The following is a 72,089-nucleotide window of genomic DNA, read 5'->3' as shown; positions in this document are numbered from 1 at the left end:
ATGGTGCTGCAGGTGGATGTGACGCTGGTGGATGTGCTGCAGGTGGATGGTGCTGCTGGTGGATGTGCTGCAGGTGGATGGTGCTGCAGGTGGATGTGCTGCTGGTGGATGGTGCTGCAGGTGGATGGTGCTGCAGGTGGATGTGACGCTGGTGGATGTGCTGCAGGTGGATGTGCTGCAGGTGGATGGTGCTGCAGGTGGATGGTGCTGCAGGTGGATGTGACGCTGGTGGATGGAGCTGCAGGTGGATGCTGCTGCAGGTGGATGGTGCTGCAGGTGGATGGTGCTGCAGGTGGATTTGCTGCTGGTGGATGGTGCTGCAGGTGGATGGTGCTGCTGGTGGATGGTGCTGCAGGTGGATGGTGCTGCAGGTGGATGTGCTGCAGGTGGATGTGCTGCAGGTGGATGTGACGCTGGTGGATGTGCTGCAGGTGGATGGTGCTGCTGGTGGATGTGCTGCAGGTGGATGTGCTGCAGGTGGATGGTGCTGCAGGTGGATGTGACGCTGGTGGATGTGCTGCAGGTGGATGGTGCTGCTGGTGGATGTGGTGCAGGTGGATGTGCTGCAGGTGGATGGTGCTGCAGGTGGATGTGCTGCAGGTGGATGGTGATGCAGGTGGATGGTGCTGCAGGTGGATGTGACACTGGTGGATGGTGCTGCAGGTGGATGGTGCTGCAGGTGGATGTGACGCTGGTGGATGGAGCTGCAGGTGGATGGTGATGCAGGTGGATGTGCTGCAGGTGGATGTGATGCTGGTGGATGGTGCTGCAGGTGGATGTGCTGCAGGTGGATGTGACGCTGGTGGATGTGACGCTGGTGGATGGAGCTGCAGGTGGATGGTGCTGCAGGTGGATGGTGCTGCAGGTGGATGTGCTGCAGGTGGATGGTGCTGCAGGTGGATGTGCTGCAGGTGGATGGAGCTGCAGGTGGATGGTGCTGCAGGTGGATGGTGCTGCAGGTGGATGGTGCTGCAGGTGGATGTGACGCTGGTGGATGGTGCTGCAGGTGGATGGTGCTGCAGGTGGATGTGACGCTGGTGGATGGTGCTGCAGGTGGATGGTGCTGCAGGTGGATGTGCTGCAGGTGGATGTGCTGCAGGTGGATGTGCTGCAGGTGGATGTGACGCTGGTGGATGGTGCTGCAGGTGGATGGTGCTGCAGGTGGATGTGCTGCAGGTGGATGTGCTGCAGGTGGATGTGCTGCAGGTGGATGGTTGTATATAAAGGTGGAGTGTTTAGTTGCAGTGGGATCAGGAGTGAAGGTGTGTACAGTCTGCATGTTAATTCTGGTCTCTTGTTATAGCGGTGCAGCATCACAAGATGGCACTCAACATGTTCTTTTGACACCTGCTGCTCTGTAATTAAACACACTCTTGTTTTAACAGCTATCATTTATCCTCCAGTGAGAGAGCTGAGCACTGGCAGAAGGAAGAATGGCTGAAATCAGCAGATATCACACAGTGTTGTTTATTGTGTTTGCAGGATCTGTTCCTTCTGTTGGTTTAATGAGGAAAACAACAGAATATTCCATCAGTACCTGAGACTTAACCTCGACTCCTGAACACAGGACGGGGTCTTCAGTAAAGGCTGTAGTTTCAGGACAGCTGCAGGAACAGTTTGGATGTTTTACTGGTTCATGGTCAGGATGAAGGATTATTTGGATTATGTTTAGTTGTGACTCAAGTCCAGTCTTGAGCTCATAAATGAGCGGTGTTTCTCAGGGTGAAAGTCCGGACCGTGGTCTGAACTGAGGTTCACGTGTTCAATACATTGTGTATATTTGGTTTGTTTATTTTGTTTTCACACTGCAGTTTAGGGAGCGCACCAAGTGTGATACTAAATCCTTTCATCATCACTTACATATCGATGCGTTTTCCTTAACCTGGCACTGATTGGTTTTAGAAGGACGTGCGTCTGACGTTGGCGTGTTGATGATAATTCAGCGGGTGGTTCATTCGGGGGGAGGCCTTTCCAGAGCTCGTCCTGAAGCAGCTGTATCCACGCCTCATTTTTCTTGCTTTTCCTGTTATTTTGAGAGGGTACTGAATGCAGCCTGCAGGAAGGCGGAGTTGGACGTCCAGCTCCGCCCACTTTGTTAGCATCATGCCGTCCAGTCCCGCCCACTTTGTCAGCATCATGTTGTAGCTCCGCCTCTGAACAGAAGTAAACAATGTACAGGGCAGTTAGTGGACTTTAAATATAATGCGCCGCGTCGTTCGGCTTAAATACTGTGTTACACTACAAGCTTCGAGACTGACGAGGCGTGGCGTGGACAAAGTGGGCGGGACTGGATGCGCCGGACGTCTAACTCTGCCTTCCCGCAGGCTGCAGTCAGTAGTTGGTTATTTTTCTTCTTCTGCTGCCGTTGTTGAGGAACGCCTGCTCAGCTTCCTATAATTGGTCCGAAAGTTCGAACCATCCAGAAAAGCGCTTTCACACTGCAGGAGAACCGGACCATGGTTCAGAAGATCCGGTCCTTTGGTCCGGACCGTGGTTCGCGGCCCCTTTCACACCTGCTACTTTGGTTCGGACCAAACTGAAAAGTCCGAAAGTCCGGACCAAACGAGGCAGGTGTGAAAGCACCCTCAATCTCGTTTGGACATGGGTTCTGTATATTATTTACCTTGTATGATGCAAGAATAAAAGACAGAATGTACATTCTGTGCTTAATTTATGGTCCTGGTATTGGTCTTGACTTATCTCTAGTGATCTAGACTACAACAGTAATTAATAACTTAGTGTAGAGAACAGTTGCACGCTGACTGGTGAAGAAACTTGGTTAAGAAATGGTTTAGCTATTGTAGATGAGAGAAGTGGCCAGCTTAAAGAAGATGCTGTAATTCAGACAGACAGAATATGAGGGTTCTTCTCACGGCTCGTGTTGTTCAAGATCAAGACCATTTGTTTTTTCTTGTCCCTCTCTGTGGCGCAGCTCTGCTAAATGATGAAGTCTGTCGTATCGTAATGGGAATCGGGGAGATGTCATCTGATGTGCAGATGGATGACGCTCTGCTGCCCGATCTCTCGTGTCCAATCCAGGGTTATAAATGACCCCAGTTCTGCTCAGGCTGGCCACGGGCCTCTTCTAGACAGCGTGTGCTCCGGCCGGCTGCCGATAAGAAATGCGTCAGCTGTGCGAGTGTTGATTTGACGTTACCGATGACCACACCTGATAAAAAAAGGCCAAGTGGTATGCTTTAACACTGCTGCATATTCTGTTGTGCGATAACTGTTAAAAAATGCTGAGGATAAAATAGAAGACGGAGTGGAACATTTTAGATTTCAGCTCACTGTTACCACGCATCCGTTTAAAAAAACAGGCTGACCAGCTTTAGTTCACACTCCCTTTACCTAAATCTAAATGACATGTAGAGTGTGATATTAATTTTCTTATTTATATCATAAATTGTCTATATTGTAGATTAATATTAATCACATGAACTATTAACACGATGTGAATTAATATGAAATTAATTACGTAGTAAACAGTAAAAAGTGTTATTCCTCCACATTAATCCCCTGATTTAAACCTGATGAACTGAGATGGTGATTTGAGGTGATTTAATTGGGATGAGCTGGAGCTTCACAGCATGAAGAACAAGCAGCAGCTATTGTTCAGCACCTCCAGAAACTCCTTCCTTCAGGACGCTGAGAGAACGATTCCAGGTGACTCTTCCTCATAAAGATACTGAGATTAAAATACCAACAATGTGCAGATCTGCTCTCAAAGATAAATGTGATACTTTGAAGAATCTAAAGTATAAAAAAAATCTGGTTTGTTTTACACTTTTTGTTTACTAAATAATTACTGTGTTCCTGTATAGCTTTAATATATCCTTCAATATTCCATTTACAATGTAACAAATCAGAAAAAGAAGGAAAACACGTTGAATTGAGTACTGTAATATATTGTATATTTTTGTGAATATTTTATTATATATTTTCATTGGACAACACTAAAGATATGACACTTTCATACATTTTACATTTACTGTGCCCTCAAAATAACTCAACACACAGCTAATAATGTCTAAACCCCTGACAACATAAGTAAGTACACCTTTAAGTGAAAATGCCCAAATTATGCCCAAATTATTCCCAATTTACCATTTTGCCTCACCAGTGTCATATGACTGATTAGTGTTACTTAAGTGTGAATGTGGAGCAGGGCTGTAGAATTTGGAGTTTTGAGTTCAATACACTAATACAAGAAAACAGAATGAGAAACAGAATTGTTTCTCTCCACAAAGATGGCCTAGCAACTGAGATCAGCATGATGGTCAGGGTCGTACAGCAGTTTTCCAGGATGGTTTCCACTCAGAACATGCCACCAGGGTTGAGCTATGAAGTCCACATGTAATATCCAGATGTTGGCTTTAAAAGATAGATGCATGAGTACTGCCAGAATTGCTATAGAGCTTGAAGAAGTGGAAGGTCAGCCTGCAGTGCTCAGGCCATACGCCACACACTGCATCAGCTCTGTCTGCAGGGAACGACCCCAAAAAGAAGCCTCTTCTGACGCTGATGTACAAGAAAGACCACAAACAGTTTCCTGGAAACAAGCAGTTTAAGAGCTTGGATTACTGAAACCATGTACTGTGGTCTAACAAGATCAAAATATGTTGTTTGGCTTAGATGGTGTCCAGCACGTATGGTCTGGGGCTGTATAAGTGCTTCCAGCACTCGGGAGCTAAAATCCAACATCTACTGTGAGATACTAAAGCAGAGCATGATCCCCTTCCTTCGGGAACTGAGCTACATGGCAGTTTTCCAACATGTTAACGACCCCAAACACACCCGGAGATGACAACTGTTTCGCTGATGAACCTGAAAATAAAGTTAATGGACTGATCAAGCATGTCTTCAGACCTAAACCCTAGTGAGCATCTGTAGGGCATCCTCAAACAGAACGTGGAGGAGCGCAAGGTCTCGAATATTTACCAGCTTGTGATTCTAGTGTAAAGCTCTAGTGACCTCCATGCCCAAGAGTGTTCAGGTGGTAAATAGTGGTGGCCACACAAAATATTGACACTGGGCACAATTTGACCATTTTAATGTGTAATGTTTAGACATTAATGGCTGTTTTAAATTATTTTAAGGGCACAGCAAATTTAGAACAAAAGTAATACAGGCTGTACACTTACTATTTTACAATGTATCAAAGTGTCATATATTCAGCGTCCCATGAAAAGATATAATAAAATATTTACACAAATGTGCGTTGTATGCTCCCTTTTGTGAGATGCTGTAATGTGGTAATTTTTTAAGATAAAAACTTTAAATTCAAAATAGGTTGAAATGCCTATTAGTTTTATTATTCGGGCTAATAAAAACAGCATGTTTAACCAGTGTAGCATTTATATATTTTATCTGTTTAAAACACAATTAGTTGCAGATTATAGCTTCTTGCACTAATGATGGGAAAGTAGGAGGGAACGGGAAAATGAGAGCATAAGGCAGACACTGAACAGAGAAAAATTAAGAGTGGATCTCCTTAACTCCTTTTTTACGAGAGCTGTGTAGTTAGTCTAACTTAGTTTATAGAACACATAAGGCAAAAAACTGTTGGACTCTGTGTGAGACTTAAAATCATATGTTTCTTTCTCTAAAATGTACTCTGTGTCAAAGAACCTTGCATTTATCTGATGAAATATCAAGAAAAACAGAATCAGAATCAGTCAACAGAGAGAGGCGTGTGCTGTAGGTGGAGCACAGCAGGTGTTGGGTAATATCTGTCACTTCATAATGAGAATGAGAAGGGAGGTATCGAGCACTAAACAGAAGCCTTTGAAGAAGAACTCTTGGAAACGTCTCGTTTTCTCTCTCAGAGCCATCCATTAAAACCGTCTTCATTTGTCATGCTTTGCTTAATTTGCATGGGCCATTACAAGTAGAAGATGAAAAACGTTCTTGAGAAGCTTCTTCTCTTCTGCAGTCACGTACTGATCCGGTTAGCCAAAAAAACGATTCATGAAAAAAGTGTTGTTTTAATTTCTTGTTATAGACAAAATCTGCTCATAATAGTATTTTTAAGTTTATTCATATTTTGTTTGCACATTAAATAAGGTGTCTTTATTGTCTGTGCAGTTGCACTTTCACATTACATGCATTCATTTTTAGTAGATACTGAATAATTTATATTGAATAAACCATAAAAAAACGATAATGTTGCATTTATTAGCATGTTTTATCGAGTAAAGGTTTGCAGAGGTAAAGCTGTAAACTGTTCTGTTTGAATAGTTGGTGTAGTTTGTATAGTAAACTGTGGGAGTTTGGAAGGAATCACTGTAAATCCAGCTTTTGCATGCCTGCATCATGATTGGTTGAACCATGAACAGCGTCACATTTAGCTTGGCTCCGCCCCAAAGATCGTAATTCTTTTAAAGCACTGGTCGTGACTGCGGTGTTGGAAGGACCTTGAGGTGTCCGAGAGTTCGCCTTGGACGGGAGGGGCGGGGCTGTTTGGGAGTGAAGGAGAGAGCGATGCTGAATCTGCTGTGGGTTTATTGTTGAGCTGAGCAGTGCAGTGGGATCTGAGGTGTGTGTGTGAGATGTAGAGGTGCAGCAGTGTTTAGCGTTAGTTCCCTGAGTAACTTTTTGATGAGACCATTGTATCTTTTATGTAAGTAAAAAAAAATAAAAAATACATATTAACTGTTCTAACTATTCTAACTAACAGGCTCACGAGAAACAGAAAACACTTTTTTCAATATTTAAGCCATAATATATTGAGTAAAAAGTTGCTTGGAGGACCCTCTGTAGTCACCGGGTTGAAAGTTTCTTAACATTTTTAGCAATTTTTTAATAAATATATGTATATATGTTGTCTGAAAAATCTAGAAACTAAGAATGTATTCAAATGTTTTAATATATCCTATAAACAATGTATAATGTTTTACTAGAGTTTGTAGCTCTTAATGTTGTAGTAATTTCCAGACAAAGTAGATGTGTCTAGAAATTTAATAAGTTAAGTTAAATATTGTGGTATATTTCTGGGAGTAGAAATTATTGGGAAAATAACAAAATATTTTTTTTTCTGACAGTAGTTTAAATGAATAACAGGGTTGAAATAATTTGGCAAATGCACAAAATATCCCCTTCCTCTTAATGATTATTTAACCTATTTCAATTTATTTAAATAAAAAAAAATTTCATTGTAGATTCTCTGAAAGCTCTTTTTGACGAGGCATTGCTCACTTACACGTATCTTCTTGTGTGGAGTAAACTTAAAAGGTTCGAGAGTTTTTTTTCAGTCACATTAAATCTAGTGCAAAAGCCTCCAAACTAGCAAGTCCACCTGACTCTTATAAGCTGTTTATGATCATTAACACAAGGGTTAAAATATGTGGCTCTGTGAAGTTGTTCTCAATGATGATATAAATTATGATAATTTTATTAGGCACATATTTGTCAATACTCTTGACTTCTTGCAGAAAACCATGAAATTCCAAAAGGTCCACATACTTTTTCTTGCCACCGTAGAAATGCCTCTATCTCATCTTTCCTAAATTGTGGGCAATATTAGCCTCGTAGCAGCTGATCGACTATGTTAAGGGCACTTTTTTTTTTGTCACTTTAAGACTCCGATTAGGCAGTGCTGGATCACGTTCCTCTGAATTTGAAGAGCGCATAGAGATGTTTCAGAGCGCCTCATTTCTCATTACGGCCTTGGTCGCTCTTGGTTGGGTTGCCATGTTTAATGCAAATTCCGCTGTGATGTACGACCCTTCTCCAGCATCAGCACTCTCTCCCTCCTCCATTTCCATGCATGGGTGACGTCCTGCTCCTGCACCGCATGCTTACTGAGGTCTTTCAAAAGCAGAGCAGTGCTAGACATTCTTTAGCAGAGCCCATAGACTGTGTGTAGCTGGACAGAGCATCGTCTCTCCAAAGTGAAGCCAACACAGGTCGGGCGCCCCCTGCTGTTCAGTTGCAGAATGCTGTGCAACCCCACCCACCCCCATAGGTTTCTTTCAAATTTCAATCACATTATTTTCTAATATACTGTAATTCTACCTCCATTATTTAAATGCAGCAGCTAGTGTAACCTCTGCTTATATTGTTAATTTTTATATCCCCACAGAACTCGTTTTTAAAAGGTTATTCAGCTCTATTTAAAAAGATGTGGTTATTGTAAAAGGGCTGGGTTACACCTAGCCGGGGTGGGACCAATGACTGTATGGGAGGACTGTAGACTGTGTGAGCTCTGTGGAGGCAGCCCTCAGGGGCGGGGTTATTTAAATGAGTAGGCGGTCTCTCCACAGTCTTTCTCCCTCCTCTGGTCTCTACTGCGCAGACTCGGGTTTTAGGATCGCCAACATGGAGGAAGATTTTGGCTTCATTTTCATTGAATGAATGTGAACGGCGACACGGAGTCCATCTTTTTTACAGTCTCTGCCGTCTCTGTTAACAGCAAGTATTTCTCTACCTTAAGGGCCCTAGCGTACAACCTGTGCAAGGCGCGTAGCGTGGCACGTTGCCATCGTACAACGTGCAGAAAGTTTTGAGAAGATATGAAAATAGACTGTTTTCACGTCTTCTCAAAACGTTCCGCACGTTGTACCTCCACAGTTCAAGCATTGTTAAAATAGCGTTGGACTTTAGGAATATATTAACTTCGATGGGCGTAGTGGTCTGGAAATGGCATGTGTTCAGGTACATTTTTGGCGTGTTTCTGCAAGAAAAACTTTTCTTTGAAATGCAAGTTCAACAAAACAAAACACTTTAGGTTATTTACGTTATGTCTGGTGAATAAATGTAAACCTGTTCAGTTAAAACATTAATTTTGTTCATTTTCATTTTAGTGCAAGTTTCTTGTTTACTTTTTGTGTCCAGGGGATGAGCTGCTGGGCCAAATCATGGTTCGGAAGAACAGAAAGGACCCCCGGTCGCTGCTGGTAACTCTGAGCCTCGCTGGCCGGAAGCAGACGTACAGCCTTCAGTGAAAACCTTCGGTTTCAGAGGCTGACATCCATCACCAGTACCTTCAAAGTGTCTCTCTGTGTCGGTTCATGTACAATACTGATGTGAGAGGTTGCTTTCGGAGCTCTGATTACCAATAAAGCTTACGGTGCTACTCTGTGATTGGTAAAAGACTTCATTTCCATATAGAAACTATACCATATCAGTATGTGATGGCTAATATCACAATTCCTGTTAACTGACAATATATTGGTTTTACTTCTGTTAGTTATATATTTGGAGTAGTAACGGTTCACGTTATGTGGGCACTTAGATTGGACATAATTTTCTGAACATACCCTTAATGATCACAATCTGTACTATGAAGTTTTTTCTAAATTTTCAGTTTGAGATGAATATATTCATTGTGGAAAAGGAATATTGACAACTTTGCCACTATATTTGCTGTCATGTGAATCTAAGTAGGTTTTATTAGAAATGCTCATAATGATCTTTTTACATATAAAAGTAATTTAGCTTTAGTTTAGCTGTAAAAACCAAACTTTTTGCAGGTTTCAGCCATCACCTCTGTGAACAGAAATAGAACATTAATTTGTTTCTCACCAAATCCACTGTGAATTAATTCGTTTACATCTTAAGTGTTTATTCCATACTCCAGTGTAAAACGGATCTTGTCAATTTGGCACAGAACGAATTAAATTGGATTCTTATTTTAAATCACCTTCCTGCAGTCCTGCTAATCTGTGCCCTGAATCTGAACATTAGAACCGCTATAGTCCATTTATCTCCATCTGTTTCCAGACCTAGCAGCCAGTCAGCTGCTTTAGAGAATGCTGACAGCAGATTTGTATGTGCATACCTCACTGGACTGCACTGCTGATACTACAACAGGGCTCAGAAACCACATTATGAATTCTAATCATGTGACAGAAATCTATGTTTGACTGTTTTTGCTTAATAAAGTTTTGTCTGCTCTCTTCTAAATATTTCTGTGATATTTTTTGTCTCCTAAGCACAAATTGTGTTTTCAGTCAAGTGCTTCAACAGTAAAGTAAATGGCTATTGCTGCATGTTATGTTAAATAACTTAAGTCATTGACATTCAGATTTTGTGAAAACTCATTAAACCTAAAAAAAAGTGATGTTTTTCTAAAGAAAGTTCCCATTTTCCTTTCTATTTCCTTTTTTAATAATTTATATTATTTACCTAATAATGACTTCATTAGACTTACTCTTATCACAAAAGGGAAAAATAAGGTGGGGGGCAATGAAGTAATTATATTAGTCTCGTGTCTAATTAACGACTGATCACTGAGACTGTGTTATCTCGGGGTCAAGGAGGTTCACCGTGCCCGATGAGCCCAAACTTAATGACACAAGACTGCAGTGATTTATTCCTGATTAGATAAGCTGTGTTACTTTGACTGATTCAAAAATGTACCACTGGCTTTCCATAATGAAATGCTGAGAAGAAAGCCAGCCACATTTGTCTTCTGCAGCTCCATGCCTTAATTACGATCTGATAATCACACAGATACTGGACAGGGAGCTTCAGGCGTAGGCCACTGGAGCTGCTTTAGTGGGACGTCCTGTGATGTTCCTCCACTGGCAGTAAGGAAGAAGGTGTGGAAGAGACAAAGGGACAGTAGAGCAGAAATCAATTACAATTATTCTCTGTTGACAAAGTAATTAAAGGCAGACTGGGCAGCGGGGGGGAGGCTTTATCACTCAGTAGATTTATGATAGGGGCTGCAGTGCGCATGTGTGATCAACATGCTAAGCACACTCAAACCACTGAAACAAAAATTGGTCAGTTCCAGACCCCTTCAACCCCCCCGGTCCTTTTTATCTCTTACACAAAGCCACAATGACAATGTCTGATGGTGGTGCTGTAGTTTGTTTGTGGTGAAAATGTGATCAGATTTTAATCTTTGAACTAAACTGCCTTCTGCAGTCTACAGTGGTGTGAAAAGTGTTTCCCCCTTCCTGATTTCTTAATTTTTTGCATGTTTGTCACACTTAAATGTTTCGGAACATCAAACCAATTTACATATTAGTCAAAGACAACAAAGGTAAACACAAAATGCTATTTTTAAATGAGGATGTTTATTATTAAGGGAGAAAAAAAAATCCAAACCTACATGACCCTGTGTGAAAAAGTGATTGCCCCCTTGTTAAAACATACCGTCACTGTGGTTTCTGACCCCTGAGTACACTGTCTCCAGCCACACCCAGGCCTGATTATTGCCACACCTGTTCTCAATCAAGAATCACTTAAATAGAACCTGCCTGACAAAGTGAAAGATCTCCACCAAAAGATCCTTAAAAGCTCCACATCATGCAGAGATCCAAAGAAATTCAGGAACAATTGAGAAAGAAGGTAATTGAGATCTATCAGTCTGGAAAGTGTTATAAAGCTATTTCCAAAGCTTTGGAAATCCAGAGAACCACAGTGAGAGCCATTGTCCACTAATGGTGAAGACATGGAACAGTGGTGAACCTTCCCAGGAGTGTCCGGTGGCCCAAAATTACAGCAAGAGTGCAGCAATGACTCATCCAAGAGGTCACAAAAGACCCACAACCAGATTCAAAGAACTGCAGGGCCATGTAGGTTTTTCTCTCTTAATAATAAACACCTTCATTTAAAAATAGTATTTTGTGTTTACCTGTGTTGTCTTTGTCTAATATTTAAATTGGTTTGATGTTCCGAAACATTTAGGTGTGACAAACATGCAATAAATCAGGTAATCAGAAAGGGGGCAAACACTTTTTCACACCACTGTAGTTATTATGTGGGCTGTTACTCAAATATTTACAACAGCTACCCAGTAAAATTGTAATCTCTTAAAGGAGTTTTCTCTCCCAAATTTTTATATGGTCCTACCCACTACAGTAAAAAATACGAGTTAATATTTTAGAGTAAATAAAAAAAGTAATTTATTAGTACATTATTACTTTTAATAATGTATAAACTGTTACTTTTCTAAAACCTAAGTAGTGTATCTTTGGGAAATTCATTAAAATAAATACAAAAGGTCAGGTACAAAACAAGGAGCAAGGAGACTGTCTATTTATCTGGAACAAGCTTTATTTAGAACAGAATAAAACCTGTAACTAACAAGATTATGACTCCACCAGTGGAACTACCTGGTGTATCCTTCCCAGTCCTTGGTTACCCACTGCTCAAATACAATTGGGTGGAAATGAAAAAGTTCAGTTTAATATATATCCTTAGAAATTAAATTAAAAAGTTCGCGTCACAAAAAAAACTGTTAAACTGTGACTGGAGCATCCCAAGTATGTAGGCCCCACCCTCTCTCTGCGTGGTTCACTGTACTCCCACTACTGTCAGTGTGGAGCGCGTATGTTAAAGGAGAGGCTGCATGGTGAAAGAGAAGCGGCAGAAAGGGGGCGCGGAGAAACTGTAGCTGCTACAAAATGTGTAAAAATCACAGACCTGTTCGCTGCTGTAGCTCCGCGTCCTCTGCAGCAGCAGCAGCAGCAGACAGAGATGCAGGCTTGTGACACAGAAACCGAGGGACAGACTGAGCAGAAAAGTGTAGTATGTAAACAGGTAACGTTAGTAAAGTTAGGGTAACACAGGGACTTTGAGGTGATGGGATAATATTAGCTCTATTATGGGAATGATAAACAGTGTAAAGTAAGTGTAAAAAAAGTATGAAAGAAACCTTAGCAAAAGGTATGCCCACAATGAATAAGAGTAAAACAGTGTCAAATGCTTTTAATATTTGACACAGTGCCATTTAGCTAGATAGTGTTGGTTTTCTGAAAGAACTTTTCAATTTCACCTTAGCAAGCTAGCTAGCTAGTTAACTTTAAGTTGTTTCTTGCAATAAGTTGCCCGTTTCATATAAGCTAGGGCTAGCTAGTTAGCTAGATTAGCTAACCTAGCTTTTTCTGGCAAGAGGTTCCCCATTTAACCCAAGTTAAAGCTAGCTTACACTACGCTTTTTGTTGAAATTGTGAGAAGTTAGCTAGGTTAGTTGTTTCCTTTAGAAAGTCCCTATTTCACATCAGCTAGCTGAGCAAGTTTAGTTGTTTAAGAGAACATAGGTTAATTCCTATCTTCAGTTAGCTTGGCTCATAGACTGTGTATAGCTGGACAGAGCATCATCTCTTAAAAGTGAAGCCACCACAGGTCGGGCGCCCCCTGCTGTTCGGTTGCAGAAAGCTGTGTAACCCCACCCATTACCATAGGTTTCAATGGCAAAACAGAACAACTTTCAATCACGTTTTTTTCCAATATCTTTGGCTGGGCTAGCCAGTTTATTGTGAGAAAGTTCCAGTTCACCTCAGCTAGCATTAGTTAGGTTAGCTAACTAACTGAAGAAGCCCAAAAAGGATTCCACGATATTAATAAAATGCATTTAAACAATATTTAGAAATAAAAAACACATTTAATACACAATAAAACAATACTAAATATACTTAATGTCACTACTTATCAAATTCAAGAGTTTGAGAGAAAAAGACGCACCTGCTGCTATCGCTGCATCAGGAAGAAAATGGCAACTGACAAACTTTAAGTGTAACAAAATTTGAAGGCGGAGCTTTTAAGATAGAAAACACTGGGAGGAGTTAAAATGTGTTAACTCTGGCAAATAATTCCAACTTTATGTGAACTGTAACACTGAGAGTTGTTAGGATAACACCCAGGGAGTCAAAAATGTTTACACTGCGATTTTAACACTAGATTTTACTGTGCAGGAAATTAGAACATTGTGATACAGTTCAATATTTTAGACTCATGGTGTCTCACTCTAATCAGCAAATCAAAACAAAATACCTCCAAAGGTTTTTCAAGCCTTCTAATGGTCCATCAGTGTGGTTGTGTAGACTGCACAATTATGGGAAATTGACACACTCAACAAGGAGAGTGAGCCATAGAAGATCAACTGCTGAAGAAGCTGACTGTTCACAGAGTGCTGTATCCAAGCATATTAATGAAAAGTTGAGTGGAAGGAAATGTGGTAGGAAAAGGTACACAAGCAACAGGAATAACCTCAGCATTGAAATGATAGCCAAGAAAAGGCCACTGAATAATTTGGCGGAGATTCACAGTGTAAAGACTGGAGTCAGAGCTTCAAGAGTCACCACTAACAGACACATCCAGGACATGAGCTGCAGCTGAGCACTGATGACCCAGAGGCAGAAGCGTCTTACCAGGACCAACGAGAAAAAGAACTACTCAGTAGTTACCCAGTGCTATACCCAAAGACGTGTTTGTGTTTTCAGATGTGAGTAAATTTTCATTTCATTTGTAAAGCAAGCTCCCACAGTCTGGAGGTAAAGTGAAGAGGCTGTTTGAGGTGCAGTGTGAAGTTTTAATCGGTGATGGTTTGGGGAGTCATGTGATCCGCTGGCATATATCAAATCACGTATCAGCGCAGCGTCTACCAGGACATTTTACAGCACTTCATGCTTCCTTTTGGAATCCGGTTTTTGTTTCCCAGCAGGACTTGGCACACTGCCAAACGTACCAATCCCTGCTTTATTAGCCACAGTATCACTGCGCCTGATTGGCCAGGAAACTCTTAACCCCACAGAGAATCTGTTGGTTATTGTTAGGAGCAAGATGAGAGACACCAGGACCAACAATGCAGAAGAGCTGAAACCCGCATTCAAACAACTTTCCAAACTTCCAAAACACCTCAGCAGTGCTATATCTATAGACTGACCTATATCTATAGACTGACCCCCTCCATGCCACTCCCCACTGATGATGTAATTCATGCAAAATCAACCCTGACCAAGGACTGAGTGCACATACTGTACATATTAACATAGAGTTGGGTAGACCAATATTTCTGCACTAAAAATCCGTTTTTAAAATTGGTTTTATGTAATATAATTTTCTGAAATACTAACTTTTGGGTTTTCATTTGTCTGTAAGCCATAATCAACAGTAAAATGAATAAACTCTTGATATAGAACACTCTCTATATGATGAACATATATAAACGAACTTCAGTCTTTGAACTGATTTACTGAAATAAATGAACTTTTCGATGATTCTATTTTTTAGACGCACCTGTACTGTATACTCATCTTGGTAATGTGAGTTTGGCAGGTTAGTTCATAAAAAACAGTACTAACTGAAAGCGATGCAGCATGAAACATTTGTTTGTTTATTTTTATATTACTTTATTTTCCTTTTTTTCCTTCATATTTGATAAGAATAATATATTATATTTTCTAATACTGCAAAAAACATTGGCTCTCCATCTGCCTTATCAGCAATCTATTCTAATATTGTTCCAGACGTAAAAAGCTCTAGTTCCGTTTTATATGCTTTTTGGGAGAACAGTATATCCACACATATAAACCAACAAGTTCAGAGTATTGTGGATACTTGAGTATATTCAACTTTTACACATTAACTATACTACATCTACATACTTAAAAACTGCATATCAGTAATTAGTACGCAATTGGGACGCACTCATGGACTTATTATATGAGTAATGAGTGAGAGAACCGAGACAGGACTTACAAAGCGCTACGTTTTACAGTTTTTGAGCAGTTAAATATTTCCTGTACATTTCCTCCTCGAGCTAAATCCGTTCGGATATTCACGCGCGCACACAGTTCACAGTTCTGTTTTTGACTACAACCTTAACTTAGGAACCCCTTTAAAATACTTATTTTTATAGAGGATGTCTGCATGAAAAATAAAGTTTCAATGTAAGGAGCTGTTAATACTGCAGGTATAATTTTACATCATGCAGAAATATCCCATCTTACACAAAAATTCCAGTCTATCCAGGATCTGAAAGACTATTACATAAACTAACAAAATTAAGCATGATTTGTGCTCAGGATCAGCAGCGTTATGTGTTTAAAAAAAAAATAATAATAATAATACTTTTTATATTATTATTATTATTATTATTATTATTATTATTATTATTATTATTATTTCTTGTTTAAACCTGTCTCTGTGTATATATTATATTTAATGTGTATATTTATATTTGTTATAAGGCAGTAGGGTCATTGTGTATTCGGCATATACAGTGTATGATACGATATGTATTTCCTTATTTGTTTATACGGAATGCTATAAGGGTCCTTCTTAAGATTTTAACCATTTATCAGTTCACACACAAATAGATGCTTAGTAACTCATTTGCATATTAGTATTGCGTTGCGGTCTTCGTTCAGATTTACAGCGCTGACCTGCACGAGCGCCGTGCCCGAAATAGAAACGGGCTTTTGCGTAAAAGTTTCACAAAGGAGCAGTTCCAGGCACAAAGCACCCCGCCCCCAACCCCCCCCCCCCCCCCAAACCCCGTCCTGGAGAACGCAGGCTCAACTAAAAGAAATATGCTGAATTCTCTAAGGTGTAATCTACAACCCCGCATTAATCAGCGCACCTGTTTACGTACTGTACTCTTTCTGCACGTGATCACGCGAGGGTGAAAAGATGTAGCAGATAAATAAAATCATAATGAACGCGGACACGCTGTAAATATAAATAAATAAATAAATAAATAAAACAGTTCATGGTCAGAATATAGTTTACATAAACTATTATATATATGTAATACCATCGCTGTCTCACAAAACCTTGTATCTACATTTACATTAAATTTTTTGATATTTCATTTTTTTAGACAGACACACACACACATTTACTGTGCTTAACACACTGCTGTTTCGTATATTAAACTAAGTAAACACTAACTGGAGTAAAATAGCCTGTGCTGTAAGCCTCCTGAGGGACACATAATTCACTCAATATCGGAAAGCGAGCGCACGAGCGCAGCTGCACGACTCTTTAAAAAAAGGAAAGAGGGAATGAGTGAGAGCGTGTAAGAGAGAGAGAGAGAGAGAGGGGGATCGTGGTGGGGCTGCTGTACATTTCCTCCTCGAGCTAAATCCGTTCGGATATTCACGCGCGCACACAAGAAATGGTGAGTACGCTGCCTTACCGAGCTCCACGCGCTCTATATGCGCGCACACGCGGGCTGCCTCGAGTTCACGGGGCTGAGTCTCGGCGCTATCCGCGGTACTGAAACTTCACCGCACGAGCCTCCCTCTCGCGCGCGGTTCTGTTTATAAAAGACCTTCAGTTAGTGTGTAGTTCACTCAGATACACTCTCCTCGCGTTTGTAACTTAGCTGTTTACAGATCTGTGAATCAGAACCTGTATTATAATTTTTATTTTTATTATTATTATTAATATTTGATATCGTTTCAGAGAGAGAAAGAGAGAGAGAAAGAGAGACGGTGTGTGTGTGTGTGTGTGTGTGTGTGTGTGTGTGTGTCAGACTGAGAGACAAATGAGGCGGAAAATTAAAGAAGCTCCAACAGGGAGACAGAAAGAGCGAGGAGAGAGAGATAGAGAGAGGAAGGGGGAGAAGGAAGAGAGAGAGTTTGAGACAGAGAAAGAGGGAAGAGAGGGAAAGAGAGAGAAAGGACAGGGGGAGAGAGACAGAAAGAGAGAGGGAGAGAAAAAGAGAGAGTTTTTGGGACAGAAAGAGGGAGGGAGGAAGGGAGTGAGCGAGAGAAAGACAGAAATAGGAGAGGTAAAGAAAGTAGAAATAGAGAAAAAGAAAGAAAGAGAAGAGGATGAATGGAGAGCAGGATCAGCTGTTAGCGGTTAGTGTAATGATGTGATGTGTTAATTGTAATAATGGTTTAAGTGGTTTAAATAGTTGGTTTATTGTTTGTTTACTGGCGCTGTGTTAATGTTTGGGGCAGGAGGGAAGTGAGCAAAGGGAGATGCAGCAGCAAGACGGAGAGACGGGCGGTAACAGCTTCTGCCTCGCAGAGGGTAAAAACTTTTGTCCTACTGAGGATAAAAATTTCTGCCCCGCGGAGGACAAGAATTCATGTCTCGCGGAGCAGGGCAGAGCGCGCGCTGAGGAGGCGGAGGGGGGCTACGGCACTTTCACCAGCGCACGGGGGGTGAGTGTTGGTACAGAGTTTGGTGCAGATGGAGTTAAAGTGCTCACAATGCAGAACACAGGATTTACACTGCCATCAGTGGTCCAAACACTTACTACTAAAACAATGCCAGTATTATTATAATTAGTGTAATTATTATGTATTAGTAGTATTGTTGCTATCGTTGTTAACCTATTATTATATTTATATTATTTTAGCTTATATAACAAATATACTTGGTACTTCCTTCCTAGTAATCGGAATGAACATTAATATCATTATCATATGCTTTTAAATACAGTTAATATAATATTATAAAATAAAATAGTTTATTCGGCTTTGATATAAACACAAACACAGCTATACTTTCTGCAGCGTGGCACGTGCGCTAGAGATATTTCTGCAGCGAAATATTTTAAGATTAACTACAAATTTAACTACAAATCCAGATTGATTAAAAACGAATTTCAAATGGCTAAACACAAATTTAAACCTCGAAATTTAGACTGTATAAACACAAATCCACATTTAGAACATTTAAACACGAAAACCAAGATAGCTCACGTCCCGATGCCAGACCAAACCTGCTTCTGAATATGATCATTACTCCTAACTATTATGTAAAACATTATTATTATTATTATTATTATTATTATTATTATTATTATTATTATTATTATTATTATTGTTGTATTGGTTTATTTTTGCTTTCATGACTTAGTATTACGTATTATTCAGTATTATTATACAAAAGTATGAATAGTATATAGACTGTCTATGTATCCGCATTATTGTACTGATGTATTTTTGCCCTCATGATTTAACATTATGTAGGTTTAATTATTATGTATTATTATTATTATTATTATTATTATTATTATTATTGTTGTTGTTGTTAATAATAATAGTATATAGTATATCTATGAATCCGCATTCTTCTTCTTTTTATTATTATAATTATTATTATTTTAATTGTTGTTATTATTATTATTATTATTATTATTATTATTATTATTATTATTATTATTATTATTGTTGTTGTTGATTATATTTTATTGGTGTGTGTATCTGTTTATCCGCGCTATTGGGTTTAGGATGAGGAAGATGATGGGGGTGATGAGAATAAAGCGCGCGGGAACTGGTCCAATAAGATGGATTTCATTCTGTCCATGGTGGGCTACGCGGTGGGCTTGGGGAACGTGTGGAGGTTCCCCTACCTGGCATTTCAGAACGGAGGAGGTGAGGGGCTAAAACTGCAGCACCATCTACCCCCTCACAAAAACTTGCACACCATCCACCCCTCATTACTCACTTGCACCGCGCACGCTCACTGTGCACGCGGAGCACCTGGACACCACAGAGTGAATGTAACTTGGATTTACTTCTTTATTTATTCACTTAATTTCAGGGACCTTTGGAGGGGCAGGTGCTCAAGGTCAAAAGCGGGCACATCGAGCACAGATTTGAAACACTATACAGAATCATATCCTACATTATAACTGGATGATTTGTGGTATTACTGTGGTGTTACTGTAAACTACAAATGAACAGAAGTCAGGTTATATCAGTGTTTCTCAACCCTGTTCCTGCATATTCTACTGCATATTCCCACTGTTCTGCATAGAGATGTCTCTGATTTAAAGGCACTTATTAAAGTAAGTGGTGGTATGATGTGTCTAATCCACTGCTGATATGCATAATGATTGATTTAGGATCCATAGGGGGCTAAGGAATTTTAACAGGTAAACTCAATAAAGGATTGCTAATTAGCTGATCTTTTGGATCAGGTGGAAAATACACAACTTTAGGGCAGTGCCCAGGGTTAAGAAACTGTTTTAAACTACGAATATTACCCAGTATTGTACTAAATTCTAGCTATCCTCTACATCTGGCTTCTAGCAAACTAGTTAGCTAAATAAATTTTTACACTAACTCTCCTCCACGCTCCTCAAAACCAGCAAGATGATTGGATGTTACTCCTGAAATGCGGGACTTTATCCGTGAACCGGCACCATGATTGACGTTAAGAGCTTTTCCATTCACACAGCGGTCTCCCGATCAATATTGTTTTTTTATTTATTATAATATAGGAAATTTACGGGAAAATACTAATACGTGAAAACGACGAGAAAGAGGGGTATAATACGGCAGTTTCTTCTTTTTTCTTAAAAAAAAAAAAAGACAAAAAGGCACTATGGGCAGTAAGAGCAAAAGGGGCAGGGGCTCCAGCCCACTCCGACCCCCCATACACAATCCCCCCCCACCCCACCCCCCCCCCCCCCCCCCCGCACTACATAAAAAATCGTTTCACCTTCATTATTATTTAGTTTCTTATGCTTATTATATATATTTTTTTGAACTATTACATTTTACTTAGACGTGTTAATTGAGTGTGTGTATGTGTGTGTGTGTGTTTTCAGGTGCGTTTTTAATCCCGTACCTGATTATGTTGGGTCTGGCTGGAATCCCCATCTTCCTGCTGGAAGTGTCTTTGGGACAGTTTGCCAGTCAGGGTCCTGTCTCCGTCTGGAAAGCCATTCCTGCCCTGCAAGGTAAACCTGCTCCCCACCTACCTACCCACTTGCCCACTTATCCATACCAATTCAACTTGACCTACAACCCTAGTCCTTTCTAAAAACCTAGACTCCAAATTGCCCCAATTACAACTCAGATCTGTCCCAATTATGCCCGAAGCCTAACCCAATCACATCCCATTTTGCCCCAATCACATCCTCAACCTGACCCAATCACATCCCAAGCCTACCCCAATCACATTCCAAACCTGCCCCAATCTCATCCCAAACCTGTTACAAACCTGCACCAATTACTTCCCAAACCTGCCCCAAGCCTACATCAATCACACCCTCATACCTACCTTAATCACATTACAAACCTGCCCCAATTACTTTCCAAACCTGCCCCAAGCCTACCTCAATCATATCCCAAACCTGCCCCAAGCCTACCTCAATCATATCCCAAACCTGACCCAATTACTTCCCAAACCTGACCCAAGCCTACCTCAATCATATGCCCTGTAGTTGCCACGGATCTGTCCTGAATTTTCCTGAAATCTACTCTAAAACTGCCATGAATGTGTCCCAAGTTTATTCCACACTTGACCTTGCATTCCTCTACAGTATTGTGTGTTGTTTGTCAGTAAGCCTCTCTCTCTCCTTGCGAAGTAATGTTGTTGTCTATTCTGGTTTATTTATTGTAGGTTGCGGGATTGCCATGTTGATTATATCTGTGTTGATAGCCATATACTATAATATAATCATGTGCTGGACACTGTACTACCTGTTCGCTTCGTTCACTTCGTTGAAGGATTTTCTGCCCTGGACCTTTTGCAACAATGTCTGGAACACAGTTGAATGCAAAGACCAGCACATGCTGAGACTGGGTAGGACACCTGTTTATCTACCTATCTGTTTATTCCTCTGTTCCCCTGCCCATAAATGCTAAAACCAAGCAGGGTATTATTTTATTTATCACTCCATCTCAATCCTTCTGTTCCTCTGTACCTGGAGCAATACAGGACACATCCAACATATTCCAATCCTCTCTCTATTGTAACCTCCACCCCTCTATTGCGAGTAAGTAGGAACACATCTAATAATTAACACTCTGATTATCCTTCCATCTGTCAATTATTTGATTACAAACGCTCATTAGTATGTCTCTGTATTTATCGCTTCATTGTTCTCTAACATTATGACACTATGAAACGGAATGGAAACACTTTGTTTATCCCACAGTTTAGTTCCTCTATTAGAGATTAATCTGAATAGGACTTCAATCTGCCACTCTATAATCTTGTCCCCCCCCATCCTCTATCTATTTTTCCTTTATATACTCTGCTTTACTTTACTAGTATACCTGATAGGATGTTCAAATTAAACAGGAACACCTTTATCCTTTTTGGTCCTACTATCAAGTTAGTCTTCCTTAAAAAAAGGAATTCCTACTTTCACTGTAGTCCTTCATCTATCTATAAAATATGTGGAAATGCTGAAACTGGACAGGACACTGTGTTGTTTGTCCCTCCATCCAGCTGTCCATCTATCAAACTCCTTTAAACAACTGAAATACTCATACTGATCACTCTATCTGTCTCCTTCCCATGAATTAAGTCTGGAAAACACTGAAACTGTTTTTATTTATTACTTTATTTATCTTTCTCCATTTGTCCTTCAATTAAATATCAGGACATGCTAAAAGCATGGGCCCCATAGCCTATTACTCTGTCTTATCCTCCATTCAGTAGACATTAAAACTGAGTAGGGCTTTTCTTTATCACTCTATCAGTTCCTAAAGATCAGCATATGCTAAATTACAGAAGAAACAATTCCTTCTATTTATCTATTTTTATTTATACATCTTTACTGTTCCCAAAAAACAGCATGTTCGGCAACAATTAATAATTGTTAACAATTCCCTATTTCTATTTTACAATTTATGTCCAAATCTTTCTAATTATTGCTCTTTGTATTATCCCTTAGAATTTCTGTTCATTTATTATTTTAATTATTTTGTTACATAATTTTCAAGTCAGATTTATCATTGTATATTTACTCCTCTAGTATGCCATCATCTCTCCACTTATCCCTCCATCCTCTTTCTGTACGCAATGCGCCACTTTCTCTCTCTCTCTTTCTCTCTCCACCTTCACACTCAGATGCAGGTTTTAGTTTTTAGTTTCTAATTGTTCTTCTGCAGTGTGTTTTAGCTCGTCAACAGCCTCATTACAACTGCACTGCACTTAACACTTAACACTGCACTCACTTAATTCTCTCCATTTGCATCTGCTTTACTGCTTTTATTGTTTAACACATTTATGAAGTCATTGATTGTGCAGTAATTGGTAATATGTCCTGTCCCGTCTGTCCTTTGAAACCTGATGATGATATTTTGTAATTTAACATGTTTCGTTTTTTTTAATAGCACGTGTCATTAAGTATGATGATCGCGTCTATTTGATTATGTTTAAGATATGAAACAAATGCCATGTTTTGCGAAATGTTCCTGGAGCTATTACTTAATAGGTTTTCGTCAATACAACGTCAAATTAAAGTTTTTATGTGTCTTAAAACGCGTTTAATTCGACGGAAGTGTTTTAGTAAATTCAGCAGAAAATATGCTTGCTTGACAGATTTACTGTAAAACACTGCAGTGCCGCAGTGTGGCGAAACGACACCGTGTGGCGGGTGTGCGAACTTCAGCAAATAAAGCAGAAATGCAGCAAATGCCTAACTTTTACCGCTGATGAAAACATTACTGAAAATTGTGATTTTAAAATTGTTTACGTAAATATTTTTTTTTGCACGTTAAATGGTAAAAAATAAACTGAACGGACCTGTATTCATTTTGACTGAATATTGATGTCGTACAGCCCCAAAAGAAAGATTTTCCAGTGATCTTATTTGTGTTACATTGTTTGCAAACTTTTTTTTCCCTTCTGCAACAGATTCTTGTATAATTCGAGATAGAAACGTCAGCTCAGTTAAAAACACCACGTTTTGTTTGTCCGCAAACGCCGCTGGGAATTTGAGCAGGTTATTAAACATCACAACAGAGAACAGGACCTACGTCAGCCCCAGTGAGGAGTACTTCAAGTGAGTAAATAATAAATAGAATATGAATATTTGTACATTTTCTTCTGAATAAAAACATGCTTAAAATACTTAAAGGTAACCACACGATTTTAATTTTTAGAAAAAAGCTCCGAAATAGCTTGTCTGGTCTGTTTAAAAATTAAGATTTGCTGCTATTTTAATTTTATTTTGCAATTTAATTGCATAAAAACTGATACTATAAGGCTGTTTTATTTTTATGACAACCTGTTATTTTCGGTAGTTTAACTGTTTCTGCGCCAGAACAAGAATGGTGTAATACCTTACATATATTTATCTGATTTAATTTATTGACCAATATTTTCAGATTTAGTAAAAAGAGCGAAATGTGTATTATTTATTGAAAAACTGCTACTATGAATGATTAATACAGATTGACAACGTTAGAATTTGATGCAACCCCCAGACGTGCACCACTAATATTTCAAGCGTTGCCTTACATTACTATTGCTAATTTTTAATGTTTTTCAGCAGGTATTTCAGTGAATTGAGTACGTATATTATGGTAAAGGTACACTTTTCTCTTCTGTTTTTGATCAGATATAATGTATTACACATCTCTAAAGGGATTGAATACCCTGGGGATATCCGCTGGCCCCTGGCTGCATGCCTCTTTTTGGCCTGGCTGATAGTCTACGCGTCTTTGGCGAAAGGGATCAAATCTTCAGGCAAGGTAAGGCATGTCTGGGGCTGAATCCTTCGCTCTGCGGGCTTTCTTTGTTTCTCTGTTGGGATTATAGATAAAGCTCAGCTCTGCTCTGCGCTTTATACGCTACAGGCTTATTTTAAGGAGTTGCCTCCCCCTTCTGGCGCTCACGTGTTATTGCAGCTTTTGTCTACTACGGCACTGATTCAGTGAATGGATTTTTTAGAAGAAGCATTTTCTGTTACTGTAACACGCACAGATTTATGTGGGTTTGCATGTTTGTTTGAAATAAAGGTAAAGGAAGTAGACAGTGGTATGAATGTCTTTAGGCAAATTTACTGACTCCTGACTGTAACCAAGATGCTAACTTTAAAATCCTTGTTTACTATTAGTCTTTAACCTTATATTAAAATAAAAATCCTATTGTCCTATTAATCTGATATCTCCAGTGCTCTTTAAAAAGGACTTGCCCAATTTAGTAGTAGTAGAATTCAGTCATTTTACCTCAAATAGCCCTGCTGTTACATTATTTGGGCAGTGCACTATTAAAGGGAACCTTGACTCTCAAGATTTAGGAGCCTTTAAAGTGATTTTTTAGAGGTGGTGTGGTGTGTCCATAGACACCATATTATGATGATTGTGGTGAAATATGTGCATGATGGGCTATAGACTGACCCAATGCTACCGTCTGTTAAACAGTGAATTGGTGAATTTATTTATGCCCACTATAGTATTCCATGCATTTTACAAAGTGCTAGAAGAGGCTCCACTATAAAAAAAAATTAAGGGTAGCTTAATTCATTCTGATAATGATTGTCCTTTATAAATCAGTTGTTGTTCAGACCGGCAATTTCAGTAAAATATATCATATATCTCCAGTTCTGTCAGGTTTGATGGTTTCTGATCATGAACAGCTCGCTTTAAATCTCACCACAGATGTTTAATAATATTCAGGTCTGGGTCTGAGATGATCTGAGATGATGATTCCAGAATGATGTACTTGTTTCTCTGCATGAATGCTTTAGTAGATGTTGAGCAGTGTTTAGAGTTTAGAGTTTAGTGTTTAGGGTTGTTGTCTCATTGAGGTATCCAGCCCCGGCACTTAAACTTCAACTTTCTCACTGATTTTTAAGCATTGTTCTTAAGAATCTGCTGATATTGACTAAAATCCATGCGACCCTCAACTTTAACAAGATAAACTTACTCAAACAGCCTTCAACACTGAGAACAAGCAGCCGAAGATATACAAGTATGAATATATACAAGTATGAATATATACAAGTATGAAGATATACAAGTATGAATATATACAAGTATGAATATATACAAGTATGAATATATACAAGTATGAATATATACAAGTATGAAGATATACAAGTATGAATATATACAAGTATGAAGATATACAAGTATGAATATATACAAGTATGAATATATACAAGTATGAATATATACAAGTATGAATATATACAAGTATGAATATATACAAGTATGAATATATACAAGTATGAAGATATACAAGTATGAATATATACAAGTATGAATATATACAAGTATGAAGATATACAAGTATGAATATATACAAGTATGAAGATATACAAGTATGAAGATATACAAGTATGAATATATACAAGTATGAAGATATACAAGTATGAATATATACAAGTATGAAGATATACAAGTATGAATATATACAAGTATGAAGATATACAAGTATGCCTAAAAGACAAAAGCCCAATGGAAATAACAACACAATGACAGTGAGTCAGTGACAGGAGGACACACCCAGTTTAAGAGAAATTCTTGAAAAAAAAATATTATACTAACTTAATGTAATATCACAAAACCTTAGCATTAGCAGCTCTCACATTTAAACCCATCTAAACCTTTAAATGCTTTGTTCGGGTTTTATAAGATAGACATTTAGTCTGCTGAGGCAGCTAGACCATGAACGTGTAATCCTAAGGGCTTTTGACATCTAATAGTTGGTGGTATTACAAGATGAAGGGTATTAAAAAGAGTTTATCCTGCTTTTTGGTGTAACTGTCTCTACCGTCTGAGGGAATAGTTCCTACTAGATGTCGGAACAATGCTGTGAGGATTTGATTGTATTCAGCAACAAAAGAGTTAGTGAGTTCATTATATTGGCTGATTCCCACGTCATTTGCACCTCCCAAACTTATTCCAAAAGTAGGAGATGAAGTACCATCATTACAGAGAACTTCCCAAAAAATCCAGAGATCAACTAGCTTGACCTTAACATGTTTTATTTTGCAAATAAATTAACATATTATCTTATTAATTAACTTCAGATTTGCTGAACTATTTAAATGTTTAAAATATTTTTTACTTGCAAAATAGAAAAAAACATTTTTGAAATACCTCTGCCCGCAGGTTAAAAAAGACACTTTAGGAAATACTTCTCTACTTGGATTAGACAAGCTATGCAATGAGCAGATGGAGAGACTGTGAGTGAGATGCAGTGCTGCTGTGGTTTCTGATAGCCAAAAATAAAGATAGATATTTTGTGTGATTTACTAAGAAATGTTAGTTAAACTTTACTGTTTTTTTGTGTGTCAATTTAGATAATATTTACTCAAAATATGGGTTACGTTCTACCCAGAAAAGTGAGTGCAAATCATTTTCTCAATATTATTTATCAAACCAGTTTTCCAGAATTTCTAGAAAACAGTTACCTAGGGTTATAAAGTAGAGGCACTGTAAAATAACAATAGGCTGTACTGTAAACTTACCATAAAATACACAGTCTATACAATTCTCAATACTAAGAGTCCAAACATTTAAATTACATCTGATTATTGCAAAGAATAGTTGTTTTTTATGGTAATTATTTATTTTAGTTTATTTAAATTTGATTTACACATTACTATTCTTATTATACAGTATATATGCTGTTGTCAAGGCTAGACAGTACTCAGACACAGATGCAGATGCAGAAAACTGTGATTTATTTTACAGCACAGAAACAACGGGTAGTCAATATACAGAAAAAGTTCAACAAGGGTGAACAGCAGCCAGAGAGAAAAACAAGTATCAAAAACGAGGGACAGTCCTGAGGTCATACACGGCAAGGCAGTAGCAGGCAAAAATCAGCAACGGTATAAACAGTCCAGGTAATACAAGTCCAATATCAGAGTGTAGGCAAAAATCTGAGTCGAGAATAAACAATCACGAGGTCATACACAAAGAGTAGATGTGATGTCAGTGTGTGGTGCATTCTGGGTAGTGTAGCACCAGACCTGACAGCTGTGACCTTTTCCACAGTGAATTACTGTTACTTTACAATCCTTTATCTTAAAATGTAAAAGAAGCTTTTTACAGTGTAGCTAAAATGTACAGAGCCAATATTTTAGCTTTAGTAGTCCCTAGCTTACCCATTACCTTAGCTTGCTAACGATAAGCTAGTCAGTAGTAACTGATATCAAGCGTGAAAAGAGCTTCATTTTATTCATTTTATTTAATCAGTGTGTATAATAAACTTTTACTTGTGATGTTTATTGGCTCTTTTTTGTGGTACTGCTCTGTTAGCTATATAGCTAACGCTAGCTACACTGCACTAGGAGAGAACTGGACCGGAGCTCCTACCTACCAAAATCATTACTAAAATAAACTATTCCTATTTATAACTTTAATATATTTTTTATCTGACAACATTTTGTTCATAATCAGTTTAGTGTAGGAGTCATGAGTATTTGTGTGTGCCTGGGTCAATCAATCAATTAATCAACCAATCAATTAATCAAAAGTGTTATGTGAAAGTCATACCCGTTTTGGCTGGGAAACTACCATATTTTACCCCCATTTTTCTAAAAAAAAAAGGTAACGGAGCTAACCATGTAAACTATGATGACACTGTTTCTGATAGCTGGTTAAAAATACACGTCTGAAACAAAACACAGTTCCAACCCACTGTGTGCTTAATAAAATGCAGCTTGTGTCTAGTCAGTTAGCTTAACTTTGGAATTAGATAGATAGGTAGTAGTATATAGTAAAATACATAAGAAACCAGGGCTATTGTAGCACCTAAAGGGGGCGCTTGTTTTTAGTTGCTGTTTTATAAGCAGAGCAAGCACAGCTGTTCCTCAAGCCAGACAAAAGAAACGGAGAGCTTAAACCACATGTGTCAAACACAAGGCCCGCGGGCCAGATGTGGCCCGCCACGTCTTTTTATGTGGCCCGCGAGAGCTTGTAAAATCTTAGTGTCTATAATAAATAGGTCAGAAGCGTGCTTTGACCAAAAACTACATTTCCTACAATGCTTGTCGATTGTGTTACCCGCGAAGTTACGGCTTACTGCCACTACACGGCAGTGTAGTCATTGATGTGGAAACCCTGCCGGAGGGAAGGCGTAACTTCGCGGGTGGAATTGAGACATACAAATGTTTATCCCATAATGTCCAGAAAAAGAGAAGCTGATGCAGACGGACGGCTGTGCTTCAAGGCGAAAGACCGGTATGCCTTTTGTGTTACGAGGAGTGTTTCTGACCAAAATAAACGCTTTTTAGGAGAGATAAGTTATGTGTAAATATTTATAAGACCTGGCACGTTTTAATGACGTTAATAAACATCACTGTGACAGCGCTAGTCACAGTTTCACCTCAGCAAAGGACGAGCACGTGAATCACTTATCTAACCAGCCTTTACTGATTTCTGCCCCCAATAACCCTTTCAATAACCTCTAATAGACTTTAATAGTCTTCAGTAGCCTTCAACAGTCTAACCTTGCAGCCGTGGTGTGTTCTAAACTCCGTAGTTATAAACATCCTGAGGTTAGCAGCGCGCTAACTGACCTGTTTATAATGTAATCCCAGCAGTGACTCCGTGACGGCTGCTCTAAACTGCTGCTGTTAGCTGCTTGGGCTGAAAGATGAACTGTAGAGAGCTGTATTATCCGGTTAGTGGGGTTAAAACCTTTATTTCCTACACAGATGAACTTAAACATTTTAAAACCGCTCCAGACTGGCTCAGCTGAGCCCTGTAGCCCGCGGCTGGGCTGTAGCTCTGACTGCAGGCTTGTGCTGCTGCAGCTCCGACTAGTGGTTGGATGAAGAACTGCTAAATCTGAGGAAATGCTAAATCTGTCACATGTTCTTAACAGCTCACAATTTTTTATTTTATATTTATTAAGGCTTATTTCAATATCAAACGTTTTGATCAAAGTTAATATAACTTGTATTTAATGTCATTATATTCACTTGTTTAGTTTGGTTCTTGATTGATGGAGTTTTTGGATTTCATAACATGACAAATTAAAAAGATTTATGTTAATAGAGCAACAAGCAAACATTTTTCCATGCAACTGTAATATTTGATTGAATAAATAATATATTGAGAGTTATTTAACATTAAGGAGTAATTACATTCATTTTATATTACATTTGGTTACATTTTATTACATTTATAAGTTACATCTGGCCCTCAGAGGACAGCCAATATGCCAATGTGGCCCTTGGCTAAAATGAGTTTGACACCCCTGGCTTAAACACTACTCGTGCATCTCGTGAGTCATAATAAAGTCTTAATCTGGCTTATCTAAGATGTTTTGATTTAAAGATACTACATCTTGTTGGCGACGAGGTGAAAAGCTGCCTGGGTGTGGAGGGTTGTTTGCTTAAAAAAAAGGAAAAACAACTCCACAAAAACAAATGGAAGAGAGAGGGACTGGATGAAAAGGAATTGCAATGGTAACTATAGGAAACCTCAAGGCATTTGACTCAAAAGAACAATCCTGGGATGAACACCGTGAAGTTTTGGAACAGTTTTCATTGCAAATGGCATCAGTGAAAATTAAAAGAAACTTGCCATTCTAAGTGTTGTTGGAGCAGCTACCTGCAATTTAATGAGGAACCTTCTGAGTCCAGAGAAGCCCAGATCCTATGCTGAACTGGTGAGTCTGTTTAAAAACCACTTCAACCCAAGACCCAGTGAAATAGTTCAGAGGTTTAAGGTCGAGTTTTAAGTTCCACTGAGACGGTCACTGAGTATGTATCAGAATTGAGACGACTAGCTCAGGATTGTAATTATGGAGAGACTTTGGAGCAAATGCTACGAGACCGACTAGTGTGCGGTATTAATGACCGAATCCAAAGGAGGTTGCTATCAGAGACGAATCTGACATTTGTAAAGCCTGGAAAATTGCACTGGCAGTTGAAGACGCAAATAAAAATGCACAGGACTTACAAGGCTTACAGGCTGTTACAACCGGTAATGCCATTCAGGTTAAAACAAAGAGGCCAGCTGAAAAGAAAAAGATTGAAAGCAGAGGAATGGTCGAATGTTACAGATGCAAAGGGAAAAAATAATTCTGCTACTGAGTGCAGGTTCCAGCAAGAGAAATGTTGTGTGGAAAAACAGGCCACATTTCCAGAGCGTGTAGGAACAGGAAGTCACGATACCCAGAGAGAAAAGATAAGCAGACATTTTCATGACATAGTGTGAAAAGTACTGAATTGAAGAGAGTGAAGCCATTTCAGACATCCCAAGTTGCAAAAGTTGATTTCAGGGAGGTTAAAAAATTAAATTTAGAGTATTCAGAGGTGAAATGAGTTTTATCTTTTTTCTTTTTGGAAGGCCCTGCCTCTGCTTTCCTTTTTTTTTTTGGAAAAAAGCCTTTATTTGACAAAAATTGACAGTTACAATATCACAAAAAATTGCACAACATCAAAACCATTTCAAATCATATTAATTATTAATATTGCCTCCGCCATGATCTGCTTTCTCTCACTCACTGAACAAATCCCATCCGGGAGGGGGGGGACAACACTGCCCGCCCACACTAAAAACTGATTGGCTGTCTCACAGACTCTTTGCAGAGAACAGGCCAATCAGAACTCTCTCTGTTTTCTCTCTTTTTATGCAATTAGAGAAAAAAAGTCTGTCGCCTGTGTGCGCATTTGGGGCATTCATTCTGAATTCCGGGAGATTATATGTGACTCGCGGGCATCAGGGAGCCACTACCGAAATGCGGGAGACTCCGGCAGCTTCAGGGAGACTTGGTTTGTCTGCCATTTCAAGTGGAAATAGAAAATTAAGCGGCCATCCAGTAAATTCGAGCTTGATACGGGCAGTAGTGTCACAACCATGAATGAAGCAGACTGCAGAGAAGCTTGCAAGGCTGCACACAGTCCCAAGTTAGCACCCAAAGATCTCCTGTTAAAAACATATACAGGGGAGCAAATCAACATAGCTGGAGTAGCTCAGGTCAAAGTGAACTACCAGAGCCAAGAAAAGACACTTCCTCTTGTGGTCGTAAAGGGTGCAGGGCCAAGTTTGTTAGGCCGTGGCTGGTTGGGAGAAATTCAGCTACATTGGGCCGAGCTGAAATACACCCATGGCAAAGAGATAACACTGCAACAAGTGCTACAGAAACATTCTGAGGTTTTCCTGAAAAAGTTAGGAACCTTGAAAGGAACTAAAGCTACTAGAAGCAGCTGACGCTACTCCACGTTTCTACAGACCTCGTGCATAACTAGGCTACTAAAAGAGGACATCATCACTCCAAACAAGTAGGCAGAATGGGCATCATCAGTGCTAAAGCCGGATGGCACAATTAGACAGTGTGGGGATTATAAAATGACTGTCAATCTAGTAGCTTCACTAGAGCAGTATCCAATCCCCAAAGTGGAAGATCTGTTTGCAGTTCTATCAGGAGAACAGAAATTTTCAAAACCTGATATGAGCCACGCATATCAACAGATCACTTTGGATGAGCAATCGAAAAAGCTTGTAACTTTAAACACACACAAAGGATTCTACACATACAATCGCTTACGCTTCACCTTATGGGGTAGGAGCGGTTCTGTCACACAAAATGGAAGATGGCAGCGAGAGACCTTTGTGCTTCATTTCCAAGACATTGACTTCGGCTGAACGGCAATATTCCCAGTTACACAAGGTCTGGGAAGGTCTGGCAGTGATTTTCAGACTTCAATGCTTCCACAAATACCTATATGGACGAAAATTCACAATCTACACAGACCACCAACCATTGATCACTTTGATGGTAGACTTAATAGACACTGCATCACTGAAAGCAGAACAGTTAAAAAAGTGGACAGCGAAAGATGTACTGTTACAGTTGCGTGAGTATGTTTTGAAAGGCTAGCAGCCTGTGACAGATCCTGCATTACAACCATATCACGCAAGACAGCTGGAGATGAGTGTCAAAGATGGTTGTCTGTTATGAGGTGCCAGGGTGGTGGTTCCACCCCAGGGCAGGAAAGCTATGCTGAAACAGCTGCATCAGGCACATGCAGGCATGTCTAGGATGAAGGGCCTGGCTAGATCGTATGTATGGTGGCCGGGAATGGTGGAAGAGGAAGTAAGGGACTGTGAAGAGTGCCAGAAGAATGCCAAGTCACCACAGAGTGCTCCACTACACCCTTGGGAGTGGCCCGAGAAACTGTGGTCCAGACTGCATGCATATTATGCTGGTCCTTTCCTAGGGAAGATGTTTTTAATGTTTGTGGATGTTCCATTAAAATGGATAGATGCATATGTCATGAATTCCTCCACCAGTCAAGCCACTATCGAGAAGATGAGGTAGAGCTTCAGCACATGTCATACCGGAGTGCCTGGTAATTGACAATGGAACAGCTTTCACAAGTGCAGAGTTTGCAGACTTCATGCAACATAATGGCATTCGTCATGTGACATCAGCTTCATTTCATCCTTCCTCTAATGGATTGGCTGAACGGACAGTACAAACCTTGAAAGAAGGACGGAAAAAAAATAACTGGAGGTACTGTTGAAACTAAGCTGGCCAGAGTCCTGTTTCATTACAGAGTTACGCCACATACAACAACAACAACAGGCCATTCTCCAGCTGAGCTGTTGATGTTAAGAAGGTTGAGATCAACCTTTGGTTTGCTTGTGCCAAATCTAAATGTAAGAGTACAAAAAAACAAGACCATGACAGAGGCACCAAAATGAGGGAATTCCAACAACAGAAGAAGGTGATGATGAGAAATTACAGTTATGGACCTAAATGGGTTCCTGGCGTTATTCTTACATGTACGGGGCCTGTGTCCTACACTGTTGTCACAGGATCAGGTCACACCTGGCGCAGACATGTAGATCTGCAAGGCATGTGCCACTGGGATTGGACAGTGTCCAATCTGACTAGGCTAGGATAACTGATGATGGAAGCACAGAACACCTGACTCCCTCTGCATCAGTGGAAATCTCCACATCTGAAATGAAAGAGCCTGTGGCTGCAGAGACTGAGTTAGAGCGTTTGAGCAGTCCTGTTCCACCAAGGGACGAGATGTTGGAACAGCGAGAGACATCCCCCAGAACACCTCAAAGACTATGGGCCCTATTTTAACGATCTATAGTTCCAAAGTTGGATTTAGGGCGTGTCCTCTGAAAAATACTCCTTGTGCAGCTCCAACGGCACAAAGGGTGTGTTTTAATTCCCTTACTTATTCATGGGTGTGTTTTGGGTGTAACATAAATAAACCAATCATTGTGTCTGTAGTCATTACCTTACCTTAGAAAGGTGTGCGCTGACTTCTGTTCATTCCTATTTTAAGAGCGCATAAGAAACTGACTGAGCGTCACGCTGTGAAGATACACCAGCAGCTTAGGGAAGAGTAAATTTATTTTATTCTTTATTCTGTTTATTGTTTATGTAAAAACTGGGTTTGCAACACTGAATATTAATCAAGCAATCGATTGTTTACACTGGAGGGGGACCCTCATTTACAGTTTAAAAGGGATTAAAAATATAAAAAAAATAAATAATAAAAACTGACATTTATTATAGACAAATAAAATATATACATCAAAAAGGAAAAATAGCACATTTTAAAAAGATCATAAAAATTGACATAAAAAGTAAAGAATTTATATCTTATGAATAAAATAATAATAGCAGTGAAATTAAAGTATAAGAATGATAAGAAATTATCAAATTTATACCAATAAACTAAGAACATGGGAATCATGGAAAAAATATATATATATATATAAAATCAATAATATAAAATATAAACTATATTAAAAAATTATAATTAAAAACAATCACAGGCTTTGTGATAGTGTGCAGAATAATAAAAGTTTCAGTTTCAGTTTCAATTAATTGAAACAGCTCATCAAAACCTCAACCTATCCTTTATATTTGAAAATATTTGATTAACTTACAGGTCCTTACTTATTTTTATTTAACTGAACTGAGGCGCAGCCCATTTTGCCTGATTTCTTTTGATTAATTATCTGTAAATATAGTGAGTTTATACCATGAATTTCACTACACTTGATAGGACCTTATTTATTAAAAGACTTTTTTTTAAGAAAACAGAGGTAATCCCGCACGGCGTGCGCTGCCACATCCGCTACGCACGCCTGCGGTCTTTTTTCAGTGCTGGACCAGATTTTCGTTAATGAATTAATATATTTAATATTTTAATACATTTGCCCTGGTGATAAAAAACGAAAGCTAACATATATCTTTATATTTCTGTGTATTTTAAAAGTTTTAAGTTTTATATAATTGACGGACAGCCCCAGAGGCCAGGGTGACAATGTGCTTTATTTTTCAGATATATATAAAAAAAAATAATAAAAGTGAATTTTTAGTTAAATAATAGCGAAGTGAAATAAAAAAAATATCTTTAGTCGATTTGTCCATTATGTTTAATTTTTATTTCTAAAGCATCTGTTAAAATTCTCAAACAGCAGAATTCCTGTCTGCTGAAATTAAATTACAGTTATTAAGTCTGTGTACTGAACGTAAATATAAATCCCTATAACTGTCATGCAGATTTTTAAGTACATTTTATTTTTATAGTTAATTGCTGAAGGCTCTGGGTAAGTTTTTTGTTACTGTGGTAAGGAAGTGATTTATGTTTTTTTTTTGGAGCGCAGGGCGCAGGGTGATCATGATTCAGTTTTGCGCGTCAGTGACAGCTGAATTTCGACGTCCTTTCACAGGATCAATCGCGCAATGCGTTTTTCCGCCACCAAGATAGAAACACGCCAGAAATTTACCTGAACACGCTTCATTTCCAGACCACCACGCCCATCAGCGTTAATATATTCCAGAAGTCCATTGCTATTTTAAGGATGCGTGCGCAAGGCGTAAAAATAGACTGTTGACGGGGTGTACGATGGCAACGCGCCACGCGGGATGTACGATAGGGCCCCTATGTAAGATAAAAAAAATCCGGAAATTATTGTTCAAAGTGAACTCAGTGACACTGGTACTTAAAGTTGGAACTTGAATTCTAATGTTAAATGTTGTGACAGTATTATTGGTGTTATGAGAAGTTGCTGGGGAAGTTCAGCTTTAGGGGGAGAGGATGTAGTAAAGTAGAATACATAAGAAACCAGAGCTATTGCAGCACCTACACTAAAGGGGACGCTGTTACCTGTTTAGTTGTTATTTAGTTGCTGTTTTATGACTTGACTTTTAAGACTTAAACTTGCTTAGCCAAGCTGTTTTGATTTAAAGATACTACATAGGTAGTCATAGTTTGAGAAAAATATTATATAAATGTAATGTTTAACTTGCCCTGATGTCCCTGATCAGCCAATAGCTATTTCATTTTCAAATTGTGTTCATTAACTACAGTTTGCTAGAAGCCAGATGTAGAGGACAGCTAGAATTTAGTACAATACTGGGTAATGTTGGTAGTTTAATGCAGTTTCTTAATCCCCGGTCACTGCCCTAATATTGTGTGTTTTCCACTTGATCCAACTGATAAACTAACAGCTAATAAGCATTCCTTTATTGAGTTTACTTGTTAACATCCCTTAGCCCTCTATGGATCCGAAATTAATTATTATGTATATCAGCAGTGGATTAGACACATCATACCACCACTTACTTTAATAAGTGCCTTTAAATCAGAGACATCTCTAGAACATGCAGAACAGTGTTAATATGCAGTAGAATATGCAGGAACAGGGTTGAGAAACACTGATATAACCTGACTTCTGTTCATTTGTAGTTTACAGTAACACCACAGTAATACCACAAATCAACCAGTTATAATGTAGGATATGATTCTGTATAGTGTTTCAATATTATTTATGTATATATTAAATAAAACTGGACCCAAAATTGAACCTTGTGGTACTTCTTTAGACACAGATGCCAAATCTAATTTAGAATTATTTAATGACATGCATTGTTTTCTGTCAATAAAGTAGTTTTGGGTCCATTCCAGAGCAGATTCATCAAAGCCAATCATTTCTAAATCACCTGTGATAAAAGCTTTTGTTAAGTCAATAAAAACAGCTGCACAATGTTTCTTCTTGTCCATATCTAAATAGTGCTGTGTCCTTCTCTAAAACCAGACTGATATTTAGATAAAATAGAATTTTTGAGAAGAAATTATTTAAATTGTTGGTACGAAAAAATATTTTAAAATCTTTGCTAAACACGACAGTTTTGAGATTGGTCTATAATTATTTAGCTCTGTTGTCTCACCACCTTTATGCAGAGGAATTATGAGCTGTTTTCCAGACCCTGGGAATTCTGCAGGATAAATTTGAAAAAATAAAATTTTATGAAATGTTTTCTAAAATAATTGGGGCTGCGAGGTGCAATAAAAAGGGGTCCAGCTCATCTTCTCCAGTGGCCTTTTGTGGATTAATTTTAGCCAGGGCATTAGCAACTAAATATGGAGAAAATGGCTGAAGTGAGAAGAGACCATGTGTTTTAGAAACAGTAGAACTGAGGTCAGTTTTATTCAATATGTTTGTGCTATTTCTATTAAAGATGTGGCCAGCTGCAGCAAAATGTGAGTTGAAAGCTTGACATATTTCCTTCTTGTCAGAAATCAGCTGATCTGAACTAAAACGCTGGTTGGACTATATTGTATATGTCTATATTTTTTTATCTGGAAACATTTTGTTGATAATCGGTTTGATGTAGGAGTGGTGCGTATTTTGTGGGTGTGCCCGGGTATATTACTAGTGAGCTATGTGTGTTGGTGTACACCATTTGCTAAAGCTCATCACTTTTTTTTCTGCTTTTGTCAGTTTGTCGTCTGTGATAAGCATGCTGTGCAATGTCTGCAGTAGGTATAGTTTAAACCAGCTTTAAGCCTATGTTGTTAGCAAAATATATTTTTCTCTCAGTGGAAATTAAATCAAGTCACATAAGGCTTAGATTGATTATGAAAAGCTTTTTCTCTCCAAGATTTTAAAGTAAAAGTAAGCCTTAGCTAACTGTAAATAAACAGAAGTGCTTTACTCATCCAAATAAACAGTTTACAGAAGAAAAGATTAACTGTCTTTAATCACACCTACACATATTGTAAAGGGGACTCTGCGGTGAATGTGCGGGTAATATTTAATACTATTTAATAATCAGGTGCTTCAAACCAAAATTGTTGCCGTTCATCTGTGCAGACTCTGGGGTGTATCAGCTCGCAAAGTCAAAAACTTCAATGTTCAATGTTTTTCTTTATTTTTTATGTAATTTATTTACTACATTGTGGATTAATATTAAAACCATGAAAACTATTAATTGACGCATATGGAATTATCTAGTAAACAAAAAGATGCATGGCCTTTACAATCCCCTGACCTAAACCCAACTGAGATGGTGATTTGAGCTTCACAGCTAAAACCAGCAACTATTGTTCAGCACCTCCAGGAACTCTTTCAAAACGCTTAGAAAACTATTCCAGATGACTCTCACTCTTGAAGACACTGAGATTAAAATACCAAGAGTGTGCAGATCTGTCCTTAAAGATAAATGTATAAAACATATTCTGTTTGGTTTAAATTTTATGTTTATAAAATCATGTGTTACTATTAAAAAAAACTAATATATATATATATATATATATATATATATATATATATATATATATATATATATATATATATATATATATATCAAAATCTGTATAATATTGATGATTACAACACAATTTTACGTTTTTAGGGTGTAATAGTGAATAAATACTGCATATTTGGCAGTGTTGAATCGATGTTTGTGGTTCGATTGAGTGCGCTGTTTTGGGGGAGGAGTCAACAAAGACGTTCTTTAACCTCGTTCATTAATTTTCAGCTCTTTGGGACACTCGGAGAACTGGCTCGTTCTTTACTCACATCATTCGTTAGTTCGTTCGGTATTTGCTAAGATTGATCGTTTTCGGGAAACCCACCCCTGCACAGTAAAAACTGGTTTCTAATTCTCTCTTTTTTGTCTTTGCTCTGTTCCACAGGTAGTGTATTTTACAGCCACTTTCCCATATGTGGTGTTGGTCATCCTGTTAATCCGCGGGGTCACTCTGCCTGGGGCCGGCTCTGGGATCCTGTACTTCATTACACCGAAGTGGGAGAAACTCAACGATGCTAAAGTAAGAGAAAGAGCTGAGTGCTGAACACACTGACAGCAGTCCAATAATACAGCAGTGTCTAGAATATGTGTTTTATTTTAGTCTACATTTATCATATAATGTGATGTGGGACTGAGTGAACATTTACTAACTGCTCTTACACATTATCCCTCCGGTTTTAGTCAAATTAATTCAACTTAAATTAATGCTTATGTTAATATGTAATATAAACAATTAATTAAAGTGGCATACACTAACCTAGCATATTCTTGTCTTTATTAAGCCTCTTTCTCTGTTTTGCCAAGGTGTGGAAAGATGCTGCAACTCAGATTTTCTTCTCACTGTCTGCAGCGTGGGGCGGTCTGATAACGCTTTCCTCATATAATAAATTCCATAATAACTGTTACAGGTAAAAAACACTTTTGCAGCTCTGTTAACAGTTTAGCTTGCAGTAGCAAATGATGGAAACCCCCTGCTGTACTTTAAATAGTTATTGAACACTAAAAAAGAAAGCATTGTTTATTTATTTATTTATTTTTGCTGATACTGTACAAGTATATAACTCGAATAAAGGGGAACTCTACTGACTTCACTGTCTCCTCTTGGCAGGGACACCATCATTGTGACGTGTACCAACAGTGCCACCAGCATTTTTGCTGGGTTTGTTATTTTTTCAGTCATTGGCTTCATGGCCCACGAACTGAAGGTGCCAATTGAGAGTGTAGCAGATGAAGGTAAGACTACAATAACTGCTTATTAGAATGTAATAATACTGTGAAGTCAGTTGCGATGAAAGAAGTCAATTACTTAATACATTTAGATTAATAATAATCTCTTTCTGATTCAAATACCAACAAAATGAACATTCAGCATAACTGCTTCTATTTCTTTAATACTACAATAAAAAAAACTGGTAGACCACAGATAACTCTGAATTCTACACACAAATCTGCACTGTTTATGTATTGTGTAGTGTGAACATTCACCTTATTCCTCTGGAGGAACATTTAAATCAATTCAACACACAAATTCAACCATTTAACCAACAATTACATTTTACACAAGCAAATAACTGTTTTGTGTGGCATTACAACCACTAAGGGTTAGATAAAAACACTTATCATGTTTTAATTTTAATTTGTTTACTATTCTGCCATGTATGTGTGTGTGCATGGGTGGGTGTGTTTAGGGCCTGGTATAGCATTTGTTGTTTACCCTGAAGCCCTCACGAGATTGCCAGTCTCTCCATTTTGGGCCATCATCTTTTTCCTCATGCTCCTCACACTGGGGCTGGATACTATGGTGAGTTGAAGTGGAACAACATACACATTCACTTCTATATTTTATATATTTTGTGTTATATGGTTACAGAGTTTTAATTTTATTTTTATACTCATACAAATTAAAATTTCAAAGCATACAAATGTAAAATAGTAAGAATGACTACAGTGGTAGTTCTTACTCAACTGCTATGAATGCACTTTAGTAATTCTTGCTATTTTACATTTGTATGCTTTAAAATTACAGTTTTAGATTTAGATTTGAAATGTTATAGAGCACTTTACTGCAGGTCAGATTTTCCAAATTGTTCAAAATAAGCGTATAAAAAAGGAAATCTGTTACCATCTTCTATAGAAATAGAGGGATAATTCTTAACAAATTTGCTTTACTAACACAACACAACTCATAAAGGTATAATAATAAATAAAATAGCAAGCCATCCAATGAGACGTATATATCCTAAATTGTGGATGGAAGCAAAAGTGACCTAATAACAACAGAAATTCCTTAAGTGGACCCAACAGTCAACCTGTAAGCTTATTAAAAAATTTTGGGCAAATTATTAGAGAAGGTAATCTGATCATACCAAGTTACAGTCATATGAAAAAGTTTGGGCACCCCTATTAATCTTTTAGTTCTAAATATTTGGGTGTTTGCATTTCAGTTTGATATATCTAATAACTGATGAACACAGTAATATTTCAGGATTGAAATGAGGTTTATTGTACAGAAAATGTGCAATATGCATTAAACCAAAATTTGACCAGTGCAAAAGTATGGGCACCCTTATCATTTTATTGATTTGAATACTCCTAACTACTTTTTACTGACTTACTGAAGCACAAAATTGGTTTGGTAACCTCATTGAGCTTTGAACTTCATAGCCAGGTGTATCCAATCATGAGAAAAGGTATTTAAGGTGGCCAATTGCAAGTTGTTCTCCTATTTGAATCTCCTCTGAAGAGTGGCATCATGGGCTCATCAAAACAACTCTCAAATGATCTAAAAACAAAGATTGTATAACATAGTTGTTCAGGGGAAGGATAGAAAAAGTTGTCTCAGAGATTTAACCTGTCAGTTTCCACTGTGAGGAACATAGTAAGGAAATGGAAGAGCACAGGGACAGTTCTTGTTAAGCCCAGAAGTGGCAGGCCAAGAAAAATATCAGAAAGGCAGAGAAGAAGAATGGTGAGAACAGTCAAGGACAATCCACAGACCACCTCCAAAGAGCTGCAGCATCATCTTGCTGCAGATGGAGTCACTGTGCATCGCTAAACAATACAGCGCACTTTACACAAGGAGAAGCTGTATGGGAGAGTGATGCGAAATAAGCCATTTCTGCAACAATGCCACAAACAGAGTCGCAAAAGCACACCTCAGGCGACTCTGTTTGTGGCGTGAAGTTCAAAGCTCAATGAGGTTACCAAACCAATTTTGTGCTTCAGTAAGTCAGTAAAAAGTAGTTAGGAGTATTCAAATCAATAAAATGATAAGGGGGCCCATACTTTTGCACCGGTCAAATTTTGGTTTAATGCATATTGCACATTTTCTGTTAGTACAATAAACCTCATTTCAATCCTGAAATATTACTGTGTCCATCAGTTATTAGATATATCAAACTGAAATGGCTGCTGCAAACACCCAAATATTTACAACTAAAAATGATTAAGATAGGGGTGCCTACAGTCATATGACTGTATATATCCAAGAGCAATCTAGTAACTAATTCCCGTCATTCCAATAAGAAAACACATTCAACATGCACAGCATTATTACAGAGGGCCAGAGAGTAATACATTACCTATTGGAGTCCCACAAATAAGTTATCTTGACCCATTATTATTCTCATTATACATAAATGACCTGCCTCTGGTACTGAATAAATTTAAGCTAAAACATCAAGTGGACCTTTATGATCAATTACAGCAAATAAAAGATTGAAAAACTTTGTCTTTCTCGCTCTCTTTCTCTATCTCCCTTTCTTTACAGTTTGCCACCATTGAAACCATAGTGACCTCTGTGTCAGATGAATTCCCTAAATACCTGCGCAAACACAAGCCTATCTTCACCCTGGTGTGCTGTTTATCCTTCTACGTGTTGGGATTCCCTATGATCACCGAGGTTAGAGACACACTTCTTAAATGTTTAAAGGACCAGTTTAGAAAAGACTTTTACGAAGTGTTTATTAATGGTTATTAATTGTGCTGAGCTCTCTGTGCTGTGCTGTGACTGTGTTGAGCTCTCAACAGTGTAGAGAGAGTGTTCTCTTGATGCCAAAGGTGGGTTTGTGCACTGCTGTGTGTCCGCTTGTGTAACAGTCGGGGTGTACCTGTGTTGGGGTTGTGCCTGTGTTTTGCAATCTATTTTTTTACATTTTATTTCAACAAAGAAAAAACAGAATAACACGCTAAAAGATTAAAAACATTGGCCAAAGATATGTCCTTTAGCTTTTTCACAACTCTATCACAGAATTACTGATTATTACTAAACAGGTCAGTGGAGTGATACATGCAAAAATGAAATTAAATAGTAAGAAAAGAAAAACAGGACTTAAAATTAACAGTAAGTCGTATAATGAAACCATGTAACATATACTAAACGTAAACTTTGTAAGGTTCTCATCAATTTTAACAACTCTTTTTCAGTTTGAGACCAGGACATGCCGTGGTACATTCCAGAGGAGCGATATCATGTAGATTTGTAATACAGAGGGTGGCTGCAGGAATGGAGGGTTTAACCCACATTTATGTATTGTCTTTTTGACTGCTTTAAAACTGGCGAGAAAAATCCTTTTCTAATGGACAGAAAGCATTTCTGCAGTCATCTAACAAAAAAAAATATTCTTGAATCATTTTCATAGGTTGTCCCAGAATTTTAAAGAGGGTGTCTTTAACACGCACCCACGGTCAGGCATGTCCTAAACATATGCATGTATGTACCAACTACCGTCAAACCACATAGATGACAGTATTGGTTTGGTCTAATTTTAAATTGGTACAATATGTTGGGAGTAATATATAATTTGTGAATAGTCTTAAATGAATCAATTGATGAGCTATTTTTTTAAAAACACACTGTGTCCCAGTTTAAGTGCCCTCTCACAAAATATAGGTGTTGCCAGATTGGAGTAAACTTGTTAAAGAAGTGATGTATAAGGGACACGCCTGTGTTGATAATTCACTTTCAAGATAGCAATTTACCTGAAACTGACCTGAACACACCTAACTTCCATACCACCAAAAGCCCTGATGATATTTAAACAGGGTGTAAAAGAGGGCCCAATTTAGCTTGCTTTGGTGATGAGCACAGTGTATTATAATATAGATATCATATTTGGTCTTAAGACTCTATGGCTGTATAGTAGGGACCCACAGTTATTTTTAGCACCAGAGCTTCAAGGCTAACTTAGGTAGCAAGTCTGTAGCAAGCATGTTTGACGTGGGCCTATAACAAAAGCCTTAAAGGAAAGTTTATTCACTCTGTACAGTTTGGGCACACAGATCATTTTTATCTATTTATTTTATTAGATTTCAAATAATACATATCAGTTTTCACATCATTTGCATAATTATTGAGGCAAATACTAAAAACAATTTATGTGGATTTATAAGGTCAGATTTAATCAGTGATTCAACATACATATACACATATAGGTAAAATAAACATTATTGTTTTATTCTATAAACTACAGACAACATTTCTTCTAAATTCCAAATAAAAATATTCTCATTTAGAGCATTTATTTACAGAAAATGAGAAATGGCTGAAATAACAAAAAAGATGCAGAACTTTCAGACCTCAAATAATGCGAAGAAAACAAGTTCATATTCATAAAGATCAGAAATCAATACATCGTGTAACCATGGTTTTGTAATCACAGTTTTCATGCATCTTGGCATCATGTTCTCCTCCACCAGTCTTACACACTGCTTTTGGATAACTTTATGCTGCTTTACTCCTGGTTCAAAAATTCAAGCAGTTCAGTTTGGTGGTTTGATGGTTTGTGATCATCCGTCTTCCTCTTGATTATATTCCAGAGGTTTTCAATTTGGTAAAATTAAAGAAACTCATCATTTTTAAGTGCACTCTTTTTTCAGAGCTGTATAATCTAAAACTAAATTCATTTTCAGTTTACGCCTCATTCTTACAGATTGCCTGGTCTTATGTGACTGGAAATTACTCCCCGAAGGCAGTGTAAAGATGACTGCTGGTTGAACTGACTTGCCTTAAAGGACTTTCCCACTTGCACCATAATACTCTCTTTTACCTGCTGCTTACAACGTAACCAGACAGCTCTTTTTGCTGAGGGGCAGTCTGTAAACATGCAGTTAATTATATTGTAATAATGCTCAAAAAAATTAAAGAATATTATAAAGAAAACATTATAATAACACATTGAAACTTGATGAATTAAGTTTTCAAAAGCGTTACTGAAAAGCTTTACTATTTATTTTGTATAAATAGTTGAGAAGAAAATTACATAATAAAACTATCAATAGAAACCAAAAACATCAACCCTTTGAAGACTGGACTCAAAATCATATCATACCTTACCCTGAAATCATACCTCATCCTGAAATCATACTTCATCCTGAAATCATACCTCATCCTGAAATCATACTTCATCCTGAAATCATACTTCATCCTGAAATCATACCTCATCCTGAAATCATACTTCATCCTGAAATCATACCTCATCCTGAAATCATACTTCATCCTGAAATCATACTTCATCCTGAAATCATACCTCATCCTGAAATCATACTTCATCCTGAAATCATACTTCATCCTGAAATCATACCTCATCCTGAAATCATACTTCATCCTGAAATCATACCTCATCCTGAAATCATACTTCATCCTGAAATCATACCTCATCCTGAAATCATACCTCATCCTGAAATCATACCTCATCCTGAAATCATACCTCATCCTGAAATCATACTTCATCCTGAAATCATACCTCATCCTGAAATCATACTTCATCCTGAAATCATACTTCATCCTGAAATCATACCTCATCCTGAAATCATACCTCATCCTGAAATCATACCTTACCCTGAAATCATACCTCATCCTGAAATCATACTTCATCCTGAAATCATACCTCATCCTGAAATCATACCTCATCCTGAAATCATACTTCATCCTGAAATCATACCTCATCCTGAAATCATACTTCATCCTGAAATCATACCTCATCCTGAAATCATACTTCATCCTGAAATCATACTTCATCCTGAAATCATACCTCATCCTGAAATCATACTTCATCCTGAAATCATACTTCATCCTGAAATCATACCTCATCCTGAAATCATACTTCATCCTGAAATCATACTTCATCCTGAAATCATACCTCATCCTGAAATCATACCTCATCCTGAAATCATACTTCATCCTGAAATCATACTTCATCCTGAAATCATACCTCATCCTGAAATCATACCTCATCCTGAAATCATACTTCATCTTGAAATCATACCTCATCCTGAAATCATACTTCATCCTGAAATCATACTTCATCCTGAAATCATACCTCATCCTGAAATCATACTTCATCCTGAAATCATACTTCATCCTGAAATCATACTTCATCCTGAAATCATACTTCATCTTGAAATCATACCTCATCCTGAAATCATACTTCATCTTGAAATCATACCTCATCCTGAAATCATACTTCATCCTGAAATCATACCTCATCCTGAAATCATACTTCATCCTGAAATCATACTTCATCCTGAAATCATACCTCATCCTGAAATCATACTTCATCCTGAAATCATACCTCATCCTGAAATCATACTTCATCCTGAAATCATACTTCATCCTGAAATCATACCTCATCCTGAAATCATACTTCATCCTGAAATCATACTTCATCCTGAAATCATACCTCATCCTGAAATCATACTTCATCCTGAAATCATACTTCATCCTGAAATCATACCTCATCCTGAAATCATACCTCATCCTGAAATCATACTTCATCCTGAAATCATACTTCATCCTGAAATCATACCTCATCCTGAAATCATACCTCATCCTGAAATCATACTTCATCTTGAAATCATACCTCATCCTGAAATCATACTTCATCCTGAAATCATACTTCATCCTGAAATCATACCTCATCCTGAAATCATACTTCATCCTGAAATCATACTTCATCCTGAAATCATACTTCATCCTGAAATCATACTTCATCTTGAAATCATACCTCATCCTGAAATCATACTTCATCTTGAAATCATACTTCATCCTGAAATCATACCTCATCCTGAAATCATACTTCATCCTGAAATCATACTTCATCCTGAAATCATACTTCATCCTGAAATCATACCTCATCCTGAAATCATACTTCATCCTGAAATCATACCTCATCCTGAAATCATACTTCATCCTGAAATCATACCTCATCCTGAAATCATACTTCATCTTGAAATCATACCTCATCCTGAAATCATACCTCATCCTGAAATCATACTTCATCTTGAAATCATACTTCATCCTGAAATCATACTTCATCCTGAAATCATACCTCATCCTGAAATCATACTTCATCCTGAAATCATACCTCATCCTGAAATCATACTTCATCCTGAAATCATACTTCATCCTGAAATCATACCTCATCCTGAAATCATACCTCATCCTGAAATCATACTTCATCTTGAAATCATACTTCATCCTGAAATCATACTTCATCCTGAAATCATACCTCATCCTGAAATCATACTTCATCCTGAAATCATACCTCATCCTGAAATCATACTTCATCCTGAAATCATACCTCATCCTGAAATCATACTTCATCTTGAAATCATACCTCATCCTGAAATCATACTTCATCTTGAAATCATACTTCATCCTGAAATCATACCTCATCCTGAAATCATACTTCATCCTGAAATCATACTTCATCCTGAAATCATACCTCATCCTGAAATCATACTTCATCCTGAAATCATACCTCATCCTGAAATCATACTTCATCTTGAAATCATACCTCATCCTGAAATCATACTTCATCCTGAAATCATACTTCATCCTGAAATCATACTTCATCCTGAAATCATACCTCATCCTGAAATCATACCTCATCCTGAAATCATACTTCATCCTGAAATCATACCTCATCCTGAAATCATACTTCATCCTGAAATCATACTTCATCCTGAAATCATACTTCATCCTGAAATCATACCTCATCCTGAAATCATACTTCATCCTGAAATCATACCTCATCCTGAAATCATACTTCATCCTGAAATCATACCTCATCCTGAAATCATACTTCATCCTGAAATCATACTTCATCCTGAAATCATACCTCATCCTGAAATCATACTTCATCTTGAAATCATACCTCATCCTGAAATCATACTTCATCCTGAAATCATACTTCATCCTGAAATCATACTTCATCCTGAAATCATACCTCATCCTGAAATCATACTTCATCTTGAAATCATACCTCATCCTGAAATCATACTTCATCCTGAAATCATACTTCATCCTGAAATCATACCTCATCCTGAAATCATACTTCATCCTGAAATCATACCTCATCCTGAAATCATACTTCATCCTGAAATCATACCTCATCCTGAAATCATACTTCATCCTGAAATCATACCTCATCCTGAAATCATACTTCATCCTGAAATCATACCTCATCCTGAAATCATACTTCATCCTGAAATCATACTTCATCCTGAAATCATACTTCATCCTGAAATCATACCTCATCCTGAAATCATACTTCATCTTGAAATCATACCTCATCCTGAAATCATACTTCATCCTGAAATCATACTTCATCCTGAAATCATACTTCATCTTGAAATCATACCTCATCCTGAAATCATACCTCATCCTGAAATCATACTTCATCTTGAAATCATACCTCATCCTGAAATCATACTTCATCCTGAAATCATACTTCATCCTGAAATCATACCTCATCCTGAAATCATACTTCATCTTGAAATCATACCTCATCCTGAAATCATACTTCATCCTGAAATCATACCTCATCCTGAAATCATACCTCATCCTGAAATCATACTTCATCCTGAAATCATACTTCATCCTGAAATCATACCTCATCCTGAAATCATACTTCATCTTGAAATCATACCTCATCCTGAAATCATACCTCATCCTGAAATCATACTTCATCTTGAAATCATACCTCATCCTGAAATCATACTTCATCCTGAAATCATACCTCATCCTGAAATCATACTTCATCCTGAAATCATACTTCATCCTGAAATCATACCTCATCCTGAAATCATACCTCATCCAATTTCCATAAATTCCTAGACTCTCAATTGGTTTTAGGTTTGCGAAACCAGGAGGATCTCAGGATTTACTGCACAATATAAGGTCTGACAACGGCTCTGAGGATTTAATCTCCATACCTAACAGCATTAAGGGTACCTGGTTGTCTGTGTGACCCTCAACTAACTCAACATCAAACCGCTCATGCTGGATGATGCAGCAGTGTCACATGTGCTCAGTGTGAACCTGCTCTCATCTGCGAAGAAAATGGGTTACCAGTGATGGATCTGCCAGTTCTGGTGTTCTTGTGTGTGGGGAAGGAATCTAAGCCATAATTCCTGTGTTTGTCTTATCCTATATTACATTTTAGAATTATATTGCAACTGGGAATTTGATGTGTGTATTTCTACTACAGAGTGGGATGTATATGCTTCAGCTGGTGGACACTTATGCAGCGTCCTATTCTCTGGTCATCATTGCAATATTTGAACTAATTGGAGTCTCGTATATCTACGGTGAGTACAGTAACATCACTGTTCATAATAACCACAGTCTACCTACTTTAGGATCAGTTTTTATGTTAATTATTATATGGTTTGAAAGCTGGATTATATTATTTAGTCAATCATTTTTAGTCATCAGTTTTTAGAAAAATATGCTACTCTAATTTTATTTTTTTTTTCTCCCATGACTGCTGCGTAAAATGAAAGTTTTTAATGTTCTAAGATGAGTGTTATTCATTTTGTAAATGTGATATTGTAATTGTGTATGAACAATATTTTTACTATGATTTTTTACTATGTTCAAACTCTCTTTTTGTGAAATTCTGGTCAGTTCTGCACTGTCTACTCATTTTATTGTTTGTTGGAACAACGGCAACAGATTAATTGCAATGGCTTCCAGTCCCCATGATTTACACCCTATTTTATTTAGTTTCCTGCATGGATTTAAAGCACGTTTGAGTAAACATTTAAAAACAGCATGTTAATTAGCTCTCTGTTCTGCTGACACTATAATACAGTATGATAATTATATATTATATATTATAATACTGTCTCTCCCCCGAACACATGCCAGCAGAAGGGTAGGCTAATATACACACTAACTGTGCTTAATGGCTTTAATTGCATATAATATGTTAAAAAATGTAAAATAAATAATTGGATCAAATCTACAGTGCTAAAATATTTTATACCCTTCTACACCATGCCTGACATTTGGCGTAATTGTACCAATAGTCACTGTGTGTAATTCTGGGACAAGCACTTTCCATAATCACAAAAAGAAAAATACAAATCATTTAACAGTTTTATTAATACAAATAACTTAATTTACACAGAACCTTCCCCACATGTGTCCTCTTATTAAATCCCCCATAGACCCTTTTAATGATTTTTAAAGTTTTAAACATAGAAAGGGACTTGGAATTCTGCATTTAAATAACATAAGCCTACTGCAAAAAGATAAAATGGACCAATTGAAAATTTTAAGTGCTCAGGCTGATCCCGATATTAAAAATCTTGACAGAAACCTGGCTCAGATTAGAAACTAATAAAATTTTTTAAAAGTTTAATACTTGCACTATAAAGGTTTCACCAGGGAAAATCCTGCTCCATCCTCTGCAACAGATTTATCAGAGTTATCAGAGCTTTTATTATACATCTTCAAAAATGCTGGTTCTAAGTGATTTTAAACTGAACTGGTTTTCTAATGCATCCGATCATTTAAAAGAAGTTTACAAACGGGCTCTCGGTGCAAAAAACAATAGGTGAGGACGGTCTGGACCCCTACCTTCTGCGTCTCGCAACCCCAGTTATTTTAGAACATATTACATACATTTTTAATCTTTCTATTTTATCTTGCAGAATTCCCAGTATCTGAAAACAGCTCATGTTTATCCTCTGCATAAAGGAGGAGACGCGGCAGATCTAACTAATTACAGACCAATCTCAAAACTGTCTTGTTTATCTAAAATTTAGAATCCGCTGTGAATAACCAGCTAAAGTCTTTTCTCTATGAAAACTCTATCCTGTATAACTATCAATCTGGATTTAGAGAAAGACACAGTACCATCTCTGCAACCACTCTGGTTTTAAATGATCTATACATGGCCCTAGACAAGAAGTACTGTGCTGCCATTTTTATTGATCTCACTAAAGCTTTTGATACTGTTGATCATGATCTACATAGGGTCCTTACATATGATTGGTTTTAGCAATAAAGCAACCCTGTGGGCCCAGGATTACCTTTCTTATGTGTCTATATAAATATCTCGGCATCTGGCTCGATGAAAAACTTACTTTTAATTCCCATATTACCAAACTCGCCATTAAGTGCAGACAAAAGCTTTGATTCCTTTATGGTAATAAATCCTGTTTACCCGTGCTGCTAGAAAAAGAATAGTGGAGGAATCATACTAGCAGTGCTGGACTATGGTGATGTAATTTATAAAAAAGCATCCGCCAGCGCTCTCAAACCATTAGACTCAATCTACCTTTCTGCTCTGAGATTTATTACTGGCAAAACTTACACTACTCACCACTGCTCACTACTCACCACTGCTCACTACGACAGAGTTGATTGGTCCTCACTAGCTGCACGAAGAGAATCTCATTGGCTATTTTTTTTATTTATAAATAACTTTCTTTCCAATTGCCAATTTATATCTCTTTTTCAATCTCATTTAATAACAGTAATTATTATACTCGCTCCAGTGGCTGGATCACCTGTTAAGGACCAAGATTAATTAGAGTTATGAGATTGACATAACGACATAATGTGGGGTCAAATTAAAGGTCTTAGGTTTAAAGGGGTTCAAATAGGACTATTAACATCTTACAATATAAGAACATAATCCCAATCATTTTTATCCATTGTGTTTACTTAGTAAGGAGAGTCCATCAAAATAAATGAGCCTGTCTGTCTGTCTCTCTCTCCTCCACCCTGTAGGTCTGCAGCGGTTTTGTGAGGACATTGAAATGATGATTGGTTTTCAGCCAAACAAGTTCTGGAGGATATGCTGGGCCTTTGTCACTCCTACCATCCTCACAGTAAGTCCATTCAGCATTGACACCCCTCAAATGAGGAGCTGTTTTCCCAGCTAATTTTATTAGGTTTTTGAAGGACATTAAAGGAGATCTCCGGTTTAAAATTTACTTTTGTTCTAGTGAATCAAGATAAAGAATACTAACCTTTGTTAAATAGCCCACCACAGCCCACCCGCAGCTGTCTGAGGTCCAGTTATTTTGTGCAGTTTCTCTAAACATGTTTTAGAATGGAAGATACAGGGCATTCAACACATTGATGTTGTCTACAAGAAAAGGAAAGTGTACCACTGAGATATACAGGCTTAAGTAATAACATCAGGAACAAACATATTAATATTAAAAAGGTCAACAACAAAAAGCATCTAACAAACATAATTATATATATATATATATATATATTACAGAAATGATACACCCATAATGAGCTAAAGCTTACTCTGTGCATCCAAACACGTTCTCTGATTAATTAACACACTGTAAGGTATCTTGTTCGTTACTTCATAAAATACAAGGATTATGAATTTACATGCTCTCATGGAACACACACAGTTCATTCTATACCCAGGAACAGAGCTCCATGGCTCTCAACTTGCAAAAACTAACCACTAAAAAATTCCTGATTGTGTCTGACCCTTAGCTGGCTTTGCCTTCTCAGCAGGAAACTACATCACTTTTTTTAACGTACTGATTAATGTACTGGTAAAAGTAAATTTAACAGTTTTTGTTGTGTCTCAACTGTTTAGTGTACGTAAAGTTTTATTCAAATTACGGGGTGAACCCTATCCAAAAAAGTGAGTGCATTTTACTTATTTATTTTTAGAACATTAGGTGCACAATGTTTAGAAATATTTAATGGCTTTCCTGAGGTTTTACTGCTGAAGATTAGGCAAAAGTGTGGATTTTACTTGAAATTCTCCATTTAGTTCCTTTTTTTTTTGTAAATGTTGCACAATTATTTTATAATTATTAACCCCATGATTCTTTTGTGTATTTCTGGGTTTATTTTAATGTAATATATAGTTACTTAAAGTTACTTACTTCTATTTTTTAGTCTAATGCAATAGTTAAATATTAAGTCAATGAATATTAAAACGCTCTTCTCTACTTTTCTCTTTCCACATTGTAGTTTATCCTGGCACTGAGTCTGTACCAGTGGCAGGTTATGACCTATGAGGATTACACCTATCCCACCTGGTCGATGGTAATGGGTTGGTTAATGGTCATCTGCTCCGTCATCTGGATCCCCATCATGTTTGTTATCAAAATGTACCTGGCGCCAGGAACTCTGATTGAGGTGACTCTTGGCGATTTACATCAGAGAACAGAATATATCAGAATAATTTGTACAAGCATGCAGATCCAATACAGAAGCATTCTCAGCACTGAAGCTAGGGCACACTATAGCAAGCATTAATGATTGCATAGTTTGGAGAAGATTGGGCATGTTGCCATGCTCACTGCTACCCTGCCAACAGGATACACACGATAATTGCTATCTTGGGAATTCAGGTGCACTGTGAACACTATATGCGCATACAACACGCTTGTTAAACGCAGCAGTACACAAACCCAACTTTTACATCAACATCAACTTTTTGTACATTCACAGCATGAACTAGCAGATCATTTTCCTCCAGGTTGCTGCTGTGTTAAAATAGCAATCTGCCAAAGTCAGAGTGCACCTGGCTCTTAAAGAAAATGGCAAGTGACACACTGATTTCATGTTAGATAGACAGACAGACAGACAGACAGACAGACAGACAGATAGCCAGCCAGCCAGCCAGCAGCAGGTATGTATAGTACACAAAGTTACAAAAAAATATATATAACGATACATATAAATACAATCAAATAAAACATAAAATGAAAAGTATAAAAGTACAGTTTAGTGTGTGTGTGTGTGGAGAGTGGAGGTATATAATATAATATATATAATATATTATACAGTCCCTGACAGAAGTTCTGTCGCTTATCCATGTTGTGGAAACAATAGCTTATAACCGGACTTTAAATTCGTCCATTGTTTTTAGAAATGAATTAAATGAAAGCTAAAACCCTCCCAAATGAGGTTTAATTTACGAAAATAATTTTGCTTCACTGCAGAAATATTGATTATTTAATAAAGACAGAAAGGTCAGATTTTGGCAAGACAAAAGTTTTGTCGCCCACAGAAAGTAAGTCAAACAAATAATTTACTTCAAATACAAAAATATGTTTCATAACATTGGTGAATGAAGTCATGGTGCTATTAGAGCCATTTTTTATTATTTTGTGTGACTTTCATGGCTTGAAGGACTGCATCCATGTGGTTCAACAAGGATTCATACAATTTATTGATGAAGTCATCAGGAATAGCAAAGAATGCAGTCTTATATGCCTCCCAGAGTTCATCAAGATTCTTTGGTTTTGTCTTCCAAGCTTCCTCTTTCATCTTACCCCAAACATGCTCAATGATGTTCATGTCTGGTGACTGGGCTGGCCAGTCCTGGAGCACCTTGATCTTCTTCGCCTTGAGGAACTTTGATGTAGAGATGGATGTATGAGATGGAGCATCATCCTGCTGCAAAATTTGACCCCATTTATAATCGGGAATGTAAGAGGTAGCTAATACTTCTTGATATTTTAGGCAATTGATATTGCCTTTCACCTGCAAATGTTTCGCACACCCCCATACTAAATGTAACCCCAGACCATGATCTTTCCACCACCAAACTTAACTGTTTTCTGGGTGAATCTTGGATCCATACGGGCTCCAGTAGGTCTCCTGCAGTATTTGTGGCGGCAGAGGTGTAATTCAACTGAGGATTCATCTGAGAAATCCACCTTCTGTCACTTTTCCAGTGTCCAGCCGTTTAGCAGCCTTGGCAAATGGCATACGTTTTTTTAATTGCCTTTTGCTTAGTGCTGGTTTCTGGGCACTGATTCGACCATGGAGGCCATTTCGAGACAGAATCCTACAGACTGTTCTAGTTGACACAGGAACTTGAGTTCACCAGGCCTGGTGGAGCTCTGCTGCAGTGGAAGAGGGGCTTTGGATTTTCTAACCAACTAACGTTCCTCCTGAGCAGTTGTCTTGCGGGGTCTGCTGGACCTGGGCTTGTTAAAAACATCTCCAGTCCCTTTAAATATTTTTTTAATTCTCTGTACCTGACGCTGCGACACATTAAAGGTGCCAGCCACCTCTGCAGTGGATCTGGTCTTCAGCCTCTTGATAATCATGGCTTTGGTCGCAGGGTGGATTTTTGGCATGTTGTCAGAGGTCAAGTTGCAGTTTAAGTGAAGGTCTGGGGTGCTGGGGTTCTTTTTATACACACCCACTAATTAATCAACCAATTAGTGAGCACAGGTGAGGCTGTAAACAAGGATTGGGTGCATTATATGACAAGGTGACAAAACTTTTGTCTTGCCAAAATCTGACCTTTCTGTCTTTATAAAATAATCAATATTTCTGCAGTGAAGCAAACTTATTTTCGTTAATTAAACCTCATTTGGGAGGGTTTCAGCTTTCATATAAGTCATTTCTAAAACTAATGAATGAATTTAAAGTCAGGTTATAAGCTTTTGTTTCCACAACATGGGTAAGCGACAGAACTTTTGTCAGGGACTGTATAATAATTTAAATTTAGCAGTTCAAAAGATACGTAAACAGTAGATGAATGAACTCGTGAATGAACTACTAGTGCAAAATAGGGTAGAACTGTAAGTGTTACTAGAAGTGTTATAGGCTTCAGCAAGACTAAGGGTGTGTCCATAGATGGGGGTGTGTCCATGTGTGGCCAGAATTGCTGGAATGAAAAAGTGTCAAGAGTCTTTAGTTTGCTGTGCTGAGAGGAGTTGAACAGTATTATGGCCTGAGGGACAAAAGACTTTCGGATATGCCCAAAACATACCTAATATTTGTAAGCTACATAGCTTCCATTGCTTACTAGCAACACTAAGGACAGGCTCTAATTTGAATGTTATATATAATATAACCTTCTGTCTCCCTGTAGCGCCTGAAGCTGGTTTGCTCACCACAGCCTGACTGGGGCCCATTCCTGATGAAGCATCGCGGAGAACGCTACAAGAACATGATGGACCCGCTGGGCACAAACTCACTGGGACTCAAACTACCACCCAAAGAGTTCCATCTTTCCGCCCAGTACCAGTAACCCCACACTAATGAAAAAACAGGTTACATGCCATAACATAATAAATGCTGATGCTGCTTACAATGAATGAACAAAACATCGTCTTTAGAGAAATGATATTGAGCTGACTGGTGGCCTCACACTTCCATTCCTTTTTAGCAGCATTAGCATATTAGCTTTATGTGCAGGGTTTAAGACCTTAAATAAAAGGGTAAACTCTCCAGTGCAAACAAAACAAAATCGCACTGCAGCTAAAAGAGTGCAGGCTTTGCTATTAAGCATTATCATAAACTCCAACATCTCCCAATGTAGCAGGAAACATTGTTTTTCCTCATTACTTTCCCCATACTTCCAACCTTTTTTTCCTCTCTTTGTGGTGTTATTGTTTTTTTTCGAGTGGAAAAAACCTCCATCAGTCAGAGGGTGGAGGTCAAATGAGCCACAAGTCTGGACATTTCTTTATAGCTGCAGTATGTGGACATCATGGCAATATCATGAATATGAATTGGTTAATTTGTATTATTTACTATTTAACTGATGGCACTATTGCTAATGTATGTAGAAGAGCACTAGTCATTTCTGCCTTCGTAATGACCATAAAGTGAGAGAAGACTGCCTTGCAGCTAATCTCTGATTTGCATCCTAAATTTTAGTTGACCTGTCCGGGCTCCACCCACTAATGTGCCTTTGGTAGAAAAACGATTGTGAGATTGGACAACAGTGTTGATGAGAGACTGTCGCTCCACCAGTTGAATGAGTTTGTCATCAGTATCTTTTGAATTTGTTAACATTAGTGTGCTGAACCTGGAGGGGTCACTGTTTGCTCTTTACCTGTATCTCCTAACAGTATATCCTGCACTCTGTGCCTCTGATTCAGTGTAGTATTGTGTAGTATAGCGCTAACCTAAACCTTTATATTCCTGCTGTACAGGAAGCGCATATCTCTCTGTAATCTAGGAGCTGTTCTACGTGAAAGAGCTTCACTTTCAACTCAATGACATAATCTCATTGATAACCCACTTAGTTTAGAAGCACAAGCTTCAGGATATAGGACGGTAGAGTAGATCCATTTCTCTCCTTTTTGAGTAAAGGGCATAAAAATGAAGCCATGGAAAAGTTTAAATGTTACCTTTATGTCTTTAAGATGCTACTCTGCAACCAGCTTGTGTAAAAAACTTGCGTAAAGAACTAAGAGTGCTAAGAGCTTTCCACTATGTGTTGTGATCCTTTTAAATGGTTCCCTTAACTGTTTTTCTTGTATGCAGACTACAGTAGGGCACAATGGTGGAAAGTATATAAAATATCTATGTGTATTTGTATACCGAGAGACGTGTGTGTAGAATGTGTGTCTTGTTCACTGTGAGGCTGTTCCATTAGTTCTGTAATCATTTACAGAGAACCTGTGAGTAGTTTATTAGTGTTGTTCACTCCATACAATGTCTTAATCCGTCTCTGTAGCTTTGTAGGTTAGAGAAGAAAAAACAACTTTCTCCATGAGTTTAATGATGTAAAAGATGTCCAAGGACCATTCCTCTTCTGAAAAGTTATGTCTCGTCTCTTCTCGTTGGTGTCAATCTCATCATGAAACAGGGTCTCAGGTATACTCCTTATTTTCACAGATGTGAAGCGGCTTTAGGGAATCTTGGAATTGCTTTTTTAAATGTCTGTGCTTCAAAGGAGAAACAGCAAGGAAAAGGAAAACATCTCAGAGATTTTTCTCAATGTGACATAACTCTGCTGTCCACTATAATCTTCTCATATGTGAACGGCTGCCGGTTTGGAGGCACTGTGACAGCACTTCCCCTGCTGTTCCTTCTTTTCTTTTAGGAATACAAACCATATAACTACAAAAGAAGGCTTATAACTGTAAACAGCCTCCTTTAAGTATTCATTAGATAAATTTGTTTAAAATTCAGATTTCAGTCCGAGTGTAACCAGTCACATGAAACAGTCAGGTGCAACCAGGGTCTCAGATCCTGATAAGATCCTAAAATGCAGATGTATGAACTGATGGAGCGCTTGCGCGTTAATGCAATGGGCATACAATCAGGTGTTCCATTTCCGGCCATGACCAATAAAAGCCTCGAGCTTGATCTGAAGCAATCAGGAAAAGTTTTGGCATAATATCACCCAATTTAAAGGTGCACTCAGCTCCATAGTGGAGAAAAAACAGGCTTTGAATAACCGAGTTCCACAGCCGCTTTGCTGAACAGGAGTAGGGAGTTTTGGCAAGTTAATGAAAGACAGGATGGACATTAAGAACATGATTTGATAGATCGCTGAGATTTTAGACTGTGCCTGCGACTCCCTGCATGCTTTTTATTGCTAAGAAATGAAGTTTGACTCGCAATCATCTTCCCCGAATAGCCTAGGAAAGAACAACAAAAGAGGAAAAAGCAAAGAAAAGAGGAAAATGATATGTGTGTGTGTGTGTATATATATATATATATATATATATATATATATATATATATATATATATATATATATATATATTACTTTAATATATAGTGCCACAATTGTGCTGTGTGTGTGTGTGTGTGTGTGTGTAAATGTGTAACTAAATGCTTTCATTAATACTTAACCAGACGCCCAGCCTTTGTTTGACAGTAGCCTGGCCTGAGATAGACGGGAAAAACAAAAAAAGATTTGATCTAAAAACATCACCTTCTTTATACATCTGCCTTCCTCTCAGGAAAAAAAAACAGCAGCAGGATAAGCGAAACAGTCTTTTCTGTCCGTTTCAAACGAGCCCAGTGATGCGGTAGTCAAGGGCCAACCCAGGCCAGGGTGGAATTGTATCAGAATTAAAGGAATATTTAACTTTTATCCTCTATCCTATATCTGCTGAATCATTTTCATACATTGGTTACCACAAATGAGAATTTCAGCATGTTTCTCTGTGTGTAGAGAACAACTTGGAATAAAATATACAGCAGAACAGTAGAATGGGCTGGTGCTAATACACTCAAACAAACGTTAAAAATGTGCACCCATTTCTCCCGCAACTGTTAGGATTCTCCCGCATACTCATTGATAGAGGAACCTGCCACAATATTAGACGCATGCTCTTGCTCGCAGGGCTTTCTTCACTGCTGTGTTTGTCTTCATATATTAAAGGCTTATTCTAATAACCCAGTGACTTACAGGAAGAAGCAGTGGCGCTAGTTAAACTAGTAAGCAGACTTGCATGTGCTGTTTGTGTTAGCTGTGTTATTTTTGTCCATGTATGCTTCCTCCTCCTGTTCCTTCCTATCCTCCTTTCCCACTGCATGTCTTCCTCACTGCTAATATACTGAGTTTACTATCTTTTCCTCAGAAATCCTGTCAGAAAGAAGGTTCCTAAGTAGAACACAGAAAACAATATGTGTATGTTTCAATGTCTAAAAGACAGTAACAGGGCAGTAGGTAACCAAAGAGGGGGGACTTCTGATGAAGCTGTTAAAAAAAGAAATAGATTTATTTAAAAGATATTCAAAGCTAAATAAAGTATATACATATATAACTATACTATATCTATATGGAGAAGTTAATATATTACTATATTGTGTTTAGGAGACAGAGATACTGCCACTCATTTTCCATTTAGTGGTCACTGATGTTTGCCCATATGTAACTTCACATCTTCAGGTAACCATCAGCCTTATAGATATCCTCTGATAATTTAATCTTTACTGTATGTATTTCAAAAATATCAGTACAGAGTAGCTTCTAGTCACTCACATATATAATCCAATCTCTAATGTAATGTATGGTGTGTCTTTTGGCACTTTATTGTGGACCTATCACTGCATAGGTAAAATTTCTAATTACTTGGGTAATGTCAAATATTTCTGTGTGTTTTATGTGAGGTAAATCTGCCTATGGATACAGATATGTGCCTCCAACAGATCATAACATCCTTGGTTTGAAAATATGAGTATATAGATAAATATATACATATATATATATATAAATAAAAAGATATATGTTTTGAATCCTGTGCCAGATAAAAAAAAAACAATAATAGTACTATTAATAAAACATGTATGTGAAGATGCATAATTTATTTTAAATGTCATTAATCCTTGAGGCCCTACCTCAGATTTTGTATTTCATGTATAGAAATGCAATTGAAGTATAGTATCTTTGCTGAAAATATTATAAAAGCAGAATAATCATGAAGTGTATAACCTCAAAAATCAAGAAATAAACGTCAATGTTTTCAACTTCAACTGTGCCGACTCTTATTAGGTGTGCTGACAAGAACAAGAACACACTCTGTCAGATACAACATATACTCACATCAATACATACGACATGTACTCACATCAATACATACAACATATACTCACATCAATACATACAACATGTACTCACATCAATACATACGACATGTACTCACATCAATACATACGACATATACTCACATCAATACATACGACATGTACTCACATCAATACATACAACATGTACTCACATCAATACATACAACATCTGCTCACATCAATACATACATGTACTCACATCAATACATACAACATCTGCTCACATCAATACAAACATGTACTCACATCAATACATACGACATGTACTCACATCAATACATACAACATCTGCTCACATCAATACATACATGTACTCACATCAATACATACAACATCAGCTCACATCAATACATACGACATGTACTCACATCAATACATACAACATGTACTCACATCAATACATACGACATATACTCACATCAATACATACGACATGTACTCACATCAATACATACAACATATACTCACATCAATACATACGACATGTACTCACATCAATACATACAACATGTACTCACATCAATACATACAACATCTGCTCACATCAATACATACATGTACTCACATCAATACATACAACATCTGCTCACATCAATACAAACATGTACTCACATCAATACATACGACATATACTCACATCAATACATACAACATCTGCTCACATCAATACATACGACATGTACTCACATCAATACATACAACATCTGCTCACATCAATACATACAACATGTACTCACATCAATACATACGACATGTACTCACATCAATACATACAACATGTACTCACATCAATACATACGACATATACTCACATCAATACATACAACATGTACTCAAATCAATACATACAACATCAGCTCACATCAATACATACGACATGTACTCACATCAATACATACGACATGTACTCACATCAATACATACGACATATACTCACATCAATACATACGACATGTACTCACATCAATACATACGACATGTACTCACATCAATACATACAACATGTACTCACATCAATACATACGACATGTACTCACATCAATACATACGACATGTACTCACATCAATACATACAACATATACTCACATCAATACATACAACATGTACTCACATCAATACATACGACATGTACTCACATCAATACATACGACATATACTCACATCAATACATACGACATGTACTCACATCAATACATACAACATCTGCTCACATCAATACATACATGTACTCACATCAATACATACAACATGTACTCACATCAATACATACGACATGTACTCACATCAATACATACAACATCTGCTCACATCAATACATACGACATGTACTCACATCAATACATACGACATATACTCACATCAATACATACAACATCTGCTCACATCAATACATACAACATGTACTCACATCAATACATACGACATGTACTCACATCAATACATACAACATGTACTCACATCAATACATACGACATATACTCACATCAATACATACAACATGTACTCAAATCAATACATACAACATCAGCTCACATCAATACATACGACATGTACTCACATCAATACATACGACATGTACTCACATCAATACATACGACATATACTCACATCAATACATACAACATGTACTCACATCAATACATACGACATGTACTCACATCAATACATACAACATGTACTCACATCAATACATACAACATATACTCACATCAATACATACAACATGTACTCAAATCAATACATACAACATATACTCAAATCAATACATTCAACATATACTCACATCAATACATACAACATGTACTCACATCAATACATACGACATGTTCTCACATCAATACATACAACATGTACTCAAATCAATACATACAACATATACTCACATCAATACATACAACATGTACTCAAATCAATACATACAACATATACTCACATCAATACATACGACATGTACTCACATCAATACATACAACATGTACTCACATCAATACATACAACATCTGCTCACATCAATACATACAACATGTACTCACATCAATACATACGACATGTACTCACATCAATACATACAACATCTGCTCACATCAATACATACAACATGTACTCACATCAATACATACAACATCTGCTCACATCAATACATACAACATATACTCACATCAATACATACAACATGTACTCACATCAATACATACGACATGTACTCACATCAATACATACAACATCTGCTCACATCAATACATACAACATGTACTCAAATCAATACATACAACATATACTCAAATCAATACATTCAACATATACTCACATCAATACATACAACATGTACTCACATCAATACATACGACATGTACTCACATCAATACATACAACATGTACTCACATCAATACATACAACATCTGCTCACATCAATACATACAACATGTACTCACATCAATACATACAACATGTACTCACATCAATACATTCAACATATACTCACATCAATACATACAACATGTACTCACATCAATACATACGACATGTACTCACATCAATACATACAACATATACTCACATCAATACATACAACATATACTCACATCAATACATACGACATGTACTCACATCAATACATACAACATGTACTCACATCAATACATACAACATCTGCTCACATCAATACATACAACATGTACTCACATCAATACATACAACATGTACTCACATCAATACTCACAACATATACTCACATCCAAGGGCGTAGGAGCAGGTTTGATATTGGGGGGGACACATTTGCCAATATGAACCCAAGCCCACCCTATAGTTTCTTAGAACAACATTTGTGGAAATTACTTTTAATCACAAATAATTATTTTTTTTCTGTATTTTGTTTTTTATTAGTTAACAAGGTGATTTTACAACCTAAACATGTTACTTCACATTACATTTACTGTTGTAAGAAAAAATTATGCATATACATATACATATGACAAAAATGATCAGTTACCACCTAATATTTAAAATAATATAACAGATTTGGTTATTATTATTATTATTATTATTATTATTATTATTATTATAATCATGTATTGGCATGTCAATTCTGTTGTATATTTACATTTTCTCCACTCTTTAAAAAAATCCTACGCTTTTATTTTTCTATTAAGAGCTCTTCTTAAGATTGGTGTCCTTTTATGTAAAAGAATGTAACTTTACGTTTCATAAAGATTTTAATTATAAACGTCAGGACATGTGGCCTTACTGTGAACCCTGTTCTTACATATTCTACTGAATATTAACACTGTTCTACATATTCTAGAGCTTCCTCTGCTTTAAAGACATTTAATAAAGTAAGTGGTGGTAGGATGTGTCTAATACACTGCTGGATATACATGATTAAACTCAGTAAACTCAGTAAATGACTGTTTATTAGCTGATCAGCTGGATCAGGTGGAAAACACAATTTTGGGGCAGAGATCAGGGTTAAGAAACTGCTTTAAACTACAAACATAAAGTACTGTTCTACATTCTGTCTATCCACTACATCTGGCTTCTAGATAACTAGTTATCTAAATGAATTTTCGTTCATTATTGCTCACAGTAAATCCTGTAATCCTAAATTAATAAAGACAGTTTAAAAATGAAACAGTAATTAGCTGATCAGGTACAGGGCAAGTTGAACATTACGTATATAGTTTATTTTTTCTTTAACGTTGACTTCCAATCTAACTAATTCCAAAGTTAAGCTAACTCACTCACACAGCTGCAGTTTATTAATCACAGTGGGTTTAAACTGTGGGCTGATTTAGAGTCTTGTATTTTTAACCAGCTATCAGAAACATCATCACAGTTTATGTGGTTAGCCTATCGTTACCTTTATTTTAGTAAAATCTCCGTATATCCAGATCTTAATCAGCTGAAGCTGCTGCAGCCCGATCCCGCTGCTAAATCTCACAGCGAGGGGGCGGGGCTTCCCCCACTAGCACACCGCGGGCCGCAAACCCAGCAAGCTGATTGGCTGTTTGTGCTGAGAGGCGGGACTTAATACCTGAACCGGCTCCGTGATTGGTCCGGTTTGTCTCCTCATTAATAGTACAGCTGATCTGAGCGAAACGATATAATTTTTGGGGGGGACAAATCCACCTGTTTCCAATATTGGGTGGGACATGTCCCACCCATCCCCCCCGGTTCCTACGCCAATGCTCACATCAATACATACAACATCAGCTCACATCAATACATACAACATGTACTCACATCAATACATACAACATCAGCTCACATCAATACATACAACATCAGCTCACATCAATACATACAACATCAGCTCACATCAATACATACAACATGTACTCACATCAATACATACAACATCAGCTCACATCAATACATACAACATGTACTCACATCAATACATACAACATCAGCTCACATCAATACATACAACATGTACTCACATCAATACATACAACATGTACTCACATCAATACATACAACATCAGCTCACATCAATACATACAACATGTACTCACATCAATACATACAACATGTACTCACATCAATACATACAACATGTACTCACATCAATACATACAACATCAGCTCACATCAATACATACAACATATACTCACATCAATACATACAACATGTACTCACATCAATACATACAACATGTACTCACATCAATACATACAACATCAGCTCACATCAATACATACAACATATACTCACATCAATACATACAACATATACTCACATCAATACATACAACATGTACTCACATCAATACATACAACATGTACTCACATCAATACATACAACATGTACTCACATCAATACATACAACATGTACTCACATCAATACATACAACATATACTCACATCAATACATACAACATGTACTCACATCAATACATACAACATCAGCTCACATCAATACATACAACATATACTCACATCAATACATACAACATGTACTCAAATCAATACATACAACATATACTCACATCAATACATACAACATGTACTCAAATCAATACATACAACATGTACTCAAATCAAAACATACAACATATACTCACATCAATACACACAACATGTACTCAAATCAATACATACAACATATACTCACATCAATACATACAACATGTACTCAAATCAATACATACAACATGTACTCAAATCAATACATACGACATGTACTCACATCAATACATACAACATGTGCTCACATCAATACATACAACATGTACTCAAATCAATACATACGACATGTACTCACATCAATACATACAACATATACTCACATCAATACATACAACATGTACTCAAATCAATACATACAACATGTACTCACATCAATACATACAACATCTGCTCACATCAATACATACAACATATACTCACATCAATACATACAATATGTACTCAAATCAATACATACAACATGTACTCACATCAATACATACAACATGTACTCAAATCAATACACACAACATGTACTCAAATCAATACATACAACATATGCTCACATCAATACATACAACATGTGCTCACATCAATACATACAACATATACTCACATCAATACATACGACATGTACTCAAATCAATACATACAACATATACTCACATCAATACATACAACATGTGCTCACATCAATACATACAACATATACTCACATCAATACATACGACATGTACTCACATCAATACATACAACATATACTCACATCAATACATACGACATGTACTCAAATCAATACATACAACATATGCTCACATCAATACATACAACATGTACTCAAATCAATACACATATCAATACATACAACATGTGCTCACATCAATACATACAACATGTACTCAAATCAATACATACGACATGTACTCACATCAATACATACAACATATACTCACATCAATACATACAACATGTACTCAAATCAATACATACAACATGTACTCACATCAATACATACAACATCTGCTCACATCAATACATACAACATATACTCACATCAATACATACAACATGTACTCAAATCAATACATACAACATGTACTCACATCAATACATACAACATGTACTCAAATCAATACACACAACATGTACTCAAATCAATACATACAACATATGCTCACATCAATACATACAACATGTGCTCACATCAATACATACAACATATACTCACATCAATACATACGACATGTACTCAAATCAATACATACAACATATACTCACATCAATACATACAACATGTGCTCACATCAATACATACAACATATACTCACATCAATACATACGACATGTACTCACATCAATACATACAACATGTACTCACATCAATACATACAACATGTACTCACATCAATACATACAACATCTGCTCACATCAATACATACAACATATACTCACATCAATGCATACAACATGTACTCACATCAATACATACAACATCTGCTCACATCAATACATACAACATATACTCACATCAATACATACAACATGTACTCAAATCAATACATACAACATATACTCACATGAATACATACGACATATGCTCACATCAATACATACAACATATGCTCACATCAATACATACAACATATACTCACATCAATACATACGACAAGTACTCACATCAATACATACAACATCTGCTCACATCAATACATACGACATGTACTCACAGCAATACATACAACATGTACTCAAATCAATACACACAACATGTACTCACATCAATACATACAACATGTACTCACATCAATACATACAACATCTGCTCACATCAATACATACGACATGTACTCACAGCAATACATACAACATATACTCAAATCAATACATACAACATGTACTCACATCAATACATACAACATGTACTGAAATCAATACATACAACATATACTCACATCAATACATACGACATATGCTCACATCAATACATACAACATATACTCACATCAATACATACAACATATACTCACATCAATACATACGACATATGCTCACATCAATACATACAACATATACTCACATCAATACATACGACATGTACTCACATCAATACATACGACATGTACTCACAGCAATACATACGACATGTACTCAAATCAATACATACAACATGTACTCACATCAATACATACGACATCTGCTCACATCAATACATACAACATATACTCACATCAATACATACGACATGTACTCAAATCAATACATACAACATGTACTCACATCAATACATGCGACATGTACTCACATCAATACATACAACATCTGCTCACATCAATACATACAACATATACTCACATCAATACATACGACATGTACTCAAATCAATACATACGACATGTACTCACATCAATACATGCGACATGTACTCACATCAATACATACAACATGTACTCACATCAATACATACGACATGTACTCAAATCAATACATACAACATATACTCACATCAATACATACAACATGTACTCACATCAATACATACAACATGTACTCAAATCAATACATACAACATATACTCACATCAATACATACGACATATGCTCACATCAATACATACAACATATACTCACATCAATACATACGACATGTACTCACAGCAATACATACAACATGTACTCACATCAATACATACAACATGTACTCACATCAATACATACAACATGTACTCACATCAATACATACAACATGTACTCAAATCAATACATACAACATGTACTCACAGCAATACATACAACATATACTCACATCAATACATACGACATATGCTCACATCAATACATACAACATATACTCACATCAATACATACGACATGTACTCACAGCAATACATACAACATGTACTCACATCAATACATACAACATATACTCACAGCAATACATACAACATATACTCACATCAATACATACGACATATGCTCACATCAATACATACAACATATACTCACATCAATACATACGACATGTACTCACAGCAATACATACAACATGTACTCACATCAATACATACAACATGTACTCACATCAATACATACAACATGTACTCACATCAATACATACAACATGTACTCACATCAATACATACGACATATACTCACATCAATACATACAACATGTACTCACATCAATACATACAACATGTACTCAAATCAATACATACAACATGTACTCACATCAATACATACGACATGTACTCACATCAATACATACAACATGTACTCACATCAATACATACAACATGTACTCTAATCAATACATACGACATATACTCACATCAATACATACAACATGTACTCACATCAATACATACAACATGTACTCAAATCAATACATACAACATGTACTCACATCAATACATACGACATGTACTCACATCAATACATACGACATTTTCATTAATCCCTAAATTTTCATTAATCCCTAATAAACCTCCTGCTGCTTGGTTTAAGTCATTAGACTCAAACATTTCAAAATTTTTATGGAAAAATAAAACATCGAGAATAAGTCTGAAGACTTTACAGAAGCTAAAATGCCATGGTGGTCTAGAACTACCAAACTTCTATCACTATTTTTTAGCCAATAGATTGCAATATGTTACAAGTTGGATTAAAACAAACCCTTTAGGCAGCCCTTGGCTGGACCTAGAACAAACACTCAGTGGAAAAGTGAAAATCTCTGACTTACCTTTCATTAGCTCCAGTATTAAACACTATAGCTGCTTTAAAAGCCTAAACATAAACACCACTCTGACAGCTTGGTGGGAGTTTTTAAAGATAGCTAAGTCTTCACTAATACCATGTAAAAGGACACCCATTTGGAACAACCCAGATATATGTCAGAAAAAAACAGTTATTAATTTTTCACAATGGCAAGAGAAAGGAATTAAGAATTTAGAACATGTTATACAGGAGGGGACCTTTATGTCATTTGAAGATCTTATTTCAAAATACGAAATTAGCAGTAGCAAATTTCTGGAGTATCTACAATTAAAGTCCATTATACAAGCAAGATTTAATTTAAATAATCTAACATTAGAAATCCCAGTATTGATAAAAGAGTTCATGAATCTCTATACTCCTAAATTGTTATCAAAAATATATAAGTTATTATCCAAAATTAATGATTCAATATCCCTCCCAATTACAAAATGGGATCGAGATCTCTCCATGAACCCAGATAAGAACTTTTGGACACAGATATGTTTAAACAATTTCAAAATGACGAAAAGTCCAAATTTACAACTCATACAATACAAAATTCTCCATAGAACACATTATACAGGGCATAGAATGTTCCAAATGGGCCTTAGAGAAACAAATATATGCACTAACTGTTCGGGCAATCATATTGAGAATTATATACATGCTATATGGTTTTGCATGCCTGTTCAGAGATTCTGGAAGATGATATGTGAAGACTTATCTACCTGGTTTAATTGCAATATCCCAGCTTCACCCAAACTATGCATTTTAGGTGATGTAAGTGAACTAAACATGGAAACAAATATATTGCACATAGTTCTCACTGTCTTATGCATCGCTAAGAAAACTATCCTCATGAAGTGGAAATCAAAAAATGATTTATGCATAAATCACTATAGAAATTTACTTTTAGACCACATTAGTCTGGAAAGAATGTCTGCAACCTCAAAAAACCAATTGGCTACATTTGAATCTCTCTGGTTCCCACTGATCAGCTCCATCACATGATGGGGTGGGCGGCTGTAGTCGTGTCTCCTGGTGCGTCCGGCAGGTGGCTGGGGGGGAATCGGGGGATTCGGGTGTCTGATGGCCCTTGGACTGGGGACGGTGGCTGCCGCTTGGTGATTTCTGTGTGCGGGCCCTGGTTGTTGGTGGGGGGGGGGGCTGGATGTATGCTCTTGTGGTCTTGGGGTGTGGGTCTGGGGGGCCCGTGGTGGTGGGTGCTGGCCCTGTCCGGTTGGCTGGGTTCCCCTGTGGCGGTCGGGGTGCGGAGTCCGGGGCCCTGGTGCCCGTGGGCGTCTGTCGCCTGTTTGGGTCCCTCCCTGCGCTGGGGAGGGTCTATGCCTCTCTTGGGCGCGCCGTCGTGGGGGGTGGTGGTTTGGTCCGTGTTGGGGTGTCTGGTTGGCATTCCGGGATTCTGGGTGCCCTCCCTGTGGGTAGGTAGGGGCGCTCAGGTGGGGAAGCGGCAGTCTCCCACTTAAGACCGGTTGGTCCTGGGCTCAGGACCACTGTGTGTGTATGAGAAAGAGTGGGATGTTGAGTGTAAATGTGTCTGTGTGTGTGTGTGTGTGTGTGTGTGCGTGTGTGTGTGCGTGTGTGTAATATCTGTTGTCTTTTGTATGTGAGTGGGGTGTGTATTTATGTTGTATTGCAGTGTGGGGATGGGGGCGCTGTCTTGCAGAGCGTCCTGGGGCCGTAGCCGCTCTACACCCTGGACTTGCCTTCCCTGTACTGCGGTTGGGTGTATGGAACTGGGTGCCTAGTGAGCCAGCAGTAGTTGGCTCTCTTCCTCCGGGGGGTAGTCCTCTGCCCCTCGGTCCTTTCCTGGCCCTTCCCCGACTCCTACTCAGTCTAACATCGCATTACACATACAAACTCATCATACAGCTTACACACATCATATTACACATAGGGTTTTGGGGGGCTGGTGCTCCCTGCTCCTCAATTTTATTTTTGCATTTTAGACATTGAGGGCCTTTGGGGGGGCAGTGTGGTTGGGTGCTGTTATTCAGTTCTCATATTACAGCTGTCCCTCCAATTTTAATAGCACTGTAGCTTTCATTCATTCTTCTCATTATACACATTCATATCACTGCAACATGCTGGGTGGGGGAAGGAGGGGGGTCAGGTCTTCTCACACCCTGGTTTCGTGCACCCTGCCTGGGGTGTGGGTCGGGTGGTTGTTCGGGGCCGGGCTGGCTGCTTCCCTAGGTTGCCGCTGGCTCGGTACTGGTGCCCGCATGCCCGCATTAGGTGTCTATGTATGTTCTGTGTGTGTGACTGGGGTGTGTGACTGGTGTGCGTGACTGGTGTGTGTGACTGGTCTGTGAGTGAATGTGCACGTGTGCGACGGGTGTATGTGTGACGGATGTGTGTGTGACGGGTGTGTGAATGTGCATGTGTGCGTGAACAGTTGGTCCTGGGTTTGGGGCTGACTGAGCATGGACACCTGTGGGACATGGTTGCGTAGGGCGGGTTTTTGCCCTCCCTACCGCCCCACGCTGCTCTCCGCCGATCGTCACTGCCGTTCCTGGGGGGGTGGGCGTCCGTGGGTCCATGGGTGCGTGGCCGGATGCCCTAATGTGGTCTCTGGCCCGCCCCCTTGGTGGCCGTGGCTTGGGCCCCCTTGGCGTGGGAGGGGGGGCCTGCCGGGTGTCGGGCTGTTCCCGGGTGCTTGGGATCTCGGGGGCCGCATGCTCGGCTCGTGCAGGGGGTGCTGGCCTGCCGGAGGGGTGGGCTGCTTGCTTCCTTTGGCTCTCTGGACTCTTGCTCTTTGCCATGGGGGCTTCGTCTGGAGTCTCCCCCGTCCTCATCTGGGGTGTGCACATGGTTACCATCGGGATGTGTGGCCGCGGGTCTTCTGGGCTCCTAATGGGCTGTGGATGGTCTGGGTCCACTGGGTTCTTCCCTATCTGCCTCTGGATCGCAGGGGCATGGTGGCGGTTTCTTGCCTCCATTGTGGTAGGCATTTCATGACATAATCCGTAACACATGACATATTTTTGCAAAAAACAATAGAATAGAAGTAACTGTGCGTGTGTGTGTATGTATTTATGTGTATGTATTAATATGTATGTATATTTATGTATGTGTGTATATGTATAAGCATATGTATAGTTAGATATGTGAGTATGTGTATATATGTATGTTTGTTTATTTTATGTTTATTTTATTTTATTATTATTTTTTTTGTTTGTTTGTTTTTTGTTTAGTTTTTTTTTTTTTTTTTTCTCTTTTCTTTTTCTTCTTCTTGTACCCCCCTCCTGTACCTCACACTCCGATCCTTCCAACCCTGAACTCCCACAACTATATCCACACAAAATATATATATATATATAAAAATAATAATAATAAAAAATTAATAAATAAATAAATAATAATAATAATAATAATAATAATAATAATAATAAATAAAATAAATAAATAAAAATAAAGTATTAATTGTCCTCCGAAGAGGGGGGGTGGTGGTTGGGCCAAAAAAAAATAAAATAAAAATAAAAATAAAAAATAAAAAATACATACGACATGTACTCACATCAATACATGCGACATGTACTCACATCAATACATACAACATCTGCTCACATCAATACATACAACATCTGCTCACATCAATACATACAACATGTACTCAAATCAATACATGCGACATGTACTCACATCAATACATACAACATATACTCACATCAATACATACAACATGTACTCAAATCAATACATACAACATGTACTCACATCAATACAAACGACATATGCTCACATCAATACATAAAACATATGCTCACATCAATACATACAACATATACTCACATCAATACATACGACATGTACTCACATCAATACATACGACATGTACTCACAGCAATACATACAACATGTACTCACATCAATACAT

General features: G+C 37.7%; 2 protein-coding genes across 3 annotated transcripts in view; both read left to right on the top strand.

Annotated features, from left to right (window-relative positions):
* The window catches only part of LOC111190604 (protein arginine N-methyltransferase 3), a gene marked incomplete at its 5' end in the record, with an annotated part of 92,811 nt that extends 82,905 nt beyond the window's left edge, over nt 1-9,906 (top strand). Inside the window, 1 exon segment of the mRNA XM_049473226.1 lies at nt 8,836-9,906. Within this exon segment, the coding sequence (XP_049329183.1) occupies nt 8,836-8,945 (110 nt within the window).
* A 6,868-nt stretch (nt 9,907-16,774) lies between these two features.
* Nucleotides 16,775-59,372, top strand: slc6a5 (solute carrier family 6 member 5). 2 transcript variants are annotated; one of them, XM_049473237.1, is made up of 16 exons: nt 16,775-16,858; nt 17,649-17,855; nt 18,929-19,073; nt 20,255-20,386; nt 21,052-21,234; nt 23,299-23,446; nt 24,005-24,137; nt 38,315-38,449; nt 38,734-38,837; nt 39,038-39,162; nt 39,618-39,730; nt 41,699-41,830; nt 48,420-48,519; nt 50,954-51,054; nt 52,178-52,345; nt 55,044-59,372. In XM_049473237.1, exons 1-16 carry the CDS (start codon nt 16,856-16,858, stop codon nt 55,200-55,202), a joined length of 2,088 nt encoding a protein of 695 aa, XP_049329194.1. In that variant the 5' UTR covers nt 16,775-16,855; the 3' UTR covers nt 55,203-59,372. The 2 variants fall into 2 exon arrangements, with proteins under 2 accessions (XP_049329194.1, XP_049329193.1); XM_049473236.1 differs by lacking the exon at nt 16,775-16,858 and adding an exon at nt 17,318-17,546.
* The last annotated feature ends 12,717 nt before the right edge of the window (nt 59,373-72,089 follow it).

The sequence above is a fragment of the Astyanax mexicanus genome, unplaced genomic scaffold (assembly GCF_023375975.1).
Source record: "Astyanax mexicanus isolate ESR-SI-001 unplaced genomic scaffold, AstMex3_surface scaffold_35, whole genome shotgun sequence".
Lineage (NCBI taxonomy): Eukaryota > Metazoa > Chordata > Actinopteri > Characiformes > Acestrorhamphidae > Astyanax > Astyanax mexicanus.
This window is presented reverse-complemented; position numbering and strand designations above follow the sequence as displayed.

Coding starts and splice junctions, on each gene's coding strand:
- slc6a5 (XM_049473236.1), top strand. CDS start 17,517: ATGAATGGAGAGCAGGATCAGCTGTTAGCG. Junction 17,856..18,928: donor CTTTCACCAGCGCACGGGGG/GTGAGTGTTGGT, acceptor TATTGGGTTTAG/GATGAGGAAGATGATGGGGG. Junction 39,731..41,698: donor CACTGGGGCTGGATACTATG/GTGAGTTGAAGT, acceptor CTTTCTTTACAG/TTTGCCACCATTGAAACCAT.